Source organism: Vicia villosa, linkage group LG4 (genome assembly GCF_029867415.1).
Source record: "Vicia villosa cultivar HV-30 ecotype Madison, WI linkage group LG4, Vvil1.0, whole genome shotgun sequence".
NCBI lineage: Eukaryota > Viridiplantae > Streptophyta > Magnoliopsida > Fabales > Fabaceae > Vicia > Vicia villosa.
This window is the reverse complement of record NC_081183.1, coordinates 52,136,523-52,208,611: the sequence shown is the minus strand read 5'-3', so window position 1 is coordinate 52,208,611 and position 72,089 is coordinate 52,136,523. Positions and strand designations below refer to the sequence as shown.

The following is a 72,089-nucleotide window of genomic DNA, read 5'->3' as shown; positions in this document are numbered from 1 at the left end:
TTCTTTCTCTCTTCTTTCCTTTTCTGTTTTTCTTTCTTTCTATCTCTCTTATCTCTTTTCTTATAAAGAAAATATCTACTTTACGGTCTAAACTCAATTGCTCAGAAAAACCCCAAAACGCAGAATATTACCTTAATAATATTTCCAGTACCAAAAATATGAAAACCTTCAATTAAATATTAGTTCGTCATCCCGAACTAATACCGACTGAAATGACTCCAAAAACGGTAAAATTCAAATAAACGTCACAAACGTCCAAATTAAGCATATACTTATTTTTCCGGGCGTTACAACTCTCCCCCACTTAGAACATTTCCGTCCTCGGAAATATCCCAAACGCAAACAAACTTGGATACGCTCTCGCCTCCGACTAACCAACTATCAAGCCACGAAAGCAATAACACAATCAGCACCAACAACGAATCACTCTAGCTAAAAGCAAAACAACCAAAGCACAACAACGACAACGAGATGCAATGCCCATACAATGCACTCATCGACTAACACCAAAACACAAGAAATAACCAAGACACAGACAACAGGAACAAGATGCAATGCCCATACAATGCACTTGTCAACCAAACCGCAACCAGATTGTTACCATCATCAAAGGCAACACACCCCTAATCCCCCATCAAAGGAATTAGATACATGCACTCGAACCATCACCATGGAAACGAGACACCATCCTAGATAAGGACATAAAGTTCCACGACATATACAACTTCTGAACAGCCTCAACAAAACTAGATTACCAACATCCCGGTCGCACAACATCCAAACAACCATGCCAAGACATAGCAGTCAAACATGTAACCAAAACATCTGGTGGTCTTATCATTCCTACCACGTCCACTGTCCAAAATTTGAACTCTAACAGTTCATACACACACATATGAACCGCGTCATTTCACGCTTCCGATGTGCACTCTGATTTCCCATAACAAACAGATTTACCAATTTCATATCCAACTTCCAGCTCTTTCTAGTATTCACCAGAAACTCATTGTTCTCTCTTAACAGACTCAACCTTTTAATCTGCTGTGTCAACTCGCACACCAGACAAAAGTCTTTGTATTATCCGATCAAAGGCAAAAAGCTAATCCAAACGCATCCTTATTTCACAACACAAGCCCTCATAGATCCTTAAGTGACCAAATCGTCCTCTCATTCTGACCATCCGTTTGAGGATGAGACGCCAAACTCAACGCAATTTCATACCCAAAGTACTTTGCGAACCTTCTCAAATCTTGATACATCTTAGTAGCATCAGGATGAATACTCAAATCACTACGACGCACTTCATCCAAAGTCCTCTTTTCAAATCCTAACATTAGGGATACAAACTTGATCATGACATCCCATGACATTGTTCTTATCAATCCGAAGATCACTATCTTTATCTTTGACTAATCAATGTCATCTTATTAACCCATTCAAATCCGATTTCTGACCTTTTCTAATCTCATCAAGAATACCATAAGTAAGCTTTCGCATATAAAGCTCAACACCTGAAGAAGTCGCTTCACAAACCAAACTCAAATCTCACAACTGTTTCCACAGTCACAAAACTCGAATCATCGACATAGACATATGCAATGGTTTCTCATATTCAACTTGTTCTGATCAAACGAATACTTCAAACTCTTGTAGTCACTTACACACACAAATCTCGATCCGAATAATTAATGCCTTCAAATTTCCCAAACAGAAATAACAACTGCCAACTCTAAATCTTGTGACAGATAAATCCTTTCAAAAATCTTAACTTGCATAAAAGCATAAACCACCACTTACCCCTTTCTGCATTAGAACTTCTTGCAAACCCAACAAAGAAACATCCCAAAACACCACAAACAGTTCTAACAGATCTAGCAAAATCAAAATAGGAGTGATAGTCAACCTCCTCTTAAACCCTTGAACGTACACTTCACTCAACCAAAAACTCACATAAGGAAACTTAGAAAATAACTTCTTCTTCCCAACACAGACAAAACAATTCTCAAATACTTAGCATGATCATCTTTACACTGATGATACCTATACCTCAAATCAAACTTGCAAAACAAACAAGCTCAAACCAACTTGATCCATCAAAATATCAATCCTCGAAAGTGGATACTTTTCCTTAATTGTCACTTTTCACAATTGTCTAAAATCGACACAAAGCCTCATAAAACCTTCCTTCTTAACCAACAAAACACGTGCACTCTACGGCGACACACTCGAACGAACAAACCTCTTTTTAATCAAATCCTTAAGTTCACTCCTTAACTCCTTCAACTCAGAAGTTGGCATCTGATACGGAACCCTCGACACAATAATAGTTCTAGGAACTAAATCCGTCAAAACAGAACTCCAAGACGGAATTCCCCTTTTCTACGATGAATCACTTAAACCTTCAAGAAACAGTTATACAAATGCGCAACTATCCGCAATTCCCATAATCGCTCTTTCTCAAGAACATCCAAAGTCGTCGACAACATAAACAACGTCGTACCACCTTGCACCGACTCATTCACTTCCAATATTATCAAACTAGCCAGATAAGCCTATCACGTCCAATACGATCCCGTCTACTATCAACAAGAGATTAAGGGTGATCAAGTCCTCAATTTGGCAATAGGTAGCCGACAACCATAATAGAGTATAAACTATCAGTACCAACATTAATAATATTCTTTTCCAACTTTTGCTCATAGCACAGAAGCACTATGATTCCATAATTCACAAATCTCCCAAGATCATCTGAACCAGCTAACACCGACGTCCGGTAGCTACGTACCAAAACACTTCTAACAATATCTCAAATCAAAATTCCTAAGATCCTACTCATCTCTTCATACTCCTAATTCTTACTCGAGTTCCAAAAAGTTTCCAACAACGTCAATAACTCCTACAACAAAGTCTACCACAATACTTTCCTTAATCACTGATCCAACAATGACACCTCACACAAGGCTACTCAAACAACAACTTCACAGTCCATCAGTAGCGTTAGAGCATCACAACTCTCTAAATTCCATTCTTTAGAAATAACCAAAATCTACTTCGTGACACTCCAACTTGATTAACAACCAAAGTCTTAAGTCCAAGACACCTTCACTTCAGAAAACAACAAATTCCAACAACACTAGTACTGCTGCCCTCAGTAGCATACTAACATCTTGCAACTGAAACATATCCGAGAAGCATATCTTCTCCCCCACTAAGCTTCAAACCACTCCTGCATACAACCAAATAGAGGCACAACAAGTACTGACAGTGCTCCACACACTTATCACGTACTGAGGAATTAAACAACATTACACAACACTGGCCGGACAGACCGACCTGCTCTGATACCACTAATGTAACACCCCAATTCTACCCAAAGCATTTAGGCAAGAAAATATCAGAGTGTTAAAATTTCATACAACACAATTAGGATGTTACACTAAGTAACCAAACAAACACCTGAAAACAAATGGCCATCAATGATGCCAAGAGCATACAACACCTGCCTATAAAACGATACATAACACACGAAAGATATGAACATATATATATATATATATATATATATATATATATATATATATATATATATATATATATATATATATATATATATACGTATAGCTCTCACTCTCAAAGAGGAGTTTTCCAAAATAAAGTGTTTACAATACACAACGGCACGTTATCACATATACATATTCAAAAGAGTCGTATACAAATAAATAACAACAGACTCCCGACTACCCGGTGTTACGTATCAGAGCAACCGACAAGACTAACTGGAGAACTACCTCTTCCAAAAGACTCCTAAAGCGGCTAATCTGCAAGATGCCACTCAAGCATCAAATCAACATAAGGGTGAGAATATAATTTATAATGAAGAAGCATGATAAATATAGTAATGCCAACAAGTATCATCAAGAATCATACAACAAGGTAATCCACTCATTTAACCACAATCGATATATAAGTAATGCGACACATGAATGATAACATAAATTATAAAGACAGACAATGATGAATGAGACTCGACTATGCATATGCATGTGGTACCAAATCCGGAGTAAACTCTTCCTTGTCATTATGACAAATACACCTTGCCGAGCATTATGCTGGGACTTCTTTCCCTCAGGAAAATACACCTTTGTCGAGCAGTAAGCTACGACTAACCGTCATCGAGCATTTAGCCCCCACTGATGACCTCTTGCCACTCGGGCAAATACACCTTTTTACTGAGCATTAAGCTCCCACTGGTAATAATTGCCAATTCAGTCCACCTGTTAATAGCATTCTGCCATTAACGTATTGAAATGTTATGCTGTGCAAATATATGACTCTATTACATGACAATAACATCATCAACAATATAACACGGTCACATACTCACGTTACACCGTTTATATTCTATCCAAAAGGATACATCACTAATTAACAACATCGTTATCAATTACATCACACCATAATTACCACACAGGCATTAATAAGCACACAACACACATTCACCGTCAAAACATACTGGCCACATTGGCATAAATGATCGCATAATTGCATCACATCAAATTAATATTGGCCATCGTCCCACAACTTCATCAATACATCATCACAAAGTTGTAATAACAACAATTCAACAATGATAATACATCATTCTCATAATAACAATTACTTGCCATAAGGCCACACATCATGTTAACAACAAACAACCAAACATCGTCACATATCAAGAATGAACATTCATTAATACATAACACATACGAACATGATCTCATGTTATCGACAATTAATCACATACCTCGTATCAATACGATAACATTCACACAACACATCATCATGATTTATCATGCACTAGTTCACAAAACCATTTATGAAAATCAACCAACCACTAATACATCCTACATCATCATATATAGCATGGAAATAGCTTCCAAACGTTTCAAATGACACATAAAACGAACACCCAAGTTAAAAGATACGACTTTTCAAAGTTTGGAAAACATAAACATACTTCATATGTTAACCCTACTTAGTTCTACAACTAAATCCTAATAAAAATAATAGGAGACTACATCCTATGAATCATTTCATTAAATATTAGTGTAGATTATTGTGTTAGCTTTCCAACGCTTCGAACGGCGACAAAATCGAAGTTACGGATCAAAAGTTATGATCGTTACAAAATCTGTCAAAAATTGGAAAAAGCAGTAGGTCGACGCATGGAAAACATAGGTCGACGCATTGAACTCCTGCCACCCTCGGGTATGCGCATGCTGACCCAATAGGTCAACGCATTCATCAGAAAACGCAGATTTTTGCCTTTTAGGCTGCATAGGTCGACGCAAACCCCTGTGTAGGTCGACCTAAGCTTCGTAGAAACCCTAAAATCACCATTTCCACCAACCAAACTCTTATAAACACTTCTCTAACACATATACATCATTATAACATCAATACAACACATACATACCATAGAAATAACCTAACATCAAACTTTTCATGGTTGATTCATCAATCTCTCTCAAAACCTAACATTTTCTTCAAACTCAATCAAGCCATGGAAATGGAACAAGAAGAACAAGAACAAGACTATAAGAATCATACATTCAAGATAAATTAGATTCACCCCCTTACCCGACTATAGCGACGATTGGAACTCGATTCAGATGAAAAACCACCAATCTCCACTTTTTCTTCTTTTCCTCTTTTTCTTTCTCTCTTCCCTTTCTTTCTCTCTTCTTTCCTTTTCTGTTTTTCTTTCTTTCTATTTCTCTTATCTCTTTTCTTATAAAGAAAATATCTACATTACGGTCTAAACTCAATTGCTCAGAAAAACCCCAAAACGCAGAATATTACCTTAATAATATTTCCAGTATCAAAAATATGAAAACCTTCAATTAAATATTAGTCCGCCATCCCGAACTAATACCGACTGAAATGACTCCAAAAACGGTAAAATTCCAATAAACGTCACAAACGTCCAAATTAAGCATATACTTATTTTTCTGGGCGTTACAGTTTCCACACTACTTCCTAATGGACAAGTTAGGTTAAGGTATTTCTAGGTCCCCAACTTCGCTGGCTCTTAGGTTGAACGTAACAATGTCTTTCTAATTAACTTGGTCAACAAATATTACTTTCAAAGAGGCCTCCACTGAGCGGTGGATCTCAAATTTACTTTCTCGGGATTACTCCCTTGAGATCAAAATGATGTTACCACCTCTTATCATAAGTGCACTCAATTCCGGGTTTAAGATTTATCTCACCATTAGGGGGAATCAAGCCATTTCCCAATACAACCCACAAAAGTAACACATATTCATATTGACAGTTTATAATAACAATAATAATAGGTAATATGTATATACAACAAAGATAGGGTCAACCCTCTTAAGAATAATGTAGTATTCCCAGAGAGTCGCCACTTTTCTGTAGTGGTGAAATTTTGAGACTAAAGCCATTGATTGACTTAGCTTAGACATTTTAGTAGATTCGTCACCGCGCTTTATTGTTTTCAAAGGAAATTGGAAAAAGAGATAAATACAACCCACTGAAGTTTTTAAAACAAAACTAATAAAAAGACAGAGATCTTAGGTTCCGGGGTTAGTTATGCAAGAGGAAGGTATTAGCACCCCTCACATCTATGATACTCCGTATGAACCATTTTGAAATATATATTATTGTTGTGGTTGTTATTGTAAAATGCTTATGTGTTTTTGTTTAAATAGAGTAGGATGATGAGAAAATAATATTTTAAAAAGTGTGCTTGGCACGACATCGCATCGTGTGCCTACATACCCCTTAAGTGCAATAGGGAAGTCACAGCATTTGTAATTCCCCTTAAAATGAAAATAAAGAGAGCCAAGTGGCAAAATATTTTTAGGTGTTGCGCTTTAACAATACTCAATAGGTTTTTAAAATGATAAGCTTTAATAATAATTAACAATTTTTAAAAGGTATCAAGCTTTAACAATACAAGGAAAAGGGTAACTTTAAAAGAGGTTGGTTGAGATTTAATAATACAAAACCAAGGTTTGATTTAAAAGAGGTTGAGCTTTAACAATACAAAACCATTTTTAAAACAAGGAGAAAGTGCTAAGCTTTAACAATACTAAACACAAAGTAAAAGAGTTGGAAAAGAGAGTGAGTACCTTGACAATTTTAGTCAATACCATTCCCATTCCGTTGGATTTTAGGCAACATCTTAGGCAATCATTCATGATGTATATCTCAAGTGGTGTGTGTTATATAACACGTGTATCATGGATACAATCAAGAGTGAGTTTAAGATAAACAAGATATCATTATATAAACTCAAGTGTAAAAGTTTGAAGAATAAAAGAATGACATACCTCAAGATCATTTCATGTTGAATGAATATGATGTGAAGATAGATGAATGTCTCATGAATGTGGGGTTAGTTCAACAATGTATATATATATATATATATATATATATATATATATATATATATATATATATATATATATATATATATATATATATGTTTAAAAACATAACTAGAAGATAAATGTACAAAGATGTAAATCAATAAGTATATGTACAAGTAACAAGGAGAGATAATAGCAACAAGTTAATATCAACATGGTATTGCATTTAAGATCAAAAGATCAAAGGATCACAAGATTAGGGTTTTATATGACCTAAACGTAATCATTTAAAAGTTGAATAAAACCCTAGGTGAATCAACTAAGGGATCATGCCAACATCTTCAAGATTGACTTGTTCTAACTCTAATTAATTCACAAATGTATACAAATCAATTGGTGAAAGATCACTTGAAAATATTTTGAAGAAAAGAGTTTTTTTTTTGGTATTAAAAAAATACCATTTTTTAATTAATTAAAAGTTGATCAAAATAAAATGCTTTTTAGACTTTTAAAAATATATTCACAAAGAATGTCCCATAAATAAGGAGTGTACAAAAAGTCAATTGAAAATAAGTTGATTTTCTATATTAAATAAATTCTCAAATTTGTGAAATAAAACAAATAAATGAGTGGTAAAAAAATAGTTTTGGCCTCCATGAGTCTTGAACTCAGGCCCTTGTATTCTCAAGTGAAAAGGTTTACCACTAGGCCATGTGCCCATGGTGATAATGTAATGGTTTCGAATAAATAAATATAAAGACAAGCCAAAAATGTATAAAAACCAAAAGAAATCACAAAATAGCAAAAGGTGGGGTTCGAACCCGCACCTTGGGCATGGTAAGAGACTTAAGAGCGCGCACATTACCGCTGGGGTGGCCATACATCCGTTTACTAAGACGCCTTCAACTAAATATATTTTGAATCAAGTTTCAATGTTCATAAAGATGAACTTCATCTTCAGCCTTGGTTCACGAATTCTGGAAATTTCAACTCTCTCAGAAGTCAATCATTTTAAAAACTATAACCATTAAACTTGTTCCATTTTTAACCATGATTCCAGAAATGTATCAACTATTAATTTATTTTAACTGTGGCTCTTTAATTTTCTAGAAAACCTTAAGAACCCTAATTTTTCAAAATTAAATTAAATGACATATAACAAGTATAAATGACAACCAGTTGAGGGTTTTGATCCTCACATTGTAACTAACATAATAGAATCGGGCTTTGCTTAAAATAATACACAAATGACAAAGTTCAAGTTAAAAAAGCTTACCTCTGCAGATGGAGATCGAAGGTTATGATAGAAGACTTCCAGAAATGCTTTGATGGTCTGCACAACTCCCTTATACCTTGGTGAAGCTAACTGGATGCTTAGAACACCTTGAGGTTGCTTAGATTGCTCTACCCAAATCCACTTGCAAATGGAAAAAGTTGAAAATGGGGAATGGTGTAGGAGGTGTTACAGATGCAATGTGATGGATTGAACAACTTCTATATGATGTATATGAAGTGTTTGGCTGGTTATTTGACACAAAAAACACTTAGAACTCAAAAACTATATGTTTATACAAGTTGGAATTTTGGAGCTTTCAAGTGAGGTAGTGAAAATGAGATTTTCTATGTGTTTGATTTCAAAGGCAAAGGCCTCTATTTATAGGCTCAATTTGTAGTTTGTGGGGGAAAAATTAGATCATTTGGTGGATTCAAACAAAATTTGTAACACTTTGCTTCTTGATGAAGAAATGAGAAAGTTATGGTCTCAATGGTACTTGCAATGCTTTAACTAAGACTTAGGGTGATCCTTCTGGATAATAGGGTGTTGCTTGTTAGTTTTAGATTAATTTTGGTGCAGACCAAACAAGTTAGAGGCTCAATGCAAGAGTTGTTGGTGACTAAAGTCACTTTACAAGAATGGAAGTGTGATCTTTATGCTTGAAATTGAATGAATCAATCGTTAATGATCAAATCTCTTGGGCAATGCTTCTAAAGCTTGTGTAAACTTCTGATTATGGATAGATTTGAAGGTTTACAGGTCTGCAAAGCAAGATCACAAGGTATGGCATAAATATTGGATCATAAGGTTTCCAAAAGAATGACATATAATTCAAGATTGGAGGTCCATCTTCTTCTCTTCGAAACTCCTAGCTCACACATACTATGGAGGAGTTCTAGTACTTTTTGGAAAGCCCTAAACATCCTCTACAACTTGCATGTTTGGTGTTTCTTTAAATTTTCAAGAAATCTTGAATAAAAGTGGTCTCAAAGTTAGACATTTTAAGGAACAATGTTGTCTTGAAAATTTTCTAAGTGTTGGAGAAAAAGTAAACAACTTATGGCTCCATAACTTAAAATCTATTCACTTCTTGGAAAAATGCTTACATTGACAAAGTTGTATATTTTGAATTTTTCTTCTAATGAGACTTTGGAGCACAAAATTTGGCCAAGTATTAACAAAAGTTATGGCCTTTCAAAGTTGAGTAAAAACATACATTTCTTCATGAAAAAGTCAAAACCCTAATTGTTGACTTTTTGGATTCTTGATTTTTCTTGATCAAATGACTTTAATAATCATATATTCATGATTTTGATCTTTAAAAATCCATGGTTAACCAAATTTCTCAAAAGTCAAAGATGATCCTGAACAGTTGACTTTTTGCAAATGAATTGATTTCTTATAACCACCAATGGAATCAAACTCTTCTAGCAAAATGAATGTTATGAATGGATTATAATGAGGCATTGGAGATCATTGAATCATGATTTGAGCCATATAACCATGCTTTGACCGAAAGTCAATTTTCTAGAGAATTAGGTCAAAAACCCTAATTGTGTACCAGATGAATTTGAAAGTTGTAGATGAATTGAACCATAATTAGGCTTGGATATTGATGAGAAAAATCACTTGAGCATATGAGAAAGTTTGAGCTCCCTGGTGAGTCTCAAATTCCTAAATTCCTGTGCCTCTTGAGTAGTCACCTACCTTGTGAAACAAGCAACAAGCAAACACAATCTTTTTTGTATTTTTTTGGTTAGAAAAATATAGATACATAGATAATGACCAAGAGAATTAAATAAAAGAAAGAGTCACCAAAGTTATTAATACCGAACTAGAACCATACTAGAATGCACCTAAAATAATTCACTCAAGATTAATAACAACAATTAGCACACAAAGTTATATGCAAAATATGTATGCTCTTAAACTACATGATCTAGATAAAATCAACTGCCACTAAGACAACCACATAGAGATCTCTACAGGCCACTAAGACTATCACACAAAGATCTTTACCCGCCACTAAGGCAATCATATGATGCATATGACATGACATGCATGATGCAATATAAAACTAACTCTCGCCACATAGGTACCTACAAGTCAACATACAGTTTATCTCACATAAATCTGAAAACATAATTTACACTCAATTTAAGAGTTCATGCAATATAAAACTAACTCTCGCCACATGTGTAACCATTATAATATTTTATTATTGCTTTATGCCTTTCACACATCTCATAAGTTTTATTTTTTTTAGAAAAACCATATTGAATTCAATAATATAGTATACACTACAAAAAATTTGCCTTTATAATATTATAGTGATGCCTTAATATTTATCACTAAATATTAATTATTTTTACCTAAAGTTGTATGTCACATTTGTCATATTAAAGAGAGTAGTATGAAAATAGTAAAAGCACATTAAAATTTATTTAAATTATGCATGTCTCAAACTAGTAAGAAAATTATTGTGAGGTTCGGTAGCTGCTGCTGACTGTAGCCAAGAGGTTCAGTAGAATTTTACAAACAAGTACACGTGAATACTCCTACTGCCATTGAACAACTTGCGAATAACATTTCCGACCACAAACGTTAAACTCACCATCACCGGTCACGTTTAAATACCAACTCATAAGAGAACATCAGGACAAAATATAATGAAAATAATGAAAAATTAGGGCTAGACTTAGAATAAATAACATCAGGATAGTCTTGTAGAATTCCATTTTATTTTTAAATGTGGAAATAAGCTTCTTGCAATGGCCTTATTTATAATGAGGGAGTTAAATTAAAAACATTAGGAAATATTGAGCAAATTTGAGACAATCATAAGTGGTGAAGAAAAGCAGAAAATAGCTTACACAAAGAAGAGCTAAAATAGAGAGACGTGTAAACTCCAATTTAGCTGTGAAGTTGTAGAAACTCAGTGAGTGTGTATGAGTCTCAGAGACCTAACTACACTTCCATATATACAGTAAATTTGATGGCCATCGCAATATTAAAATGCAATAATGAAATATTAAAAAATTAAACAGTTCTAAAATATTGAAGTATTTTTTTCTATTAGTAAAATTATTTCAAATCAATTTATCCTCAACTGGCCAATGAAAATTAATCACTAGATTTTAATTTTATTTTAACCATTACAATCATATCACATTGTCGGTGTATATAACTTTAATTTTTAACTTTTTTATAACAAAAAATATATTCTACCAGAAAATGATAAATCATCAAAATAAAATGGAACAAATATCTCCAAGAAGGAGGATTTCAGAAAAGTATCATCATAAAAATTAGCACCAGCCGCTGCAATTATATCATTTATCATTTCTGTTCTTTTCATTTTTTCCGTTTTTGTTCAAACATTGATTTTTCATTTTTATAATTATTTTTCACTTTATTTTCTTTCTTATTCAATCTGTCAAACCCACTAATTTTATCTCATACTTTTTTTTCTTAGCAGTTTATGCTATTAGGACAGGTGTTAGCTATGTAATGAGCATCTATAGACCAGCCTAAAATTTGTTCCCATCCATTTTTAAAAGTTTTGGAAATTGAGATAGTCATCCATTACCGTCACACACCACATGTTATTTTCATTGTTATAAATACTCATCATGAATAGCTAACTTGTGTTCAAATAATCTTGAAACTAAACAAAAAGAGGGAATCATTTCTTTAGAATAGGTCCCCCACCAAACTATATCATTGATTTCATATACACTCAACAATATATTTATGAAAATTAAAATATTGATTCTTTGCATAGTGTATTGATGTTTGAGAAGCTTTTTATGAAATATAAGTTTAATTTTGATGGGTAGCTAACAAAATAGTTTTCAATTTTAGACTTGTTGATCTTAAGTTAGAAATTTAATTGAGAACATTATAATTATTGACTCCATAAAAAAAAAATTGTTTCGTTTAAATTTTTCCTAACAATATCAACCAATCATAATTATATTTACATGAAAAAAACAAAACTTAAATTGATTTACACAATTCACCTTAAATTAAAATGATTTTTATCAAACTCAATTATGAGAAAACCAAACCCATGATGATTTATGCCTTTCACACATCTCATAAGTTTTATTTTTTTTAGCAAACCATATTGAATTCAATAATTTAGTACACACAACAAAAAAATTGCCATATTACGACACCTATTTATGATGATGCCTTAATATTTATCACTATATAGTAATTACTTTTATCTACAGTTGTATGTCACTTTTGTCATATTAAAGAGAGTAGTATGAAAATAGTAAAAGCACATCCGAATTTATTTAAAGTATGCATGTCTCAAACTAGTAAGAAAATTATTCTGAGGTTCGGTAGCTGCTGCTGACTGTAGCCAATAGGTTCGGTAGAATTTTACAAACAAGTACACGTGAATACTCCTACTGCCATTGAACAACCTGCGAACAACATTTCTGACCACAAACGTGAAACTCACCATCACCAGTCATGTTTAAATACCAACTCATAAGAGAACATCAGGACCAAATATAATGAAAATAATGAAAAATTAGGGTTAGGCTTAGAATAAATAAAATCAGAACCAAATATAATGAATATAATGAAAATATAAGTAAAAATATTCAAGTTATTTGATCAAATATAATGAAAATATTTTAATTTTAATTAATGTTTAAATATTTCATTATTAAATTAGACTGATGTTCTCATTCTCACGATAGTGAACACAACGGCTTTTGAGATATACTTATAATTTAAACCATAATATCACCTTTTAGTTATTATTTTTACAAAAATATTGGACATCAATTACATTTTTTATTATTAAATATTGGTAAAAAACACTCGTTGGATAAAAATTTATTTTAAACATTTTTTAGAGAATAATAAATATTCTTCATTAAAAAATAAATTTATATTATGAAAATAATTTATATTATAAAAATAATTTATATATCAAATATTTTGTTGTATGAAGTTAATGGTGGATTATATTTATAAGTTACTGATGTTATTTTAGTAATTGTTTTTATAACTATGATTATAAAATTCCTATAACTATTAATTAAAAAATTTGTAAATGAGCAATGCATATTATCGCAAAACCCACATCAAAAATTTGTCACGAATGATGTGGAAATATTATTTTGTATTATCTAATTAACCAAATGACATGTGATGATTTCATTGTGTCTGTCATTGCATGAAAACAAGACTCAACTGCCGTGCATTTCAAAAATATTGGTACAACAAGTACATGTGAAACTACATTTAATAGAGTGAAATTGATGATATTTTCACATAATTTCAACTTGAGGGAGCTAAACAATGAAGCAGAATGCTTGAAATGACGGATTCGCGGTGGATTTTTAATTTTCCAGCTAGTAACAAGTAATTGTGATATTCGCGTGAAAATTTGCAATACTCATAGAACTAAATACTTTAAAAAAGTTACATTGTTGATTGTTCAACTGAGAATTTTACAGAGTGCTTGTAGATAAAATTAATTATACAGATGAATAAACTATTCATCTTACATTAAAAATTTTCAAACGTCTAAGTTACAACAACATACAACATGTGAACATGAACTTCCTTTTGCATGAGCCGCTTGATAATAATGGTTACACCGTGCTGGTTCAGTTGGACAAAAATTCATAATAAAACATAATTTTTGCCCGGATTCAATTTCTCCTGAAACAATCAATAAAACTCCATTAGAAATAATAAATGAAATTGTCAACTTCTTTTTTTTTTTTTTTTTTTTTTTTTTTTTTTTTTAGAAAGCAAATGACATTAATGGAAGAACTAGGGGTTCTTCAACCCATTTACAAAAGCCGGAAATAGCCGACCAAAGGAAAATTACCAACCAAATAACAATTATGAGATGAAGAACAAAGGATCCTTAATAAACTCATAAAAAGAGTATTTGGAATGGGTAATATTCCCACAAAAAGACCACCTCCATATGAGCAACTTAATATTCCAAACGGCGTTATTAACGCTCCACTTTTCATTCCTAAAACACACCCCATTCCTTAAGAGCCACAAGTGCCACGTTGTCGCTAGCCACACTACACCCTCCTTTCTATGCCTCACCTTCATACTATCAAAAAAATCGTGTCATTCCATAAAATTGGCTAAAACATCTTCCTCCCTATTATCCTCTTTACCCACCCAAAAAGCAACCTCCCTCCAAATTCTTTTCACCACCGGGCACCCAAAAAAGAGATGATTTCTATCCTCCGAGCAACTTCCACATAGAGAGCATAATAAATTATCAAAAGAGAAAGACAAACCTCTAGAAGCCAAAAGATCCTTTGTTGGAAGTTTGTTGAGAAAAAGTCTCCAACCAAAAGCTTTTATTTTAAAAGGAGCTTCCAATTTCCATAACAACCCAAAGACATCATCATACTTATTTTTTGGGCCAAACGGAATACGCATATATTCAAGGAAATTATAGCAAGAAGCAACCGAAAAAACCAAACTAGGATTAGCAAGCCAAGCCACTTCATCCTTTCCTTCCGACCACCCCCCAAAGGACTCCAACCGCTCCTTTAAATCACCAAAATTCTCCTTTAGCCCGCTACTTTCTAAGAATTCCATCGATATACCAAGATTACTCCAATGCCAACTACCATTTATCCATCCTCCCATCGCCGCCACCGATACATCTTTCAAACAAGAAGCCTTAAATAACTCCGGAAAAAACTCTTTCAACACCAAATCCTCCAACCACCTAGCATCCCAAAAAGAAGTTGTATAGCCATCATGAATTGAAAACCTACAATTCTCAACCAAAGGATCCAACGAAAAACAACTACCAATCTTTAATAAATCCTTCCACCAAAAAGAGCAAGATGAGGGAATTTTAACCCTTTTATCAACACAAAAAACCTTGGTAGAAACATCTCCATACCTAGATTTCAAAATATTATACCATAAAGAATTTTGTCCTTGAATAATTCTCCATCTCCATTTATTAAGAAGGGCTACATTAAATAAAGCAATATTTTTCATTCCAAGCCCCCCTTTCTCCAAAGGTAAATTAACATCCTCCCACCTCACCCAATGAATTGTTCTCTTTTCCTTTACTCCCCCCCACAAGAACTTGTTTTGAATGCTAGTGAATTTTTTCACTATTTTGCTAGGAGCTTTAAAAAAGGATAAAGTGAAAATTGTTAAAGAACTAAGCACGGACTTCAAAAGGGTGATCCTACCTCCCATATTCAAAAATCGGTTTGTCCACCCTTCCAAGCGCTTCTTCATCTTAATAACAAGAGGATTCCAAGTGGATTCCTTCCTTGGGTTGAAACCAACGGGAATGCCAAGAAAGTAGAAATTGCTCTCTTCCCTCCTACAAGAAAACAAGTGAGAAACCGCCTCCAAAAAAAAGGTATTAAAGTTAATTCCAATCAACTTGCTTTTGTGATAATTAATGCCTAGACCCGATACAATTTCGAAAGCCCGGAGCACCGCTTTTATCGCCCACACATGCCTCCAACTCCCATCCCCCACAATTAAAGTATCATCCGCAAATTGGAGCAAATCCACCTTACAATAACCACCAATCCCAAAACTTTGGAATTCCCCAATTTCAATGGACTTTCTCACAAGGCCCGCCAAACCTTCCGCCACAAGAACAAAGAGAAAGGGAGAAAGAGGGTCACCTTGCCTCAAACCACGAGAAACCAAAAATTCCTTAGTTGGACTCCCATTGACTAACACCGACATACTACTATTGAACACAAAAAGCTCCATCCAATGCAACCATTTTTCTCCGAACCCCATCCTCCTAAGCATGTAACGAAGAAAATTCCAACTAACTTTATCATATGCTTTCTCAAAATCAACTTTAAAAAGCATACAATTTTTACCTTCCTTTCTCGCAAAATCCACCACTTCATTCGCCACTAACACACCATCCAACAATTGTCTTTCGGGTACAAAAGCACTTTGGCAAGGCGAGATGATAGAATTAAGCACCCTTTTTAATCTACCCGCCAACAACTTAGCCACCACCTTATACAAACATCCCACCAAACAAATAGGCCTATAATCGTCCAAAGTTAAAGGATTAGTAACTTTTGGAATTAAGGAAAGAAAAGATGAAGTAATGGCCTTAGATATAGATCTTCCGTCAAACACATGATTAAAGTACTTCACAAAATCGAATTTAATGAAAAACCAACATTTCTTAATGAAAAGGAAAGAATACCCATCCGGACCCGGACTTTTATCTCCCCCACACTCCCACACCGCTTCCTTAATTTCCTCTTCGAGAAAAGGTTTTTCTAAATTCACCACTTCTTCCGCACTAATGGCATTAAAAGGGATGCCATCCAACACCGGTCTATCCTCCTCCGTTTCCAAGAATTTAAAACCAAAATGGTTCCAAACTTCTTCTTTTACGTCTTCCACCTTCTCTTTCACGCCTCCGGATGTAAGAATCGGGCCCAAATGATTTTGGCTTCTCCTTTGCTTCATCACCTTGTGAAAGAATCCGCTATTAGCATCTCCCTCTTTAAGCCACTTAGCTCTAGATTTTTGAATAATCATATTCTCCTTAATCCTTAGATTCTTCCAAAAATTACCACTAGCCTCCTTTCTCAAGTCAAGATTGTCAATAAAAGAAGGACTAGAATCCGAATCCAACTTTTCATCCGCTAAATTAATATTGCGCACACACTCTTCTAATTCCAAGTCTATCTTCCCAAACACCTCCTTGTTCCACACCTTAAGTTTGTCTTTCAAGATCCTAAGCTTTTCCTTCAAGACGAAATCACCTCTACCTTCCACCTCTATACTCTTCCATTCCTTCTCCACAAAAGGTAGAAAAGAATCCAAAGAGAACCATTCGTTGTTGAATTTAAAAGGTTTAGGACCCCAATTGGCAATATCCGTCTTAATCCAAATCGGACAATGATCCGAAATATCTCTCTCCCCAATCATTTGACCAACCACCCCCCATCTATCGATAACAACACTAGACAAAAGAAATCTATCGATTCTACTTTTCGCCTTGCCATCTCCACTAAACCAAGTGTATTTTTTCCCTTTGCATGGAATGTCCACCAACGAAGATTTATCAATGAATTCCATGAATAATTCCGCCTCCCTATTATTAACCAAACCGCCTTTGCCCTTTCTTTCCTTTCCATCCTTCACCGCATTAAAATCCCCGCCCACAATCCACTCACCATCCTTGTACTTATCCTTCAAGGATAAAAGATCCTCCCACAACGCCTTCTTTTTTGGAAAGTCACATGAAGAGTACACATTAATTATATAATAAAGATTAAGATCCCACTTCAATTTGATCCCCAAGAAACCTTCACCTTTGAAGCTACACAAAACTTCCATTTTCTCATTATTCCATAAGGAAAGCAAACCCCCCGATCTACCTCTCGAATTTGAGTACGAATAACCAACCTCCGAAGAAGCCCAAAAACTCTTAGCAATCTCCTCATTCATGCTTGACACCTTAGTTTCTTGAATTAGAAAAATATCCGCTTTGCCTTTGTTTATTAAAGAATTAATCCTCCTCCTTTTGAGTGCATTCACTCCCCCTCTAATATTCAACGATCCTATAATCATCGGAACGCTTTAAAAGACTCCTTCCTAACTTCCTCTTCTATTCCTTCCCTCTTCTCCAAATTATTTAATAAAGAAACAAGGTTATTCCGCCCCTTCACGTCTACCACCCCCAACGCCACAATAGCCGACCAAAGTTTTTCACTCACATTATTCTTCAAAAACTCCCATTGTCTATCATTACTTCTCCGGATATCGGATTCCTCCCCATGATTGCCATAATAAACCAACGAACTTCCGCTAAAATGATTTGAAGGATCACCACTACCCGCCCCTTTAGAAAATTTGGCTCTGTCAAGCTCCTTTTTTTTATCCTTACATCTCCCTCCTTTGACAAACTTGTTGCTATACTTACTTCCTCCTTTGCCTTCAAACTTACCTATACCTCCCATATCTTTCAAGAATCTCCATTTAATTTTCTTCCCACCTGACCTGTCCCTCTGCCTCTCCTTCATCTTCTTACCACCACTTACCTCCATGAACTCTTCATCGTCCACATGTTTCAACACAGAACCTGATTTTCGAAATTGCGCAACAGCCGCATCAAAATTTCCGTTTGAATCCACGGAATTAGGGGCCAAAACAGAGTCAGCAGCGCTGCCCCTACTCTCCACCACACCGTCCGCTGAGGTACTCCTCGAAATGAATTTAGGGATGGAAAATCCACCCCTGGAACCACCGGTTGTAGCAGCGGTACATCCCCCCTCAACCAAAGCCGCACTACCCTTCAAAGGCGACAAAACGGTTCTCTCCGCCCCATACTGTTCGGTACTGTCATTGACCGAAGATGCAGCATGAAGGCCACTGCAAACCTTCAAACCACCGCTGCCTCCCGCTACTGTCTCAGACTTACCCAATTGACCCAAACCAAATAACTTATCACCCTTGCCATCAACATAATCAGAGAATGATTCAATTGAATCAACAGGTGAAAAAGATCTATTAAAAGCCTTATCTTCTAAACAGTCATCACTGATGAAATCCTCAGAGTCAGAAGAGACACGGGAAGTATGAATGTTCGACGTACCTGCATCGTAGCGGAATTGGCCCAAAGGGTCTTCCCTCACTGTCAACCGGTAACTCTTGTTATCAACATTGACAAGAATCGAAACAGGACATAAGAAATCCGAGGGGACTCGCAGCATAATTCTTGCGACATCGAAACATCTACCCGCCGCCGTGTTCTCATCTACACAGATAAAGGATCCCCAGTACTCTGCCAGTTTAACAAAAAAATCTGAATCCCACGCGTGAACCGGGATGGCGTAAATTCTGATCCAGACGACGCGACTCGCATCCATCACGCCTTCTTCCCATTTCTTGACTTCACTGAACCAGGTATTCCACCACGAATTCTCCTTACCTATGAAATCCTCTACATACCCCTGTTCCAACTCTTCCAGCAAGCAGAGATTGCCTCCGAGAGGCGAGACTTTGACGGCATAAATCCCTTCCATCTCCATCTGAATTTGAATGTTGTGAGCGGCACCCGGAATTAAAACTTTCCCCACAAAAGCCCTACGAAATCTCTCCCTATTCTCAGAAGAAGAAAAGAAAGAAACTGATGTCGTGACCGTCTTCTCAACAGCCCCTTTGTTACCGCCGTCAGACAACACTTCCGCAAACGAACGCTTGTCTCTGTAGCCACATCCCTCACCTCTGATAACTCTCCGCGCACCAAACCCCCTCTTCCTGACAAAATCACCCCCTCCTCCTTGAGAAAGCACACCTCTCTGAAATCTAGGTAAGTTGACATGAATCTTCTTTCCACCTATGAGGATATTGTCCAAACGAACCGCCAGCATCTTCTCATCACCTTCAACATCCACGAAGCGTGCGAATCCAAAACGTTTGCCAACATTGTTCCTCCTAGGCGCAATAGAGACCTCAACAACCTTGCCCACACAACCGAAAAGATCGAACAAATCCTTGGCCGAGTGAGAATCAGGAAACTCCGAAACATAGAAGGACTGAACCTCCTGCTTGACGCCATCTTTGGGAAGATTAAGGCTTCTCCCTCCCCAAGGAAAACAATCCCAACTAGACCGACCCTTCTTAGCAGAACGATCGTACGACACTCTCGTCCAAACGCCGCCTTGAGTTCCTCCTCGTCCACCCACCATGGGAAGCGAAATACAGAACCCCAAACCTAAAAAAGAAATGCACAGAAAAGAACGGGACGAAACAGAAAAAACCAGAAAGCACAGCGCAAGCCCAGAGAACCGCCGGCGGAGAGCGCGGCGCACCGGGGAAGCGGAGCAACGGAACCCCTAAACCCAGAATCGCCCCTTGAACGCGACCCTTATTTTTTATACTGTAAATTCATCAAAAATAAAATTGTCAACTTCTAACTTTTCAAATATCTTGTATGTCATAAAATTATTTATTCTTAAACACAACATATGTCTTTTGATATATCCGATAGTATCCTATCATCCAAGTGCTTTTATTAAAAACATAAAATGAAGCAATGAAAATTGAGTTATAGATATAGATTATCACTTGAAGCAATGCAAATAATCAAAAATGCTAAAAGGAAAGTCTTGTAGATTACCATTTTATTTTAAATGTGGAAATAAGGTTCTTGCAATGGCCCTATTTATAATGAGGGAGTTAAATTAGAACATTAGGAAATATTAGGTAAATTTGATTAATCATAAGTGGTGAAGAAAAGCAGAAAATAGCTTACACAAAGAAGAGCTAAAATAGAGAGAAGTGTAAACTCCAATTTAGCTATGAAGTTGTAGAAACTCAGTGATTGTGTATGAGTCTAAGAGACCTAACTACACTGTCATATATACTGTAAATTTGATGGCCATTGCAATATTAAAATGCAATAATGAAATATTAAAAAATAAAATAGTACTATAATATTTAAGTTTTTTTTTTCCATCAATAAAATTATTTTTGATGAATTTATCCAATGAAAATTAATCACTAGATTTTAATCTTATTTTAACCATTACAATTTTATCACATTGTCGGTGTATATAACTTTAATTTTTAACTTTTTTAGAACAAAAAATATATTCTACCAGAAAATGATAAATCTGTAAAATAAAATGGAACAAGTATCTCCCGGAAGGAGGATTTCATAAAAGTATCATCATAAATAGTAGCACTAGCCGCTACAATTATATAATCTATCAGATCTGTTCTTTTTCATTTTTTCCGTTTTTGTTCAAACATTGCTTTTTCTTTTTTATAATTATTTTTAACTTTATTTCCTTTCTTGTTCAATTTGTCAAACTCATTAATTTTATCTCATAATTTTTTTTCTTAGCAATTTATGCTATTAGGACAAGTGTTAGCTATGTAAGGAGCATCTATAGAGCTGCCTAAAATTTGTTCCCAACCATTTTTAAAAGTTTTGGAAATTGAGATAGTCATCCATTACCGTCACACACCACATGTTATTTTCATTGTTATAAATATTCATCATGAATAGCTAACTTGTGTTCAAATAATCTTGAAACAAAACAAAAACTTCTATAACGTTTTATCCTAAATAAATTAAAACTAACACATTCACCTGTTAAAATTAACGATTATAAACACGTTAAAAAAATCCAATGACTAATACTAAAATAAATATTTTATAGTTTTGATACATAAAAAGTTAACGTGAGTACACTCCAATGATCTTCTTAATACTAGTGGCTGGTGTAAAGTTGGATGAGCCACCGGAAACTATATCAATAAGTTGATATGTTTTCATTCTGAGGCCATTTATAAACATTTGCATTTATTCAGTTTGATCCATATTGTGAGTGGTCCAAGCTATCAACAACCTCTTGAACCTCATATATGCATCACCTAGCGACTCTACTTCTTTCTGCTTAAAATTCACAATATCATATCTTTTGCGAATATAAATAGAAGTAAGAAAGTATTCATTCAGATTTTTTTCTCAATCTCTTCCCAAGTAGTAATACTTCACAAATTCTTTCTCCCTTAGGAAACTGTCAATCTTCTTATTCCAAGCTCTTGGAGCTTGCTTCAGTCCATACAGGGCTTTATGCAGCCTGTACACTTTTCTCTCTTCGCCATGTTTCACAAACCCAACTGGTTGTGCAACATAGACTTATTCGTCTAAAGGTCCATTCAGGAATGCACATTTAACCCATCTAACACATGTGCCAATTGTTCATGGTCGTCAGACCAACAACCAACCTGATCGTTTCGATCCTGGCAATAGGTGCAAAAACCTCATCGAAGTCAATTCCTTCCTTCTGAAGAAATCCTTTCGCCACAAGCCTTGCCTTGTGTCGGGTCACTTCACCTTTGGGATTACACTTCACGTTGTATACCCACTTCACATCAATTGCCTTCTTGCCTTGAGGCAATTCGACAAGTGACCAAGTATTGTTGTCTTCGATGGACTTTAATTCTTCATTCATAGCTTTACCCACTTCGAATCCTTCAATGTCTCAGTTGCATTAACAGGTTCGACATCTGCATAAAAAGCGTAATGTACCAGCTCACCTTCATCATTGACTACATCATCTGATGTAATCACACATTCTTGCAACCTTGCAGGCATGTGTCTTGTGTTAGAACAAGATTTGTTCTGATCAATATTCTTAGTTTTGATGATAACAAGGATATGAATTTTGTGTGAGATAATGTGGTACTCTAATACATTGCAATTTCCCTTTCAGGAAATATATAAAGAGTATGCACAAATCAGCGCTCAGAAGCTTTGTCTCAGAAGGTTCAGCATGCAACATCAGAACATGGTCTGGCAAGACATCAGAAGATGGTCAAGGCAGAATCAGAACATGGGTTTATGGAAGCATCAGAAGAACTTGAGATCAGAAGCAGAAGCACTGAAGTTCTCATGGTATCACGCTCAGAAGCACTTCAAGGTCAGAAGACAAGAAGATGCTATGCACCAAGTTGTTTGACTCTTATGATATTCAAATATTATATTCACAAACATCAGATCAGAAGAAAGTACAGGTGGCAGGCTACGCTGACTGACAAAAGGAACGTTGGAAGCTATTAAAGGCAACATCAGTAGACACAGCGTGAACAAGGCTCGAGGTAGTTGACAAAAGCGTGAAACATTAAATGCAATGCTGTACGGAACACGCAAAGCATTAAATGCGCCCAACGGTCATCTTCTCAAACGCCTATAAATATGAAGTTCTGATGAGAAGCAAGGTTAACAACTCTGAACCAAATTCTGTGAATATTAACTTGCTGAAACGCTGTTCAATCAAAAGCTCAGAAACTTCATCTTCATCAAAGCTCACTACATTGCTGTTGTAATAAATTAGTGAGATTAAGCTTAAACGTTAAGAGAAATATCACTGTTGTGATTATAGCTTTTCAGAAGCATTTGTAATACTCTTAGAATTGATTACATTAATTTGTAAGTAACTAGAGTGATCAAGTGTTGATCAGGATACTCTAGGAAGTCTTAGCTTGTGTCTAAGCAGTTGTAATTAGAGTGATCACGTGGTGGTCAGGATACTCTAAGAAAGTCTTAGCTTGTGTCTAAGCATTTGTTCTTGGAGTGATCAGGTTGTGATCAGGATACTCTAGAAGACTTAGTCGCGGACTAAGTGGAAAACCATTGTAATCTGTTACGATTAGTGGATTAAATCCTCAGGTGAGGTAAATCACTCCGCGGGGGTGGACTGGAGTAGTTTAGTTAACAACGAACCAGGATAAAAATAACTGTGCAATTTATTTTTATCGTTCAAGTTTTTAAGACTACACTTATTCAAACCCCCCCTTTCTAAGTGTTTTTCTATCCTTCAATTGGCATCAGAGCGCCGGTTCTAAGGTGCAAGCACTTAACCGTGTGTAGAAAAGATTCAGGAAGAGAAAAACGCTTCAGTAAAAGATGGCTGGTGAATCTCAATCAAATCCAACTGCATCTACATCTGGCTCTGCTGAGCAATACAATGGTAACAATGGTTATACTAGACCACCAATATTCGATGGTGAAAACTTTGAATATTGGAAAGATAAACTGGAAAGTTACTTTCTTGGTCAGGAAAATTAAGACCAAACTATCGATTACACTTATGCATCAATTGACTGTTGCTTTTAAAAAAACTGATTTTCAAAAACCGAGGAAAATCAACAACCGATTGCACCAATGGATCAATTGATTGTAACCTTTAAGAAATTGAATTTTTTTTACTTTTAAAAGATGTGTCTTAAATGAAAACCATGCATGTACTACTACAAATAATATATTTTATGACAAAAATTTCACCTCAGTCAAAATAAAACCGAGGTCTAATGCCAAGGCGCGCCATATTTTTTTTTTTTAAAAATAAAAACAACATATTCCCTCGGTTTTTAATATAACTGGGGAGAAAGACAACTCAGGACACACTTTAAATCTCTACTATTGTAGTTTATATTTTTATTTATTTATAAGTGTAAAATAAATGACCTATCCCTTCGATTTTCGTAATAGTCAAGGGATAAAATAATCAGATTTTATTATAAGAGCACTCGTTAAACATATTTTACCCTAATCCATACTTATAGGTAGCCACCCCAAACTCATAAGCATCTTTCTTTGGGATAGATTGCAAGATAGAAACAATTTTTCAATGTTCTTCTATCCTTGAACAAAATATTTTGCTGCTCTTGCAATCTATCTCACATAATAGTGTTGATGTTATTGTTATTATTTTTGTATTTTTGGAATAACGCTCAGTTAAAGAAGGCTGGAAAAGTTTTCTATGATAGATTGTAAGTACAAAAAAACACTCTTGCTTCAGATTAAACAAGATGTTTTTTCAATCTTTGAAAAGATATATGCAACAAAAAACCTGAAATTGCAGCGACGATGATGAATTTGAATTTTTTTATAAATATTTTAAGTAATCAATGTAATGTTTAAAAAAAAGATTATTCACATCGGTTTTCTTCTAAAAATAAGGGGTGAACATATTTTACCTCGACTTCTGTCAAAACTAAGGGAATAATTTTGGTGTGGTTATTAAGGATATTGATCACCTTTCTTAAACAAATCTTTGTCGTCTGTTTCATGACTATCAATATTTAAGACACTATCATTGGTGATCTGCGTGAATCATAAAAAACATTCATTATAAAAGCATTCTGAATATCAAAAAGAGTTTTCAGAATACCATTGTGAAGAATCATGAAGCGCTTGAAACTTTCTACATTTACCACTTTATAGTTTGCCAAGAAAAGATTTCTACAATGGATTGCAAGAGCAGAATATTTGAGTTTAAGGTTTGTATTCATATATATTTATTTGAGCAGAAAAAAATCATTCATTTATCTAACACTTTTTTTGTTTTATTTCAGAAAAAATACATTCAAAAGCAATTGAATTGATGCCTACACCCAATATTTTCTCTTCCCCAAAATTCGTCGATTTGAAGATCAAAATCTAGATTTTCACGAAAATTAATTTTTTCTATGTAAACATTGTAATATTTCAGGATAAACAATGTAATTTGCAAAAAAAAATAATTTACTAATATTTAAACAATGTAACGAGTTTAAAAAAAATATATCTTACCCCTCTGTTTTATTAAAAAACTGAGAGGTATAATGCGCTAGTTTTGAAAATAATTAAAATGCAGATGCTAAGAATCAACCCATGTGCATATAACTTAAGCCCTTGATTTTATATCAACCGAGGAGTAAAGGGGAAGCTTTTCATGACGCCATAATTTACCTCGCTACGGTAGCCCAAGTCAAATGCATTATGCGTCTGAGGTGAACATGTTATTTGTAGTAGTGGCAAATGTTTAAGAAACATAGAATGATTTAGGTGAAAAAATTTAAGCACCTAAAGCTTATATACATATAAATTGCCTTATACCTTAATCTTCATGATTTAATCCTTTGATTTCAAAAGTTTATTCAGTCTTGATACTTGATTCCAATCTTTTTCTTCATCGATAAATTTTTATCTTCATCGACACTAAGCTAAGATAGATGAAGAACATCTTTTCACACATGTGAAAAATTACTAAATAAAGTGAATTATTACATGCCTTTTTATTATAAATTGCTTTGAAAAAAGTTAAACATTATTTTGCAATACAAATTATTAATATGTTCTTATTAATTATTATTTTTTATATTCTTTAAATCTATCTTTCTCTTAAAAAAAATTATAAAATCTTTCATACTTTTTTTTATCGTTTAAGGATATGTTTAGTTTAGGAAAAAAGTTGAAAAGAGAGAAAAATATGAGAACAAAATGTAAAAAAGATACAAAAAAAGAAGAGACACGGAGTAGACTTGTTGTATTATTTAGTATAAAAAAAAGAAATAGAAAAGAAATAAATGTTAATTTTATTACAAAGACTTAAATATCTTTTGTTGAATTAAATTAATTTATCATTTTTTTATTAAATGTTTATTTTTTCTAGTTTAATTAATTAACTTTTAAATGCTAGTCTATGCTAAATAAACTACTTGATTTTATTTTTAACTTTTAATGTTAATTTTATATTTCTTAATTAAATTTATTAATTTTATTATTAAAAACTTATTAGTTAATAGAATAGACTTAATAATCAATTTTAGATTGTTTGTACTTTGTAATTCTGAAATGAATAGTATTATTTCATAATCATTTTAAAAGAAACACGTACATATTCAGGAATACAATTATTATAAGGTCAAATTATAACAAAAAGAAAAACTAAGTAATAAACATACATTAATAAGTCATTTTAGAGAAGAACTTCTTGTCTTTCTAATTTCTTATTTACGTTGTCGATTTCTGGTTGGCTTAAATATTTGTTGCTACTTTTAATTGAGTTCACATGCCAATTAAATTTAATTCCATTTCTATTTATAGCATACTCTTTTGGAAAGAGATTTTTTATGGTTGGGATATTTTTAGTTAGCTTTTTTTAGTGTATGTAATACACATTAATTAGGTTTTGCCACAAAATGTGGGACTGGATTAGATCTAAATGTTTAATTTTATGACAACGACTTAAGTATCTTTTGTTGAATTAAATAAATTTATCATTCTCTATATGAAATGTTTATGTTTTCTAATTTAATTAATTAACTTTTAAATGATAGTCTATGCTAAATAATTTTATAGAAAAGAAACATTAAATTAAGTGTTAGATTCTGATGTCAAAGAAACATATCTCTTGTATAAATTAGACAACCATATCACTCTCTGCTCACTACTCTCTCATCTCATTCTCTGCTCAGTGCTCACTACTCTCTCATCTCATTTTCAATATCACCTCTTTGTTTATAATTTTCTCTTTCAGAGAACAAAATAAGATGTTCAACAAACTTCTAACGTTCTTATTCTTATTTGTGTTCATATCCAGTATAAGAGGGAATTCCGGTTATGAGAAATACAAAATACTAAGTATGAACAGTCAACCCTCGGTTGTTGATTTTAACCAATTTGCTGGTTTTATAACTGTGGACTATAAAAACGGAAGATCTCTGTTTTTTTATTTTGTTGAGGCTGAGGCTGATCCGGCTTCCAAGCCGGTGTTTCTCTGGATCAACAATGCAGGACCGGGCTGTTCTTCGTATGGAACTATCTTTGAGAAAGGGCCTTTTAGGCCAACAAGTGAAGGTGGGTTTGTGAAAAATCCACATAGTTGGAACCAAGGTAACTTACTAACCTCTATTTAACTTTTCTATTTTGTATATATTTTGTACTCATTTTGTATTTTCTACCTTTTTTATAGTTGCAAATATGCTATATTTGGATGCTCCTGCCGGTTTCGGTTTTTCCTACTCCAACAACACTGCCGATTATTCATTAGTACTCAATGATGATTTTGCTGGTAATTATCATCTCACTAATGCTTTTCAAACTTTAAGTTAACAGAGCTTAATTTTAGAAATAGTTTTGTAGTTTTGAATTCTGTTTTTGATATAACATATTAGTGAATTCTATTTACAGCAAGGGATAACCTTGTATTTCTTCATCATTGGTTTGATGAATTCTCTCACTACAAGTCAAATGATTTGTACATCGGTGGTGAGAAGAATGCAGGTAGAGTCTTATCTTTCTCTTAAAAAAATAGTATTCTCCTTTATTTCAAGGCTCAGTTGGTTTATGCCATGCATATTTGTTTGTGTATAGCCCGCCTTGCAGCTAATCTGGCAGAGCTTATTGTAAAAAACAACGAAAGCTTCAATCTCCAGGGCGTCGTGGTGAGTCAATACATATTTTTATAATTGTTAAAGCACTATATGTTTGATGAGAACAACAACTAATTTGTTGTTGATATTTTTGCAGGTGGGAAATTTTGGAAAATTTGTGTATTAATTTTATGGATTTGGAATTACTAAAGTACATCTATGTTTAAGGATTAATTTTTATTATTATTTCTGGATCTGTAATAGGTTGGAAAATTCCGATAAGTATTTCTGGATCTGTACTTGTTATTAAAATATGTTTAATTGCTTTAGGTTGGAAAATTCTGATAAGTATTTCTGGATGTTTAAACAGAAAGAAAACTTTCCTTTGCAGGAACTTCATAGCGTTTCGAATAACTTACCTGATTTTATTTTATTTATTCACTTGATCATGTACATTTTGGTTTCTTTTTTCTTTTATTTATTCCCTTGATCATGTACATCTTGGGTTCTTTTTGTGACAAGTCCAACATAAATGATTTAAAAATTTGGACTTTAAATAATCTGGCACATACAGGCCTTTAAGACCCTTGCAGGAATAATGTCGGGATTTCAGAAGCCGGACTTTTGGACCAGAACTTGTGGGTTTGGTCCTTGTACGATGACACCACTATTTTGATAGAAATGGAGGCTGCAGAGGAACCGAATGTGAGGATTGCAGAAGCCGGACTTTCGGACCAGAACTCGGGGGTTTGGTCATTGGGCGATAAATCCACTATTTTGACAGAAATGGAAACTGCAGAGTTCGCCAGTCTGCATTCCATCTTGCAGCATACTCAGTTCGTTTGGTGGCCTTCAACTGCAGGCTTTTCGGTTAAGTGGGCCTTCGAAAGGTTATCTAACGGGCTGGATCTGGTCTTAATCTTAAGTTTTGTAACGTTGGAATCTCTGAAGCTCATTTGGAAATCAAAGGCGCCGTCAAATATTCATGTTTTTGGATGGAGGCTGCTTAATTATAGACTTTCAAACAAGGGATGAATTGGAAAATAATAAACAATAGTAGAAAACTGGACTCATACAACAGCTTAGATGAATTACAAGCAAAGATTGATATTTTGATTCATGTTTCAAAGCAGCTGATGTATTAATTCTCAGTTACTTTGAAAAACTAGATGAGTGTTTTAGAATTGAAGATTTTTTCTTTGTAATGTTTACAGTATAATAATGAATTCATGTATGTCGCTTAAGCTTTCATCCCTATCATTCTCTGGCAATGATCTTCAAATTGACACAATCAGAAAAGTTAGTTCACTGAAAAAGAAAAAACTAATATTAATTACTAATATTTTAACAACTAATTATTAGCCACATAAACCAACAATAAATAGCAATTATACAATAAAGCAAAAGGTGTATGAATAAACTTGATCAAGAGAGGCTTGATGCTTAATATATGCGCATAAATGTATTAGAAAAACATACCAACATACAAAACATTAATAGCATAGACATTTCAATAATCACCTACGTTTCTCCAAATAATCTAATAAACACCAACACAAATCAAATTTATCCTTATAAATTTCAATAAATAAAGATTGTCACATTAAAGAACCCAAGACATCATCATTCTTGAATAATCTTCAATGAAATCAAACACAATTTTCAGATAAGTAATTTAAAATCCATAGATTTTCTTGAAGATAACTATTATCCGAAATAAAATCTCTCATATGAAATTGCAAGTCTTTTAGTTTTGAAGCTTTTGACAATTTGCGTGAATATGCTATTGATTATTCGCATATTTGTAATTTGTTTGTTATTTTATTATTCGCGTGTTTGTAACTCATTTGCATTTAAATAGTATTATGTTTCCTTAGGCTATTTAGCATTGTATCCAAAGTTTATTGATCATTAATCAATTAATTAGAATGTTGGTTCATAATGCAGTTTGTTTTTTTTAGCCTAGCAAGTTGGTTTTTATCATTTCATCCGGTGTTTTTTGAATTAGAAGTTAGAACACTTAAATCTAGGTGTTAAGTTGTTTGATTCGAATAACGTAATATGTATTGTTAGAACTTGTGTTAGGGGTATGCTACAAAACATGAACAAGAAGATGAAAACAGTACGATGAAAGTTGAAGAAAATAAATTTCAAAGCGTGTGTTTACACTAAACTTTAGGTTCAATTTGTCCCCCACTAATTTATCTAAATTGGATGCAAATGGGTTGACCAGCAAATCCTCTTCAGGATACTTTGAAAACCATAACATGAATCGCACATTCACATTAAGCATATCGATCAACATTATTTTACCGAATATTTGTACAATATCTTCTCATTTATAGAGAAAATTGTGTCACTTGGTGGAGAGAAGTACTCAAAAATTGTCACAACCACGATTCAAACTCACAACCTTTAAATACTTAAAACTCAAGTAACAACCATTACACCAACATGATTAATTTGATATTAAGAAATTCATAAAATCAATTTAATAATTTCTACTTAACAATTAAATATTTTGGAAATTCTCCAACAATCCCCCACCATTTTCAAAATATATCTAAATACATTATTAAGAAAATTTCATGGTTTCACATAAAGGTATCTTACAATTTGAACCATTACTTAGCAAGTCAAGTTTTCACTCAACCCCAAATAGATTGGTAGACAAGTTTTGAACTAATTATTCATTTGAACAAGCGTGCATAACTTACACATGAAATCTCGGTACCATTGATCGATTTATTAATATGACAAATTTAATAAGGCCTTGAGTCACATATCTCTTTCATGAGAATTTAAGAGTCAAGCCCTTGAACTCTATGAAGGCGCTCCACTTCACTCTCATATAGGTAGACTATATCAGAAATGCACCCATAATCATGCATTCCAGCAAACATATGTTATATGTCTATTAAGAGGAAAACCTCACCCAACCACATTTATTCTAATGGTCCAAGTACTTGTATCCCTTGGGATGTTATCTATCGTCAAGTACTTCAATCATTCTAATAGTTTACTTTCGTCATTGAACTCAAGACTTAATGTTAATCAAGTGTGAGTTGAGTTTCCACTCTTGATGATTAATTAGATATGAGCTCGGTCCATGTCCCTAATGATGTCTTCGATATTTTCAATTATATCCAAATACATCATATTTTTGTGAATCCTTTTGTCAAAGAATTGCAAGATTTTCTAAACTTTAATAACCTTTCAATATTTACTATTTCAAATAGTCATGTCTATGAATATTTTATGTACTCTTGATAGCATTTATCAACTATCATCAAACCATGACACTTTTGTCATATTAGTACTATTATCATATTCAAAATATATTGTATATTCTTGATAGTTTTGACAAACTGTCACCATGATACTTTTGTCATTCGTTTTGTCATATACATGAATTGTATGTCATTTTTCATTGGCTGGCCTTTTTATTTTGAAGTTTTACTTCCACTTAAATATATCCAAAATATATTTAATGTATAGCAATCGACAACCATGATTATACAAACTTGTCACCACTAACTTTTATTTTATGAAATGAGTTCAAACATGTAATTCATATACTCCATATAAATACAACACCATAGAATTCATTTCTATTCTTTTAAAATAAATTATTTTCTTGCATAATAACTTATACAGTTGAAAAATGTCATAGATATTTTTAACATTTCAGTTACATCATTATACGTTACCAATACAAGCACCGTATATTCATATTCATAATTTTTTCTTCACCAAATTATTTCATCTAGAAATAGTGCATTATTAACTAGAATAAATTACTTACACTAAAGAATAATCTTTAACATGCATTTTACATTCAAGTATACACCATATACTAAATATATTATTAATTATTCAAATTCACAAACTTGAATATTTTATAAATCATGCATACATAAATAATTATTATTTTTAACATATTTCACATAAATTTAGAACATCACATAGCATATATTTAATTAAAATAGTTATGTACCTTTCACCCAATTAGGAATAATCAAACATGTATGTTTATCTCTCTATCAAAGTTTCAACCATAAAGTAATCACAAAAATCATAAATCAAAATTCTATTACTTTAACTTTATTATAGTTGTGTACCTCTCAGGATTATCGAAAGTTATTATCATCTTCTTTGAAGTTGCATACTTTAATATTAATTGCAAATAAGGCATCAAATCAAAAAAAATCTAAAATCAAACCAAATTATTGTTAGAACTTGTATTGGGGGTCTACTACAAAACAAGAACAAGAAGAAGATGAAAAAGGTACGACTAAAGTTGCACAAAATAAATTCCAAAGCATGTGTTTAAACTAAACTATAGGTTTGATTTGCCCCCACTAATGTATCTAAATTGGATGCAATGGGTTACCTAGTGGATCCCCTTCAGGATACTTTGGAAACCTTAACATGAATCGCACATTCACATTAAGCATATCGATCAATGTTATTTTACCGAATAAAGTTTTCTCATTTATTCTCGTGCACTAGAAAAATAAAGAAATGACTTAGATATGATTTTTGGCTCTTGAAATATATTAATTTCGTATATGTTTTCAGTTTGTACAATATCTTAATTTATAGAGAAAATTGTGTCACTTGGTGGAGGGAAGTGTTGTTCGAATCACTAGTTATTAGTCACGTTTATTTACTTTGGCGTTCAGACTTTCTCACGAAACACTGCAACGGATGAGTCTGAGTGACTTTTTTCTCCATAGAACTCTGAAAGGACTCCTTAAGGTGTCACAATGGGCCATACTGAAATATTAGTGTGTTTCACTAAGTCTAAGTGAAAGGAGAACACTTAGAATCTGGTCTAGACACGTGTACAATCCGAAAAAGCTTCAGTGATTGGTGGCAGAAGATGTTGTGGTCACATGTGGCAACCAGAAGACAATGTGTTAACATGATTAATGACATTGCTCCCGTAAGACCGACAAGGATATATTTCGGAGGATAAGATAATGCACAGTCAGAAGGATGCGTGAGTGACAGTGAAATGAGCTATTATTGGTAATTGTGTTCCTTCAGATGAATTAGTCCTCAGCCAGAAAAGGCATTCAATGGTAGGCCTGGAAAGGAATGTTTGAATTTGGGTATTTCCCTAAAATACCGATCTGTGTTGACTAAGCCTAAGACCAAGACCATCGTTATCTCATATGTCTGCAGATGGATGTATATAAATGTAATCCCATCTTTCTCTGTGAATTAAAATTGTTGAGTACCTTCCAACTAATAAGTCTTTTGGTCGGGCATGAGTGAAGCACCTTGTGGGTATAGTTTTGAGAGGAACTTCGGTATTAGTCTTTGATAATTTTGGGAGTGGAAAATATTTTATCAGCACTGAAGTCTGATGTTAGTGTTGGTATCAAAATCATAAAGTTCTATTCAAATGATATTGTTTTTGTGACTTGTGATCTGAGTTATGAAAACAGTTGTGACCCGTGATCTGAGTTACGCGGAGTTGTAGGCTGCTCCTCTATGCCTAAAATAGGATAGCTCAGGTTGGGTAGTATCTACTGCTAAAGGCTTCTCTTGTATCTCTGAGAATCAGACTTTTCCCTTAGCAGTCAGTAGGGAGTGCTAGGTTAAGGGGGTATCTTCCAGCCTTCCTTTCATGTACTCTAAATGTAATCTTCATGAGGTTACTACTCGAAGGAGTATATACCACTATGTATTCAGGTTTCTTCCGTATCCTGAAGTTAGGGTTATGTGGTTACTTAGTCCGATATGACTAAATAGTAATGTCGAACAAGATGTTGCGACATATAAATCAGATCTGACTGTTCCTCCTAATGTTGGCTTTGCCGTATTATGGCTAAAAAGGGGGAGAGAACGTATGAAGACAGTAAAGATTAAAGAAGAAATTAGAGATAGTGAAGATTATTAATTCTCTGAATTTTGTAATTAGCATTTATGTTTGGCTAAATGTTGAAGCAGGTATAGTGGCAAGCAACAAAAGATTTGGAAATATTACTCTGGGATTTATCGTGTCCACAGAGATGGAGAGATGCCATTCAATAGTTTATATAGTTTCGAGTTTGGGTTGGAATGAACGAAAAATAAACAAAGATATGGACAAGAAAAAATAAACACATTCTTAGAAGAGAAATAACTTATCAGGTATGCAAATATACTCACTCGTCTCAAACTTAAACTTATCGACCAGTTATACTCAACCTATGATACTCGTCCGTGTTATCACGTATCTCTCACATAAGTGTCCATCTCTAGAGCACCTACGAGATCAACTCACAACTAAGGTTATCTCTAACACAAAGTCACGAGAACATCCATATTCTCGTGTCGGCGATCTCTCGCGCGTCGCTTAAACACGAAAGCATTAAGTACAGATACAAACAGTGAATGTTAGCTCTAAATCAATCTCTAGAGTTCAGAAACTAACAGATAATCGTCCTAGATAAAGATTCAAGCAGTTTATCTCTAAAACAACCTAAATTCCCAACACATAGCAAAAATCCAGGATAACAATCAACACAGATTTGTTAAGCAAGTTTTATATAACACCATGGACGATAATTATACACAAGATTCGAGTAAATAATCTGGCACAGGCCTTTAAGACCCTTGCAGGAACCGAAGGTGAGAATTTCAAAAGCCAGACTTTCGGACCAGAACTCATGGGTTTGGTCCTTGGGCGATAACACCACTATTTTGACAGAAATGGAGGCTGCAGTGTGCGCCAGTCTGCATTCCATCTTGCAGCATACATTACCTAATCCATTGTTACAGGATCAGTTTGTTTGATGGCCTTCAACTGCAGGTTTTTCGGTTAAATCAGCCTCCGAAAGGTTATCTAACGGGCTGGATCAAGTCTTAATCTTAAGTGTTGGAACGTTAGAAGTACTAAAGCTCATTTGGAAATCAAAGGAGCGGTCAAATAATCATGTTTTTGGATGTAGGCTGCGTCATTATATACTTCAAACAAGGGACGAATTGGAAAATAATTAACATTGGAATAAATAGTAGTAGAAAAAAAAAATAGTAGTAGAAAATTGGACTCATACAACAGCTTAGATAAATTACAAGCAAAGATTGATATTTTGATTCTTGTTTCAAAGCAGCTTTTTCGCTCTGCTTGATGTATTAATTCTCTCGGTTACTTTGAAAAACTAGATGAGTGTTTTAGAATTGAAGATTTTTCTTTGTAATGTTTACAGTCTAATAATGAATTCATGTATGTCGCTTAAGCTTTCATCCCTACCATTCTCTGGCAATGATCTTCAAATTGACACAATCAGAAAAGTTAGTAATTTCCACAAGCACTACACAGGCAGTGAATACATTTTAAAGTGACTTGGATAGACAATCAATAGACTTTGATTTCCTTGTAGAGTGTAACCAACTTCTCATATTAAATTATGAAATATATAAAATATAGTAAATAAAATTGATTAATAGAGTGTAAAAATTAATTATTATATTTCATATTTTAATGTGAGAATTTGATTATGTTATGTAATTTATTGTTTAATGAAATAATAAATTTGATTAATAAGTTATAAGTAAAATATGTAGTTATTAATATACTACAAGATATACTCTCTCCAACAACATATTTTAGCGATGTGATATATGTAGTTATTAATCACGTGGATCATTATTGCCAGTTGCGACGTGAAATCTACTTCGCAAACTATTTTTAAATTTTAAATAAGTTTATAGCCATAAAGTAATCAGGAATCAGACATTGGGGTATGTGGAAAAAGTTTCGATGTGAGATTCACGTAGCTATGTTAAGTTTGTAAATTAAAAAAAGAAAAAGCTATAACATTCATGTGGGGGGAAGATTCAAATTTTAAAAAATTTAGTTGTGATGTTAGAAATATGTCGCAACATTTAGAGGAAAAATTTAATGTTCCACTGAAGTGACATGGTGGCAACATTGCAGGCAGAGACATTAATTAAGGTTGTCGTTGTCATGTTGCGACGTGAGTCTCACGTGACAAAGTTGTAACGTGTTTCTCACATATTCTTATATCAAAGGTAAATTACATCAGTATTTTTTTATAATTTTATTTTATATTGATACTATATTATGTTTTTAATGTTAGATTTTTTTTTTTGTAGATTTTGAAGAGAGAAGAAGGTGGAGTAGATTAAAGAAGAGGTAAGTTTTTTTTTCTAAAGATTTTTATTAAATGTTTGTTTATAATGTAATATATTTTTAATAGATTTATTAGGTTATTTTATAAATTAATTATTACAAAATAAAATTATAAATTTAATATTTAATATTTATTTATAAAAAAATAAAATAAAAAACAGAATATAATAAATAAAATAAAAACGAAAATTACGTATATTTTTTAATAATATTTTTAAAACTATTGGAAAAAAAACTAATATATTAAAACTAATATTAAAATTATTATATATTAATATTATGAAAACTGTTAAAATAGATTATTTCTATGTAAACTTATATATACTATTAAATTGTTTCTGTTCAAATAGATTGTTTCTAATTGGGTTCGTAATTGTATAGATATACTATTAAAATAGATTATTCTATATAAATTTATTAAAAGGAATTTTTTGTTAAATATTTTACAATATATAAAATAAATTATTATAAATACTAATATAACTTTAAAAACTGAATATATTATATATAACTTTAAAAAATATATTATTATAACTTTAAAAAACTTAATATACTCAAAACGAATATAATAGTTATATATATTATAAATTTTTCATTTTTAATTTTTATTATATACATTTATTATAAGTAATATTATACTATTTTTTTTGAAAACAGAATATATATATATATATATATATATATATATATATATATATATATATATATATATATATATATATATATATATATATATATATATGTATTTATATATTTAAAAGTGAATTTATATATATATATATATATATATATATATATATATATATATATATATGAAATATTTATTATAAAATTTTTATTTTTATTTCTTATTTTGTACGTGTGTATATATATATATATATATATATATATATATATATATATATATATATATATATATATATATATATATATATATATATATATATTTATTGTATGTATATATTTAAAATATATATATATATATATATATATATTTATTGTATGTATATATTTAAAATATATATATATATATATATATATATATATATATATATATATATATATATATTGTATGTATATATTTAAAATGTATGTATATATATGTAATAAAAAGAGAATATTCTGAATTTTAATATATGTAATAAAAACATAATATGTATGAATGTATATAAGTTACACTATTAAAAACAGAATTAAAAATGTTACTAAACAAAATTTTTTATTTTTTTTAAAATAGAATTATAAACAAAATGTTATTAAAAATAAAATATATTATGTATATCTTTAATACAGAAAATTCAATTTTTTTAAATAAAATATATATTAAATGAGAATATATATTATATATGTATATTTAAAATAAAATGCAATACAATATAATAGAATAGAATTATATTTTATATTTCTTAAAGGAATAATAAGTTTGTTAAGAATAAAATAAAATATAATAGAATAGAAATATATATTGTATTTTTGAAACATAATATTTTAAAAAAAAAGTTATTATATGTTTATTATATTTTGTTTTAGAAAAAATATAGTAGAATTTTTTTTAGAAAATGTTTCTTATAATGTGAAGTATTATTTTGTTTTAAAAAAAAGGACATAGTAGTATTTTGTTTAAAAAAAGGATATAGTTATTATATGTTTATCATATACTGTGGAGTAGTATTTTGTTTAAAAAATATTTATTATATGTTTATTATATATATATATATATATATATATATATATATATATATATATATATATATATATATATATATATTCAAAAAAATTATAAAATTTATTTATAGTTATATAGTTAAATGATTAATTATAGTTACTGAAAAGACAATAATTGGATATATGTGCAGTTTGGAATATTATTGGTATTATCATAGTTGGATGTACGATGGATTGGAACTAGAAACACGTGCACTCAAACCCAATTTTATAGTAGGAGTTAATGGGTTTATCACGTGGGCGTTTGCTAAATGTGAATGTAGACCTATAATTAGTGACCTAGTGGAAGTGTCAGGCATTTGCATAGAAGGGGTTTCATGGAAAATTATTGGGTTTGGACGTTTAATGGTGAAAGATTGCCGAGTAACGTACCTGAGACTAAGGAATTGAATAGACCACCTCTGATGACCGAGTTGGTTGCAAGGACTCGGACAAAGAAAACAGAAGGTTTTGTTGACGATCGTGCACAAAAAGCTATGTTAAGTTATTTAATTTACGGTGTTCATATTTTTTTAATTTAGTGGCAACTTTTGTTTCGTAATTTTCATGTGGCACGTGAGATGCTGTGGCGTGAAAATCATGTGGCAACTAAATTTGCGGCGAGAAAATCACTTGGCTATTTTTCATATATTATTTAAGTCAATTTAATTTAATTTAAATTATATTTAACTATTTTTTTTGTACGTGTAGGATGATTATCAGGCATTGCTTGTACAATTTCTGAATATTAATCCTCAATATACTCCAAGACCGGGAGAGTTGTTTCATCAAGATGTGGATTTATATCTTTAGAGTGAAGTCATTGGCGGCAAGGGGCCTAACAAGTGTTTGTTTGTTGGTGGAAATTTGGCCGGCACCTTGAGACCATATGATAGAACTCTATATCAAAGAGTTATTGACGAGGAAGGAGGTTCACATCCCGTAACTTTGACACCGGAACAACGAGAAACCGTAAGAGAATTAACGATAAAAGAGTCGAGACGCGTTGCGGCGGAACGTGAAGCGGCTTTGAAGGTCCAAATGGAGGCAATGCAGAGTGAGCACCAGCGACAAATGGAGGTCATGGCGAAGAGACAACTTGATATGGAGGCCCTAATGCGACAATTTACGCAATCGTTTGGTGGAAACCAAAATGTGGGTGGTTATGCGCCGACTGATCAGAAGAACGGAAATGATGATAAGTTTCCCGACCCGGACTAATTGATGATTTAATATAATTTTTATTTTGTTGTTTCTTTTGATTTTGAACTTGTGTAAAATATTAATTTATAATTATATTTACTAATATTTAGTTTATAATTGTAGTTTATTAATTTTAATATTTTAGTATATTTAGTTTATTAATTTAATTTATATATTTTAACATATTTAGTTAATTAATTTAATTCATCAATTTTAGTATATTTGGCTTATTAATTTAATTTATATATTAATTTGGTATATTTAGTTTCATAAATTAATATATTTTGTATATTTAGTTTGATAAATTAATATATATATATATATATATATATATATATATATATTAATTTGGTTTTAAATTTAAAAAAAAAACTATTAGTGACGTGATTTACATGTCACTAATCAGTGACATGGAAATCACGTCGCAATCTGTAAATATCAAACATAATACATGATATATTTTTTTTGGTTAATGAAATAATAAAATTAGTTAATAAGAAACTTTATATTTGTGTTATAAAAATGTGTTTTTATAAATAATATTAATTTATTTTAAAAAAATATTGTTTATCGTATAAATACAGTAAATAGTATTTAGTACACACAATGGTGTAAGAAAAACTTTACTCTAATTATTTTTACAGGATTTTGAAACTCAGAATTATTTGCCCAGGATTTTGAAACTCAGAAGATTTTATAAATTGTAATTTTCAAATCTTAGAAGTTAGAAGACTTTTATGATATTAGTCATAAAGCTAAGTCTATCACATCAACATAAAACTTCCAATTAATCAAAGACAATGTGAAACAAGAATTTAGTGTACGCAATTATTAGAACTTCAATATGAAGTAAGGATAGTTCACTGAAAAAGAAAAAACTCATTAATATAACTAATATTTTAACAACGGATTATTAGCCATATAAACCAACAATAAATAGAAATTATACAATAAAGCAAAAGGTGTATGAATAGAAGTGAAAGGAAAGAGGGAAAAAAAAACGTTATCGGAAAGATCATCGTCGCGGGAATGAAGGATATAGGGAACATGGAATGATGGAAGATAGTGTGAAGATTTCGCCGGAATGAAGGATATAGGGAACATAGAATGATTAGGATAGTGTGAAGATTTCAAAGTGATGTTTGTGTTTAGTTTACTTGTATGTGGAGTCTTTTATGTTAATAAAATATGATCCATGCGAGCCACACTTGAGGTATAGTAACAATTATCTCAAATAAATTATATGCAGCAATGAACTGTACTCGTGTTTTGTTCACTAGTACAAAAATGTTAATTTACACCCGTTTTTTATTAAATTTACACCCATTATTTTTAATAAAAATCGGGTGTATATCCACAGGGTGAGAAATGTCTAACGCATTTACACCCTATTTTAAAACGGGTGTAAATACGTTCGTAATTACTCCCTATTTTAAGAATATCGGGTGTAAATATGTTCTACGTTACACCCTATTTTAACAAAAATCGGGTGTAATTTGGCGTAATTACGTTTTTAATTACACCCTATTTTAACAAAAATTGGGTGTAATTACGTTTTTAATTACACCCTGTTTTAATAAAAATCGGGTGCAATTGGACGTAATTACGTTTTTAATTACACCCTGTTTTAATAAAAATCGGGTGTAATTGGGTATAATTACATTTTTAATTACAACCTGTTTTAATAAAAATCGGGTGTAATTGGGCATAATTACGTTTTTAATTACACCCTGTTTTAGTAAAAATCGGGTGTAATTGAACGTAATTACGTTTTAATTACACCCTATTTTAATAAAAATCGGGTGTAATTACGTTTTAATTACACTCTGTTTTAATTAAAATCGGGTGTAGATATGTTTTTAATTACACCCTATTTTAATAAAAATCGGGTGTAAATATGTCATTTATGAATGAACAATTATATTATATTTGAATCTATTTACACCCTATTTCATATACACCATTTAGTTATATTTCATTTTCACTCATAATATTGCAAATACTATAAAATCATATTTTAACTAACTCAAAATATTTTTAATATTAACCAAAAAGTATACAATATCATGTGCATTCATAATATTTCAAGTACTATAAAATCATACACATAAAAATTATATTTTAACCAACTCATAACACTTTCTTCATATATAATTTTACGCCATGCTTGACGGTTAGCTTTGGTGTTCTCTAGTCCAATTGAATCCAACCGCTTTCCACATGTAGCATTGGATTCATCCATGGCCAAAATACCACGCCCTGGAGAAGCAATTGCTTTCCACAATTTGTTCCGGAGGAAGACCTTCTACATTCGTGTACACCGACTTCATCTTCTCAAGCAAAATCTACAAAATTATTCATTATATAGCAATTCAGAGCCAAACAACAAACCTCTAATTTCTTAAAAACTACGAGGTTAAAAAATGTTTTACCGTTTTGTCAGCCTTGTCAATCCCTAAAATGAGTACATGAAGCTCTAACTTGTTGAACATGTACTGCCAAAGTCCATAAAATAATGAAAGCATCCTTTGTTGAGAATGTTATCTTCCCATTGAGTTATTCAGTATCGATAGTACAGTTTTCAGTATATGAATCAATCAATATCAGACTCAAGCTCAAATTTTTACAAGAATAAAATTATTTTTCATTTTCTTTCTTCTCTAGATTCAATAAAGAGTCTTGCAAGGGAAACTACACAACAAAGTGCATTATTCAGAATAGAACTTCCATTAATTTAAGGAATAAAAAAATACTCATCTTCATATAAAACATATGTTCAGTACCATGATATTTAATGACCTATAAGTTGCCCATTGACAAATACACGCAGTATATCACGAACACTGTCTATAGTAAGTTTTGGATGAGCAGAATTTTCCTTCCAAAACAAGATATCACCAGCTGAAACATATATTCTGCATTTTGTACACAAATTAATGGAATCAGAAAACAATTGAATTATTATTTGATCAAATTCTTAAAGGAAAAAAATCGATTGCCATTTTATGGAATTCAGAAATGGTTTCTTCCAGGAAACCCCTTGGGCAGATAAACAAAGATGGCAAGAAAGCTTCTAAGACCAACTTGTTAAAAGTCTAATCCATGTTACCCTCGTCTTAATAAAAAGGTTGAATTTAAGCAGGAAGCATATATTCACACATAAGTCAGTAACAGTAAAACAAACTGTACGATATGCTTTGTAATGAAAATGATACACATAGAAGAGTATTCAGGAGTGCATAATTACCTGGTTGAATACCAAAGATAGTCAGATTGGTCTTTTGTTACATTTAAGTGCTCCCATATATCTTCTGCAGTGAAACTGCTCTTACTCCATATATTTATTGGCTCTTTCGTAGTCATCCATGACTTTGAGATGTTGGAGATGCCATTGGGGTGTGCCAATTGTTGGGCTGGCAAAAAAATAGATGCAGATGGAAGCAAATCAGACCCTACAAATTTGACTGAAGTTTGTGCTCCAACCTTGCATATTTCAAGAAGAAAGTTTTAGACAGTCACAATATAAAATTGCTGGCGATCCCACATTGACTAGTGATATGATATGGCCAATTATTGGTTATAAGGATGCAGAAACCTTCACCACATGGGCTAAATTTTGGGTATGAATTAGTTATTCCTTGCATAACTAACCTTAGCAGTATTGAAAGCCACATTCCTGCAATTTGGCAAATATGCTCACAGACCATGGTGGTATAATGTATGTTTGACCGTGAAAGGTCACAGCTGCTGCTTTATGTTCATCAATGTTGGCAAGGAAAGCTGAGCATTTGCTAGAGATTTGGGACAGAGACAAGTTTAATCCTTCAGTGTGGACATCTGCTTGGTATACATGTGCCTGAAATTGATATACAAGTTTTTCAGCAAAAAGAAAACGTCACCCATTTATCTAGTAGGATTAGCTTCTTAGTTCTTATTTAGAGTATTTTACACTATTTTATTATCTCTTAAGATTAGTTTCCATATTTCTTTGTAAACATCATGATTCGTATTCCTATTTAGTTAGGGTTTGAAATATTGTATTAGTATGAATGTGGATTAGTACTTAGTCTTGTCTCAAATTATAATCATCAACCATATTAAGTTATATTCATAATTCAAAGTCATCATTTTCTCTCTTCCCTCTATCTAAAACCTTTTTAACCCCAACATGGTATCAGGGCTACTATCTCCTATGACATTTCCCACCACTATTCCCTTTTTATTAAAAAATAACTATTCAGACATGGCTCAAACCTCCTGCTTTGGACCAAGTTTTATATATGTTGGTGAGTCAGCAGCCACTAAAGCGGGCTCACAGAGCTTTAAAGCAGCATGTAGATCTTTCAAGTGACCCCATTTTGGCTCATTCAGCAAACCTAATAAAAAAGCAAGGTTAATCAGTTGATTGTCATGAACCATGTCAACACTAAGCAGTTATATAACTCCCCAAATTAGCTATCATTTCAACTACAAAAAGTAAAGTCCTTTGCTATTCTTTTACGTACCATACTCATCGATTGGAGCATCATAATCATAACTTGTAATTTGCAAGGGTCCCCCAGCAGTGCGGCCAAAATTTGTTCCACCATGATACTATAAAACATAAAAAGACTGTCAAGATGCAGGCCACAGATAACTCATATATCGATAAAAACTAAATTATAAAATGGACATAGATAAACCCCGTATAACATATATATGTTTAAATCTCAAGTGAAACATGGTGTTCAAACATGTCACCACACTGTGCATTATCTCTACATAGTATTCATCCAATGAGTCATCTATTTTTTTTACTTATCCAAGTCTTTTTTTTGTTCAAGTCTTTTTTTGTTAAAATCTAACATACAATATCTATTAATATATCAATTATGAAGGAACCTTTGCTATTCAAAAAGTCACACATATTATATACATATCACCTACTTAGGTGGCCATCAGAAAGAGAGTAGAAAATTAATAGAGAAAGTCCAGAGAGTGTGATTTATCCACAATCTGGTAAAAGGTCACTCCAACCAGTAAGACTTACCTGAGTAGAGAAGCACAGGTGCAATGCAGTAAGGTAAACAAGAGTCTATAGACAGTTTTTATTTTTAGTGCCTATCCTAGATACCCCAATAGGACTATAAATATCCTTCAAATATGAAAAAAAAATTCCATATAAAACCCAAACTCCATACTCTCTTCTAACCTGCAACAAAATTATAGGTCCTCCTTGCCAAGAAAACAACTTTTCCTCTCTCATAAGATCCACCACTTTTGAAACAAAGCGCTTCATCTCCTCCTAGATTTTGAAAAAACAAAGTCGATCAAAACCATGTTATGGCAATTCTTTCCAGGTTCAATAAAAAGAAGAACATCCTCTGAAAATAAAAGTAATAAATCCGTTAATTTTTATAATTCAATGCATACACAATGGAAAGATCCTTCTTCCCTGCAACCCTATAATCAGACTAAACTTCTTGAGTGCTGACTGGTAATCTTAGATGCACTTGGATCCTTCTTCTCTAATAACTTATTGACTGTTCAGGCCAGTTCAAGAAAAGTACATAACAGAAGAATACATAAATTCAATAAAAATATAGCTAAATAGCTTCAATAAATTCAATCATGATTCCTGCACTGAACAAAAGGCGAGAAAACATTGGCAACTTCACATTTTACTTCAGAAAATATGCTACACAACCAAATGACATAGAAATAAATCCCTATAGAAAGTAGAGAAACAAAGAAGATGAAAAGCACATCAAGCTCAGTCTCCAAAGTTCTCTTTTTCTTCATATTACTCACAATAGTGATTTCTTTGCCAAGAATATAGTTAAAATTTTATTTTATTTAGAAAGTAGTATTGATTAGTTATATGAATCTTGCTGTATCCTTTATTTTTGGCCACTTAAATGGCAAGTGATTCTTAACACTTGATGGAATCTCTTCCTTGTCGACAAAATATATATCAATATAATGAATTTATAGTCATAGTTTCATACTAGGATTTCTAGTTTTCTGAATGATACTAATTCAATCTGTGTGCACTAATAAAGATATATATTGGACACACATACTAGGATTTTTTACCGTTCATCTACTTGAAGGAAACAAAAAACCAGTGTTGACAAATTGCTGTTATAGTGTTGTAATGATAGGTGATGAAGTATAATAGGTTATCCAATAGCTATATAGCCTTTTCTGAGATTTACGATTGGCTGCACTAAAAAATACACCTGGTTGGCAGCATCCAAAAAGTGATACAAGTTTTGTATGCTCCCATATCAATAGCAGTTGTGTATTCAGTTGCTCCAAATATAAGTTCCGGAGCTCTATAATATCTTGAGAATATGTACGAAATGTTGGGTTGACCAGGTAACTTAAATGCAACAATATCATAAACTCATATACATACTATCATCATATTCAATAGTAACATAAACTCTTCAAATTCAAAGAGTGAAGAAACTCACCAATATCTTTGCACTCCCAAAATCACATATCTTCGACTGATGTGTCTGTTGATTGACCTATCATTTACATCACATGTCAGTTCAAATTTCAAAATGCTCTCATAGTGTTGGAATATTCATTACAAGAGTTCATACATAAAGAGTAAAAAGTGGAAATGAAATTTAAAAACAATGATCTAGCTGAAATACTGAAACTAACAAAACCAAACTTACCAGTAGGTTATGTGGTTTGATGTCTCGATGACAAACGCCAAATTACATATATTAAAAAACTGTCAAATAAGATTAGTACAAAACAATGGCAGCTAAAAAAGTTGTAAACTAAAGGTCAGTTTTAGCGTACCTTAGACAAAAACCAGAACAAACAGAAGCCGAAACCTATAGAAATTCAATGACAAAACTGGAAAGAAGAAAAGTGAAATGAGAACTTTTGGAAATTGAAATCAAAAGTTGAGCTTCAAGAATGCAGCAGGGAAGCTTCAAGAAACAAACATGGAAATCGAAGGATTCATCATTTATGAATCTTTCAGCTCTGCCTTGCAAATAAATTCCAAAAGGCACTAGTGGCTCAAAACAAGGTGTGAAAACTATAACACTTTTGCTCAAAATTCAAATGGTGCTTTTGAAAAGCTTAGAAGCATTAGCATATAGCATTACAAGTGAACCAATCAAGTAATATTCATTAAGCAATGATAAATCTAGATAACGGCGTGAGTAAATAAAAATAATTATGAAGATTAAGATTACTAAATTCACAGCAATGAAGAGTTAGACTAAAATAATTGGCATTTAAAAGTGAGTGGATTGCATCATATTTTTAATCAAATAATAAATAAGAAATGACAAGTAAAAGATCCTTGTCACACTCTACTTGGACGTTGTGCATTATCCACGTGAAAGAAAATGAAATAGCAACAGCCACAAGCTTTACCACGCGAAAGCTGCTATGGCCCAGGTTGAACCCATATTGGATGCTACTAATAATTATGGCTCTTGTTTGCTCAAATATTTTCTCGTTTAAATTCCTTGAAATTGTCCCTATATTTTTATTAGGGTACTAGAAGTCTTGAACAATGATTTATTTGGAGGGACAAAGAATAACAAATCAGAATAATCCTTCTCTGTCACCTAGCCAACACTCTAGGCATCTGAATCTCGAAATACATAAGAGAGCTGCTTGACATTATTGGAGCTTCTCTACTATAGGTTTGCTGACTAGCCAGTGACTATTTAGAGATTTTGGGCAGGTTCAACAATATTGGGCTATGACTAGGCCCTAACAACACTCCATTCCTCCAAAGGAACTTTTCCATAAAGGAACATGAATTGTTTGAGGATCATAGTAACCTGTCTGATTGGTAAATTGAACTATTTGACCAATGTATAATCCAAGTCCTCTCCATTCTAGGTAACTGACTTTGATCTAGCACCTGCTCTAGTAGATATTATTCAGTTTCAACCTACAATTCCAGTTCTAATGGGAAAATACCCTACCTGTTCCCTTCCCTTTCCCACCTTTAAATAACAAATCATAATTCGCCAACCACAACCTGTTACAACATTGAATATCAACACAACAACAATTCCGCAGTAGATATCAAACAAAAAAGAGAAATAATTCAGTTCAGGCATTTCACCCAACACTTGGTGTGCATGTTACGAATTCGTTATTAATCCATAATTGAACAACAATCACACAGCAGCAATCGAAAAAGAGAGACGAAGAAGATTGAAAGTGAAATTCACTGGAAAAAAATGCACGTACCGAATTCCATCATGAATCCGCGTCGGCATCATCTTCATGTATCTTTGGTTTCTCTTAACTTCATTCTCATTTGCTTGTTCCATTAATCAATTTGCTTGTTCCATTAATCACCATGCTCTGCCACGAGAATGAAAACCACGTTAGATAAGCACTTTTAAGAGGAGCAAGAATCGCTTTTCCGTTTTCACGTTTGTTGAAGCTACGCTTTGTAGGTAACTTATTATTCTTTGTTTCTTTTGCATAATGAATGTTAAGTGACATATTAAATGAAATATAATAAAACATATGATAAGTGATAATTATATTTAATATATACTATAACAAAACATGTTATACAATAAGGTTTCAGTGAAATAGATTAATATTTTAAGTTATAAAATTAAATATTTTTTTAGTCCATTTAAATTTACACCCGTTTTAAATTTAACGGGAGTAATTGAGATCTAATTATAATAATATTTTTCGTTTACACCCGTTTTTAAAAAATAGGGTGTAAATTGTCGCATGCTAATATTTAAAATAATATTTTATTTACAAAATTGCCACCGCGTTTCTTATTTACACCCGTTTTTAATATATTGGGTGTAAATGTTAAAATTATATTGTGCTTTTTGCACTAGTGGTTGTATGTAGAAACCTAGTAACTTATTGGAGTGTCATAGTTTAATCTTGGTTTTCAGTTTATGACTAATAGGTCTTGTGGACATGCATTATCATCTAATAGCTTCTCTAATGCATATATTCCTAGCACCCTTAGACCAAAAATGTCAATTTGTCTTTTCTTCTCTAATGTATATATACCTAGCACCCTGTATCTTTTTCTTGTTTTGAAGAATAGCTTCTGGAGTGTCATCTATGTTAGATTGCATTACCTTTTTGTTACATCTTGTGTGTGTAATTTGTTGTCTGAGAGAAAAGACAAAGAAATAGAATTGATCAATCTTTTTTTTAATGATTCATGGTTAATCAAGCTCATGATAACCATCAAGATTATAGATATGAAGAAGAGACTTTCAGTGTGACTATTTTTCACCATGAAAATTTTGATGAAACCCTTAGACCAAAAATGTCAATTTGTCTTTTCTTCTCTATATTCCTAGCACCGTGTATCTTTCCTTTGTTTTAAAGAATAGCTTCTTGAGTGTAATCCATGTCAAATTGCATTTCCTTTTTGTTACATATTGTGTGTCTAATTTGTTGTTTGAGAGAAAAGACAAAAGAAATAGAATTGATCAATCTTTTATTGGTTCATGGTTAATCAAGCTCATGATAACCATCAAGATTCTAGATATGAAGATTCCATATCCATTTTATCTAGAAACTTGAGATAACATGTGTGTTCTTTATTTTTTATTTTTTTTAATAAGCAATGGAATTAAAGGGAGCAAAAGGGATGCTCCACCCCTATACAAAAGGATTACAAGGCAAAACACAAAAGAGGTTGAACATTCCAACCATAGAAATTACATAACGGCGCCTTCTTATAAAAAGCACATATGAGTTAATATGTGTGTTCTTTATTGACCTACATCTAATTCCTTCTGATATCTTGAGAACGATTTGTTGGGCACTGTTCATCATCGTCAACAGTAGTTTTAACACCCAAAAAACTAGATTAATTATTTAATTATTTATTTAATTGATTTAGTGTGAATATATGAGTTAATATGTATACTATGAGTTAGCTGTGAATTTATGTGATGTTTGGATGAATGTGACGTGTGACGTGTGATGTGTATGTGTGATGTATGTGGTGTAGGATAGATTAAAGCGTTAATTACAATAATATAATAATATATATAATTAGTATAATTGTTTAGAAATATTAATTAGAATTATTATTATCTAAAACTAATTAAAATATAATAATTGGAGTAAAGATGTTAAGGGATTATTAGTCATGTTATGTAGAGTAAGTGAGGACAAGAGTGGAATAACATATTAGAGGTCCAAGGGGTAAGTTAGACCAAAAAGGAAAAAGTGTGAGTATTTCTCATTCTGTGCAATTGTGAGAATTGGGGCACAACAGTGAGAAAGAGCTAGGGCACAAGAACTCAGAGGAACGTAGAGATCTCAGTAGAACGTAAAGTGAAAGCTTTGGTGATAGGAATCTAAGGTAATGGGAGTTATTGAAATTATTATATTTTATAGAAGGTTTAGATAATTGTAGGTTGTGTTTGGGGGCTTTTGTTTGATTATGATTATATGACAATTGTGAATAGCTTGTTGATCCATAGAGGATAGCTTTGGAGTGCCTTATTTACTTCCTATCAAATAGAGTGGGTCTTGTTGATGTTATTAAAATATGTTTAATTGCTTTAGGTTGGAAAATTCTGATAAGTAATTCTGGACATTTTAACAGAAAAAATATTTTATTTTATTTTAGTTCAATTTGAATAACTTACCTTAATTCTCTTTTATTTATTCACTTGTTCGTTGACATCTTGGTTTCTTTTTGTGACAAGTCTAACATAAGTAATTTAAAATTTTGGACTTTAATTAATCTGGCATAGGCCTTTAAGACCCTTGCAGGAGCTGGAAGTGAGGATTTCAGAAGCCGGACTTTCGGACTAGAACTCGTGGGTTTGGTCCTTGTACGATAACACTACTATTTTGACAGAAATGGAGGCTGCAGAGGAACCGGATGTGAGAACTTCAGAAGCCGTACTTTCGGACCATAACTCGTGGGTTTGGTCCTTGTGCTATAACACCACTATTTTGACAGAAATGAAGGCTGCAGAGTGTGCCAGTCTACATTCCATGTTGTAGTATACATCACCCAGCCCATTGTTACAGGATCAGTTTATTTGGTGGCCTTCAACTGTAGGTTTTTCGGTTAAATCAGCCTCCGAAAGGTTATCTAACAAACTGGATCAGGTCTTAATCTTAAGTGTTGGAATGTTAGAAGCTCTGAAGCTTACTTGGAAATCAAAGGTTCCGTTTTGGATGGAGGTTGCTTCATTATAGACTTCAAACAAGGGATGATTTGGAAAATAATTAACACTGGAATAAACAGTAGTAGAATAGTGGACTCATACAACAACTTAGATTAATTATAAGCAAAGATTGATATTATGTTTTATGTTTTAAATCATCTTTTTCTCTCTGCTTGATGTATTAATTCTCTAAGTTACTTTGAAAAATTCATTTCCATGTACTGAATGGCATCTCTTATGACTAAATATATTAACGCATATAATTTTTGCTGTTTTAAAAAAATTTGCACAGTATTTTTAAACTCAGAAGATTTTATTAAATTGTAACTTTCATATCTTAGAAGTTAGAAGACTTTTATGATATTGGTGATAAAGCTAAGTCTATCACATTAACATATAACTACCAATTAATCAAAGACAATGTGAAACAAGAATTTAGTGTACGTAATTATTAGGGCTTTAATAGGAAGTAAAGATAGTTCAGTGAAAAAGAAAAGCTAAGTTGAAAACCAGAAAGGGCAACTTAAACAAAAATGAATGTCTCGGTGGGCTGAAAATTTGAAAGGGAGTTCCAGGAAAAAATTAGACAAACAAAAAGAAATGATCATCCTGATAGACTGAAAACCCGCAAAGGCAATTTATGAGAAAGTTAGGGATCATGGCAAGTAACCATATATGGTATAACCTGACCATCTTGAAAATGCTTTTTGAAGACTTTCGACCGACGTGATACGCCCGATATTGAAAGTTGTTAGGGAGAATTGTGATCATTGTATTTTAATGTAACCTTTCTCTTTAAGTTACCATTTTTCTAAACTTTGTAATCCATGGAGTCGTGTTGTTCGCAGACTACCATTCCATTATTAAAATTTGAGCCTTATCTCATTTATTGGAATTCCTATCTTCTATTCTATCATGCAAAAATTGTTTTTAAAATTAAAAAGATTTAAAGCAAAATTGAAATCACGTATTTAAAATGAAAAAAAAGATAGAACGTTTTTCTTAAAACTTATGGATATGAAATAAAATTTTGATCTTGGTCCTTATGGGAGTTGGTCCTCGAAGCAAGAAAATTAAGCATCAACAAACGTTATCCCCATAAAGCAGCTAAGTCTTGACACTGTTTGCCTCCAGCCAAAGGCGGGTTTTCTTCTCGGAATTGTGTTCCCTTTTAACGAAATTTCTTCTCGAAATGAATCATTTTGATAATAAATATTTATTTGAGAGTGCTCTCTCCCCATCAAATTATGTCCCTGATAAAGATCAGTCGAGAATCTGGTTATACCCCGGTGTTGTCATCACCCATGTGGCCGTCTCTATTATATGTCGGTTTCGTTAGCATATGCAAAATATTCATTCATCCATTCATATTTTCATACACACACGCACATTGTTTGCGTCCTGTTGATATGAGAAAATTTTTATTCTACAAGCGATGTCTTTACTCCCTCCATTTAAGTATCTGCTTTAGGCACAAAGACCCATAATCCTTATGTTTCCCCAGAGAGTTTGTTCCTCATGGGAGGGTCTTAGATAGAAAAGATTATGCTAGCATGCATAACCAAAGTTACAAAATAGGGGCATGCTAGAAATTGTCAAAGAAGCATTCAAAAATGTAGACAATAAAACTAAGGCCTACAACGCCTCCAACAATGCCTCAAACAATGCACCCTTTAGTTAATTCTTTCCTCCAAGCATTCCAATGATAGCACGGGCAAGCTTTCTGCTTCGAAAAGATCTAGAGATCCTTCCATGCGCATTCTTCTCACTAGGCCCTGTCTGATAAACATATAGGATAACAACCTTCCATAAGAAGGGCATGTTGCTATGCCTTGATGAGAGGCAGCAATAGAAACAACTTCGACAAGCTGTTTGAAGATCATTAAAGGAAGTTGATTTTTCGTCTTCGGAGGGCACAAAGTATGAACTCCAGATCTTCCACCATAATGCTTTCTTGATCCTGGTTTCGTGGGCGAAAGTTACCCACTAAAAGCTGATGCCAAATCCTGATGATTTTGGCACTGAAAGGATCATTAAGCATGAGGGCCCTCAAGACATCAGAGGTAGTCATGCTGATAGTGTTATCATCAAACACTTCTCCGAGGTTATCGCATCTTAACAGTTCAGAGATAGTCGAGGGAGTGATGGTGATACGGGCTCTCCGAACCTGAGACACAATGGTGGTTCTTCCTTCTGGATCTATACAGAGAGATGCAAACATCCAGAAGTCTGCTAACATGTTTGGATAAACGGATCCCTCCAAGATTCCCTGGTAAACCCGTAGTTGTTGGTTGGCAAAGAGTGCGTCAATGTTGATTTCGTGATCATCAAAATCTTCCACAGAAAGTTTGAATTCCTTCTTAATAGAAGACCTGATGGTATTGTAAGTCAAAGGTGCCATTGTGAACAAGGAGGTACAAAAAATAAATTCTTCAAATTCTGTATTCAAAGAAGCGCAAGAAGAGGAGAGAAAACTCTGAGGAAAATATGGAAAGAGGATGAAGAAATGAGCAGAATGCTAAGGCTTATATAGGGGATGTTGGCCATAAAAGAGTGGTTACTCTTTAAATGATGATTGGACCACTTTTGGTTTCCCCAAGAGAAGTTATGAACTCCGCCATTTCCCACCTTGGAAGTTGGAGTGTAATCATTTTAGAAACTGATACACGCACGTCTCAAATAGACGTTTTGAAAAAGTGATGTCATCATTTAATGATGGTTGCGGCTAGAGAAGTAGAAACGTCAAGTCTAGGCTTGAGAGGCTGCGAAGAGTAATCATGTCACGTGGATACACTATTTAAGTCATTATGATAGTGGGATAATAAATTTTGACAATTTTAAGAATTGTTAAAATGCTACTTGTGACAATCACATTATATAATGTATGGAGAATCAGAAGATAAATTGCATATATATTCCTTGAATAGTTTGATTACAAAATAAAGACTAAGTACGAAACGCAAAATATAGTACAAGGTTCAAATTAATTAATCAAAGTCCTTAGGAAGATTATCTTTCGTCTTGGAATATTGGGATTCCCATAGAGACAGACGGCGTTCGATTAATGCCTGTTGTTTCTTCAGCTCTTCGATTTCAGGCACTAATTTTTGTGTCGTTTCGAGGTGTCGAATCCCCAACTGCGCCACTTCAGTCAATTCTTTCTGTTGGGATTGTTTGATTGTTTCCTGGCGAGACCTGGAATTCTTTATCTTCTCTTTGAGGCGTTTGATTTCCTGTTCCCAGGATGCGATATCCACCTCACAAGTCTCGTATTCCTCTTGGTTTTTCGTACGCTCAAGCTCAAGGGCATTAGCCTTTTTTGTTGCGTCACCGGCAGCTTTCCACGAAGAACCATGAGAGGTAACTTTTTCTTTGAGTTGTTCGTCAACATTTCGCTTTCGAAGAATATCAGATTGGAGTTGATCGATCAGAGAACTCAGTGAAACAACTACTTGTGAAACTTCCTCTGAAACCAAGAGTAAATCCACCTTTTTCAGAAGGTTGTTCAAACTAAAACAGCTCGTGGAGTCCTGGCTCAGGACTTTGATGAGGTTGGTTTCGAAGAACTTTTTCTTTATTTGACGAAGGAGGATAGGAATATCATCCTTCTTACCACTCTCCGTCAAGACATTAGAAGAAGTTTCAAGCCTGATAGGCGAAACGTTATCAGCACTCATCATAGTCTTGAGGAAGCTTACAAGATCAGTATTCTTGAGTTGCTCTAGTTCGGTAGGAGTGAGCACTACAGGGATTTGCTTCGAAGTAGCCGCAGGAGTGACTATAGTCCCGAAAGTCGAAGTTTCATTATTACCAGGTGTAGGCAAATTGGAAGTTTCATCCGCAGACTCATGTTCAGAGATAGTGTCTTCGCTTCCAGCTGACTGTTCGACTATATTGTCACTGTTAGAGCATTGAAGATTTTATCCCATGTTTTCATCTTGACGAGTAAGTGGAGAATCATCATTCGAATGACTTTCTTCAGCATGCACAATTGGAACAATAGTTGCAAGGGGCTGAGCGTCTTTGACAATCGGAGAAAGCACAGGAGATTTGTGTCGAGGAGCACCTGTACGAACGATCAAAATTGATTAAAATGGGAAGGTTGCAAAAGATTCATCTGTCATTAAAAAGGGTAGGCGCATACCTTGAAGATTATCAAGATCAATGTTAAGACTCAAAGTTTTAAGATCAGAGGTAGTTGTGCCCATGTCATCCTACATTTATAAGGTAAGATGTAAATAAAGCCACTAAAATTGAATATGAAAAGTGGTTATGATATGAAATCTAGATACCTTGGTTGGGACATTATCTGGGCTTGAGTTATGGCTTTCCACAATGGGGATAGTGCTGGCAACCTTTAAAGGTGATTCATCAGAAGATACCTTATCACTCGATGAAGTAAGCTTCGAAGTCCCAGACCCCTTTTCTTTGGTTAAAGGGATGGTAGTTTTTTGTCTTTTCTTCGTTGCTTGGCTGGTACGAGGGGGAGATTTATCTTCATCATCTGAAGCAGCTGTCTGAAGGATTTTCCGCTTCGGTGGTGTTGGAGGCTTCGAACTCTGAAAATGGACATCAAACCAAGTGAGTAATGTTCAGAAAATTGTGCAAGTGAGCATATAAGATCTGTACATACCGTGGGTTTCTTGCCAATAGTGACAGAATCACTCCCACTTGCTTTGGTACTTTTCGAAGCTCCAGCACTTTTCTGTGCAGGGGTCTCCTTAATGATTTTCTTTCGACTTACAGCTGTGAACAAGATAGAAATCAGTATTTGATAAAAGAAAGAAAGTTAGTCGAAGGATAATACAAACTCCAACCTTCAGGTATAAGAGTCAAAACACGGACATGCTCAAGGCATAAATGAAGATGTCCATTGAAATTATCCAAGGTATGCTTAGTCGGAACCACCCGTTCAGCGCGATTTTTAGATTGTTCGCAAAGAATTTTGGGAACATTCCCTCACACAAACCAGTCTAGAAAAGGAGGACTTAAAGCCACACCAAAGTCAACACTAGGTAGTGGAGGGAATTTTGGAGGATTAAGTTTAAAAGCCACTTCATAACGTAGCTCAGGTCGAACATACGTGGGCAATTTCAGCTTATCCAGTTTAGCATAAAACTTTTCACATAAAGTGATCGCAGCTTCACGAACGGTCCGACTAAGGTCATCCAGCCTATAGATAGTTTCAAAGAATTTTTGAAAGGCTTGGATTTCTTTAATATGAGTCGAAGTACCTTTATGGAAGTTCGCCTGCACATCAGCAAAAGATTCAGTTAGTTCCTGAGTAAGGCTCTCAGCGTCGAAAATTTGCGTGGTATAATAATCCGTCCACCATTGATGGAAATCTATGGTAGTATAGAAAGCAGGCTCGAAGGAGATAGGAGAGAGAGTTGTGATGCCAACATATTTGGAGATTTTGGATTCATACTCGTCTTCAGCTAAATGCAGAGTGTGTAGACACATGTGATTCCTTTTGTCATACATGCATTTTGGCTTGAGTTGAACCAACCCGAATTGTCTCGAAACCAGGTTTGGTTGGTAGCAAAGAAGACAGCAATGACTTTTGGGAGATCGAAGTCGGTGGTATAACAGCTTAGGAGTGAGGAAAGCTTCCCAAATCATGGATTCGGCTTGATGGTCTGGAGAAGTTGCTGGAAATTCTCGAGTGAACCATTCAGGACCTACTTTCCTTTTTACAAAGGGAGCCATGGAAGGACTAAATTGATAACGTTTTGCGAACATCATCATTTACGCTAAGAAGGTTTCACGAAGCTTTCCCGTCTCTTCTTTTAGAGTCAGGTGAGACAGTCTAGTTCCTTCCACTATTCGATTCTTTATGGCTGAATTTTCTTCATTAACAACACCCTTGTACGGGAGATGAGCCTCAAAAGTGGCATTGAGCCATAATTGTAATAACCAGAAGGGGCCAACAAAAAGGAGAGATCCTGTTTTGTAGTTCTTGACAAGATCTGTTGCTTCACCAAGGTTCTCATAAAGGTATCCTAAAATTAGCTGGCTTAAATTTAATTTTTTCCCAGCATTTATCTGATTAGCCATGCAGAGGTACCTCTTTGCCACTTGAATAGACCTAGAACAAAAAACGCATCTCGAAAGCCAAAGTGCTAGAAATGCAATATGTTCTTCATCAGTAACTTATGTAGTTGATTGGACATGGTATCTTTGGATAAAAGCAGTGTAGGTGACTGTTGCTTCATTGAACTGGATGGTGTCAGTATCCATGAAGTTGGGATCGAAGAGTTCCCCAGTTGGTCGAAGCCCTGTAATAGCAGCTATGTCGAAAATAGTGGGAGTAATCATTCCACAAGGAAGGTTGGAAGTATTGTGAGAAGCATCCCAGAAATGTACTGATGCTACTAGCATCGTTTGGTTGTACTCTAAACCAGTTTTGGATAACTGGATTAGGTCATAAATCCCCAGTTCCTTCCAGGATGAAGCCTTTTGTTTTTCTACTTTGGTTAACCAAGCATAATATAGGTCAGGATCTTTTGCTAAAGGAATTGACCTAAAGACTTTCACGAAATTGGTTACATAGTTTAACCTAATTTTCTCTAAGGCTACGGTAGTTTGAGTCGAAACATCATCTGCATTAACAGGTTCAGCTAAGATTGGATGGCCATCTTCATCTATTTTGTTCTTACTAACCAGAGGCCTAGTTTTATAGTAAGCAGGGAAAAATTTACCCAGAGAAGGGTTGTTTCCTCCAGGTAAAGGACCCATGAAGGCATGAGTTTTTCCAGAAAGTTCAAAAGGAATGATTACCTGAGAAGCGTAGATAGCGCGTGCCTCTGCAGCATTTGGGTCTGAATGTGTTCTTGATTCCCTATCTATGTGGGCTTTTGAAGCTTTTGAATGGGTTTAAGAGCATTTGAAGAAGACGCCATAAATGAGTTTGTTTTAAGAATTAGGTTAAGCAAAGCCAAAGAGGAATTCTTTTCTGTGATGAACGCAGGAGAATGAAAGTAGAAGTTGTGTGAAGGTAAAAGTTCAATTATTTAAAGGTTTAATGGAAACCCTTTCAAATCTTTTGGTTAAAGGTCAAAGGACACGTGGCAAATGTTGATTTAATCCAACGGCGGTCGAACAGTTGTTAGCCTTACTCCTAGTATGTAGGAGCAATGATCACAAGTAATGACAAAACGTGGGAATGCACGTTCTGAAGAGACGTTTTTGAAAATGACAAGTCGTTTTGAAATTGAGTCATAAATGATTATGACGTTAGTCAGTTTACTTGGGAATCTAAGAAATGAGTAAGACGAAATCTCATCATGGCAAGAAACGCCTATTTCTCTTATCTTCGAAACAGGCATTTATTGGGGCAATTTGGTGGCTGGAGATTTTGTTTGAAGAAAATGTACTTTGAAGGATTAGAGATTCGAATAGGAATGGTTACTGATGATCATTTCGAAGAATAAATGGCTACTGATGGCCATGTTCGAGGATGTTGTTTAAGTTGAAATAAAGATAATAAGTATTGGAGCTGGTTCGAAATAAAATTGTCTTTAAAAGACTTAAGCATTTTTGCGAAATACGAAGGGTACTGAAGCTTGGCGTGTTTTCGTAGAATTCTCGGTATTGGTCACGTTGCCACGTATCGAAAGAGAATTCAGGTGGGATGATTTGAATTTTGAAATAATTTGTGTAACCGAACAAGGACAGATGGCGCCCCAGGGATTCGAAGCATATGCATATGAGCAATGTGGCATTATATTAGCGAAGGACCGTTAGGGTCGAAATTAGTATAAATAAGGGTCTTAATGTTAGGATTCCGTGTGTTTATTTTGTACAAATCACTCACAAATTACTCCAGTACCAAGTGTTAAGAGAACGAGTTCGCTGAGAAATGTACGTATGACACCACCATTTTAAATACATTTGTATTCGTCTTTATACAAGCATCTTTTTTTACATTTCAGCCATTTATATTCTTGCATCTTTATCTTTCATTTAACTTTACTTCGAAACCTTTACTTTCTGCAACTTACATTCTTGTACTTTAAGTTTTTTGCAAGTTCATCTTTGCTATATCCTTCGCCAGAGTTATATTTACGTGTATAACAAGACGATCGTTAGTCTTTACACTTTGTCTATTTAATTCTTATATCGAAGACCAAATAACCAACCAATATGAACCAATTCATCACGAATAACAACCTTTTTGACTATGTCCTAGGATCAATCTAGTCGATCCTGCGAGTAACCAAAGTATATTCTATAGTTTGGAAGACTAGCGGTTGTTTACCGGAAATCATCGTAAACACATAGGTAGGCCTAAGGCAGCGTTTTTTTTTAAAAGCGCTTTCATATATTGGTTAAGGCATCGCTTTTTTTCTTGAAAAGCGCTTTCTTAGACCTACTTTAGAATGTCTTTTATGCTTTCTAAAGTAGACCTAAGAAAGCGCTTTTTAAGTAAAAGTGTTGCCTTTGGCCTATCTATGAAAGTGCTTTTTAAAAAAAAAGTGCTGCCTTAGGCCTACCTACAATAGCGCTTTTAAAAGTGCTTTCATATATAGGCCTAAGGGAGCGCTTTTTTTTTTTAAATGCGCTTTCATAGATAGCCTAAGCCAACGCTTTTGATGAAAACACGCTTTCATGGGTGTTTTTAATAAACCTATTATTTTTATAATTTCTAAACCTGCATTTTTGGCAGCATTATTTCATGAACCTGTAGTTTATCATGGTTATCCCATAAACCTGTAATTTACAATCGTAATCCCATTATTTTAGTAATCTCATTATTTCAACAAAGAAGCGATTTCGAATATTATATATAAAAAAGGCATTATAATTATACCATTATATTATATACCATTAATTATAATTAATCCAAAATATATATACATTCACATATTTCTAACATGACCAAAACAACTAAACCAATTCACATTACATCATAACAAACCCTAATGCCCTTTTGGATGAATATTTGATGAAGAAAGAAGTCCACCATAAACCTGAATCAAAATCCTAATTCCACAACTCCATGCTCGAAGAAAGAACCAGATGAAATCAACCTCATTTGATATTTACACCTCAAGCCAATTTGAAACCCTAGCTTGCACGGTCCTTGATCCCGTTGCCCAATTTATTGGTTAACGATGCATGAGTTTTGTTAATGTCCTAATGAAAATATGCACATGAATGCAAAAGCCTAAGCCAGTTAGCAGTAAAATTAGGAGGGAAAATTTTCTGGGTGCAACAGCTGCCCCTATTTAATCATCTTAAACCTGAAGGCGAGACTGACGCTAGCCTTTCAAACATTCAAGGTAGCAAATTAGGATCGGATTCCCCTTCGGCTGGTTTCTTCCTTTGTTGAGTCACCCTTCGATTGTGTCTCTCTTTGAAGTCTAACTGAGGTTATGAAATTAGCATCGGATTCCCCTTCGGCTGGTTTCATCCTTATTGAGTCACCCTTCGACTGTGTCTCTTTTAGAAGTCTAACTGAGGTTAGCAAATTAGGATCGGATTCCCCTTCGTCTGGTTTCATCCTTATCGAGTCACCCTTCGGCTGTGTCTCTTTTTGAAGTCTAACTGAGGTTAGCAATTTGGTTAAGATTTCCCTTCGGCTGGTTTCTTCTTTGTTCAAGTCTCACTGAGGTTTGCAATCTGTTTAAGGTCCACCTTCGGCTGGTATCCTTTGATAATACTTAACACTCTTTGTTGTATCATAGAATGCAAGTTTTGATGGTATTTTCGGGGTATTCAATCCACTCGTACCTCAAATGTCTGAAATCCAAGATGTTTGTACATTCTGGTCCAAGAAGATTGAATAGGGGAAGTTGTTGCACCCCAAAATTTTCCCACTTATTTATTCCCCAATTGGCTTTCATATCACATGCATGTGCATACTTCATATAGGTCATTCATTTGATACATTCATTCATGTCATTGTTACTGTGCAAAAATTGACAAAAAAGGGAGCTGAGTTTGAGAAATTCTTGGTTAAGAAGAATCAGATTTGAGGTCTTATTGAAAAGGATCATCTCCAAAGCAAAGCTCTGATTAAAAGACACAATCTTCAGGTTCATCAAGATTTCCAAATTAGGGTTTTGCCCAAAGTCAACCTTGTTGACTTTGTGGTCAAAATTTAATCAGGAGATGACTTTTGGATATGAAAATGTGGTTGCTTTGAAGAAATATTCATTGACGCTTCTTTGGTTGAAAATTGATTGAGAATTAGATCGGAAACGGATTAATCGGGAAATTCATCTGGAATCAGAAAAATCTGGAAATGTTAACTTTTAGCCAAAATCAGAGTCAATTGTCAGATATTGACTTTTGGTGGAAAATCGGTCAAAGAAAATCAAAGAAATAAATAAATTCGAGAGTTTGACAAAATTTCCAAAAAAATAAGAAAATTCCAACACTTAGAAAAATTTGGAGGCTTTTGGAATTGGGTGAACATTCAACTTCAAGCCCTGATTACACGTGGCAAAAGACATTTTTTGGACAAATTTTCAACATCAAAGTTGTTCCTCTCATGGAGGATAACAACTTTGTAGTTGGACACTTTTCCATTGGAAGCTTGGTTGAAGAGTTATTAAGATGTGAAGTTGAGATTTTTCATTTGAAGCAAGTCATAATGGTAAGGCAAAATTCTGGGCAGCGTGACGCATTTGATCAGACACGTGGTGTGCCATTTTCCAATTGAATTTTAGGGAATTCTAAAGATCTTTTGAAAGAATTCTTGAGGCCTCTCCACTCTTTGCCATGTCCTCTACACAATGAGCCAAGGATCATGTCAATTGAGTGAATATTGAATCAGTTATGAGCCTCCAAAGTCAGACCCTCGCAAAGTTAAGGTTCAGCATCTGGCAGGCCAGAATCTAAGTCACACGCGTGAACCTTTCATCAAACACGTGGCGTGCCATTTCCAAAGCTCAATTTAAAGAGTCACAAACTTGCTCTCAACCCCATACCAATGTTAAGTTATTCTCCTCCACATCCTCTTTCAGTAGATACCTAATTCATGGAATTTGAGTAAAGGGTTAGCAAATTATGGGACCTCAAAGTGTTGCACTCGGACAAGGCAAATTGGCAGGCATGGAGGACCATACGGGCGCGTGCGTGGCAGAATAACTAGGATATGTCCTAAAAAGGCCATCAATGACTTTGAAGGTGCATTACATTTGGTTCCAAACTTTATTTCAAAGATCTCCAAACATAAAACCTCTTGCCCTCCATACATCCTTTACGATGATCCCAAATCTGAAGCAAGTGATGAGCTATAGCATGAGATATGCATACATAAAGGAGCCACCATGTACATGATGAAGGACCGATCTGCAGCATTATACCAATACCTTGATCTCTAATTGCCAAGCATTATGCTGTACATGAGAAAGCAAGCAAGAGAACTTACCAAGAGTGTACAAAACTTGTTCATTAAGTGTTTTGAGTAATAAGGATACACTATTTTGCACCACACCACAATACCATACACACACACACACACACACTCTCTCTCTCTCTCTACATGCATAAGCTCTTCACATCTCACTCTCATTCACTCACGATTCCTTCTTCTCACTTTCTGTTTCCACTCTCTTCTCTCATTCTCTTCCTTCCATCACTCCAAAAAAACGTTTGTTACACTCATAACAAACTTCTAACCATAACTTCAACAACCATCAACCTCCATAGCTAATCCATACCTCGAAGCTTCATCATCTCTTATCTTCAAAGCTTCAAACAATTCCAGCATTTCAATGGCTTCTTGAGCTCTCTTAATCAGTGGCACGCATCTGAGTTGGGAGTCGATTCGTGAAGATTTTCTTGTTCTTGTGCTCAAAGTTCATCAGCAGGTAAGTCCTCATGTCTCTCTTAGCATCACAGTGATAACAGATAGGTATGCATATGTGAATACATGATCTTGCTCTTCGCGTTCCATTTCCATAATTCTTGCATCTGATTCTGCTAGTGTGAAATGTGTGTTAACTGGACGTTTAGATCGTATATTAAGGTTCTATAGATGTGTACGAACATAGAGATGAGTTTAGATTGTATTTAGGTGAAAATCTTTCAAGTTAGGGTTATGGATTTGATTTCGGTTAAGGTGATAGAAGGAGAACCAGGGAAAACAAGCATCGTATTCGCACTCTATGCAAAAATCCGAGCAAGATAGGGTATGCACCTTAAATTTCTGGGCGGTTTGAGATGACTTCGACGAAGGAGTTGATCGAGAAGATGACCGGAGTGTAGCTCCGGAATCTGAGTTTGTCCATGGTTCATTTTAGGGTTTGTCTGCGTGGCAGATTGTTATTGGTTAACTTTCCCATTCTTTTGGCTCATTTTTTTTTATTATCATCATTGGTTTATGTGTTGCTAGCTTGTGATTGGCCCACGGGTTTTCTTTGTCTTTTTTAACTTAAGTTGAGTGTGTCCAATTGATTCCAGGTCCACATATTATGTTATCACGTTGCATTATTAAATACATAGCACATAATAATAATCACATGTTGATTCAATGGAAATAATGAGATAATGTGGATCAATTGAAATGGAGTGAATGAGTAGTTGGGCTGTGAACCTGATTCGCGCTTGGGCCCAAATGGCTTTCTGGACTACACCCCTGTTTTGCTGATGCTGCATACATGTTTATTGGTTTGGGCCATAACGCTGCTGATGTTTACACCCCTTGGAATTAGGCCCATTGCGCATTAACACACCTTTCTAGTTCAATTGGTTTTGCTGATTCACCCCCTTTGCGGATAATATAAAAATAAATGAAATAGTTCTTTCTTTTCTTTTTTTGCTTGTTAATTAATTTTTGACTAAATAAAAATTGACAAAAATAGTTTTTTCTTGCCTATTAGCCTTTTTTAGAAGTATTTGTTTAATTAGAATTTTAATTGAGATTTTCCTTGAGTTTTGATTGGTTAATCATAAATAAAAATACTTAATTTTTAGTCTTTAATTCAAAAATAGTCTTGAACATGAATAAAAAATACAAATTTGCTTGTGAATATTTCATTCTTAGTTTGGATTTTGTTTCTTTCATTTTTGTGAATATTTTCTATAATTTGTGAAATGTCTAAAATAACCTTTAGTTTTTAAAGGTTACTTTAGTCAACTTTAATGACTTTTTCCTCCTTTTGCTTAGTTATTTTCCCCTTGGATTTTAGTTTAGTTCTTAAATAGGAATTAGAATAACTTAGATTAGGTTATTAGATTTAGTTCCCCTCTTCCATTCTTTTTTTCTTTTCAACATTAAAACATTAATAAATAAAGATGCGAATCACACCTTACTAAAAGTGGGAGAGAAATGAGTGGGATTTATTCCCTAATCTATTTCTCAATAACTTAGTGGGAGAGAAATGAGTGGAATTTATTTCCTAATATGTTTCTCAATCACTTAGTGGGAGAGAAATGAGTGGGATTCATTCCCTAATATGTTTCTCGATCACTACATAATGGGAGAGAAATGAGTGGGATTCATTCCCTAATCAGTTTCTCGATCATTATACATTTTTATGTGATTCAAATCGCAAAGTAAATCCCCTTAAAAAATACCCAACCAAAAACATTTAAAACACCTACTAAAGGCTCAAATTAAAACAAAGTGACGAAGTGGTGCGAAACCTTGTATTGGGTTTTGTTCATCATGTAGTTACATAAAAAACACAAATCCAAGATTCTTTTCTCCTTAAGAACAAGTTAAGTCCATTCCAAAAGTAGGTGTGTAAGTCTCCAAAGGTCGAGCATCGTGGATTGTGACGTTAACCTCTGTTCAACTAAAAAACACAAAACAAATGGAAACTATTAAGCCAAACTACGGTCGCTCTGATTCCTTGTAAGGGATACGTAGGCATTGGATCGCGGGGCCTAAGCGAGCACACTTGTAAATAATTCCTTCTTTTCCCCGTATTTCTTTTGCATTCATTCACATTTAGGTTTTAGACGTATACTCCCTTTAGATAGAAACAAACATAGGTGAATACCATCGAGTACGATGGGCGTGAGGGGTGCTAGCACCTTCCCCTTGCGTAACCGACTCCCGTACCCTTTTCTCTGGTCGAAATACCTTGTTCTTATTCTGAGTTAGGTTTCCTGATATTCCTTTCCCTTATGGGATAAATATATTAGTGGTGAATCTGATTCATTTTTCACGGTAGCGACAAAGGGGGAAAGAGGAAAGATAATCGTCAACTCTGGATTGAGTGGGAAAAGACAAAAGATAACCGTTAACTCTGGGTTGAGTGGGAAAGAGAAACAAGAGGTAACTGTCAACTCTGGGTTAAGTGGGAAATACTAGTCTGAGCTAGGTAGGAGAAACAAGAGATACTAGTCTGACCTTGACGAAGAGGGAGATATGGTTGATTTTGGAAGATGGCACCACAATGGTAACTCTGAGTGAACATGTGGAATATAAACTTGAGTGCTTTGTAGGGACCTCATCTGATGAATAATTTGGCTTATGCTTCGCATGCAATGTTTCATTTATTTTATGCACTTCTAGAGATGCAATGCAATGATTTCTATATGTAATGTACTGATTGATTGGTCAGGATGTCTGCTTCTGCGGGGCATAGGTTGCATGGAGTTCAGGTACTCTGCTTGATAATCAAGGTAGGATGGATGCCCCTATATTATGGATGATTGGATTATTGTTGGAGACATGACAATGAATTAGGCTCAGGTGCACGAGGATTACCAATGATGGATTTGGATTTATGAGGGTGCGATGATATGCATGATGCATGTATGATTATGGATGGAATGATTGTTTCCAAGATACAAGGAATTGCGGAAAGGTTATTGCTTATGAAGGTATTAGTGAAGGTGTTTGGCTCGATTCCTCGAACCTTTCTTGGTATTTGAAACTTGATTGAAGATGAAAAAATGAATTGTTGCTGGCCTGCCCCAGCTTGTAGGATCTTTCGAGATAGAACTCTGATATGGAAATTTGCAATGGTCTACCCCAGTGTTGATCATGGGTTTGTCAGAAGTGCCCCAGATTGAGATGAACTATTCCATTTAATGGATTCTTCATATATTTTCTCAATGGATGACCATGTTGAATAAATAAATCCAACGTCACCCTTAGGGATTGGAATGGGTTTAACATCCCAAACCCTGGCGCCTAGAGACAGCTTACTGTTTACGGTGATTTCCGGTAAACAATCGCTAGTCTTCCAAACTATAATAAATATGATTTGTTTACTCGCAGGATCGACTAAATTGATCCTAGGACATAGTCAAAAAGGTTGTTATTCATGATAGTTCAAATTATGTCTATGATTGATGTGTCTCGAAATAAGAAATACTTAAACAAAGAAATAAAGATTAGCAATCACCTTGTTATACACGTAAATATAACACTAGTGAAAAGTGAGTCGAAGACAAAATATAAGACAAAACTGTAAAAGTGCGAGAATCTTAAAGTGCAGAAAAGTTAAATGCTTCGAAGATAAATGACATGAAAATAAAGAGTGCAGGAATGTAAATGACAGAAAGTAAATGAAACGCAGTAATATCGAAAGATACTTGAATAAAGGAAAATACACATGTATTTAAAATGGTGTTGGTGTCATACATACATTTCTCAGCGAACTCTTTCGCTTAACACTTGATACTTGAGTAATATGTGAGTGATTTGTACAAAATGAACACACGGAATCCTAATACTAAGACCCTTATTTATACTAGTTTCGACCCTAACGGTCCTACACTAATCTAATGCCACGTTGCCCGCAGAAAATCCAGGGACGCCATCTGTCTTGGTGCAGTTACATAAACTACTTCGAAATTCAAATCATCCCGCCTGAATCTCCCTTCGACGCGTGGCAGCATAATCAGAGTCGAGAATGCCACGAAACCACGCTAAGCTTCAGTACTTCGCATATTTCGCAAAAACGTCTAAGTCCTAAAGACTATTCTTTTCGAATTTAACTTCAGTGCTAACTATCTTTGTTCCAACTTAAACATCATTCTCGAAGCATGGCCATGAGTAGCCATTTTTATCTTCAAAGATGATCATCAGTAACCATCTTCCTTTGAATTCCAAATCTTCGAAGGACATTCTTCTCAAACGAAATCTTCAGCTAACAAATTGCCCCCAATAAATGCCTGTTTCGAAAAACAAGAGAAATAGGCGTTTCTTGTTGTAATAAGATTTTGTTTTAGAGTTCTGAGACTATTGACTAACGTCACAATCATTTATGACTCTGTTTCCAAAACGTCTTGTCATTTTCAAAGATGTCTACTCATAACTTACATTCCCACGTTCTGGTCTTACTTCATGATCATTACTCCTACATACTAGGAGTAAAGCTAATAACTATTCGACCGCCGTTGGATTAAATCAACGCCTTCCGCGTGTCTCTTGGCTTTTACCCAAAAGATTTGAAAGGGTTTCCGTTAAACCTTTAAATACCTGAACTCACACTCTCATATAACTTTCACCTTTATTTCCTCATTCTTTCCACTGAAAAGAATGTCTCTGGTTACATTCAAACCCATTTCCCAAATCAAACTTACTCATGGCGTCTTTCTCAAACGTTCTTCAACCCGCTTTGAAACTTCAGAAATCTACACAGATGGGGGATCAAGAGTACATACCAAACCCAAATACTGCAGAAGTGCACGCCATTTATGCTTCTCAGGTAATCATTCCCTTTGAACTTTCTGGAAAAACTCATGCCTTCATGGGTCCTTTACCAGGAGAAACTAACTCCTCTCTGAATAAATTCTTTCCTGCTTATTATAAAACTAGGCCTTTAGTTAGTAAGAACAAAATAGATGAAGATGGCCGTCCTATCTTAGCAGATCCTGATGGTGCAGAAGATACTTCGACCGTAACCCCTTCAGCCCTAGAGAAAATTAGGTTAAACTATGTAACTAATTTTGTGAAAGTTTTCAGGTCAATTCCCTTAGCAAAAGACCCTGAATTGTACTATGCCTGGCTAGCAAGAGTAGAGAAACACAAGGCTTCTTTCTGGAAACAACTGGGAATTTATGACTTAATCCAATTATCCAAAACAGGTTTAGAATACAACCAAACCATGTTAGCAGCATCAGTTCATTTCTGGGACGCTTCCCATAACACTTTCCATCTTCCATGTGGAATGGTCACCCCCACTCTTTTCGACATAGCTGCTATCACGGGGCTTCGACCAACCGGAGAGACTTTTGACCCCAATGTCATGGATACCGATACCATTAACTTTAGCGAAGTAACAGTTACTTATATTGCGTTCATTCAACAATATCATGACGAGAATAATGAGGTAGTCTCGGACGAAGAGCATATTGCTTTCTTAGCATTATGGCTCTCGAGGTGCGTTTTCTGTTCTAGGTCCATACAGGTAGCAAAGAGGTATCTTTGTATGGCCAATCAACTACATGCTGGGACACAACTAAACCTGAGCGAGTTAATTCTAGGGTTTCTCTATGAGAATCTAGGTGAAGCAACAGACCTCATTAAGAGTTATGAATCAGGATCTCTGCTCTTTGCTGGTCCTTTCTGGTTTCTGCAACTGTGGCTTAATGCTACTTTCGAAGCTCTTAACAAGAATCCTACCAAATGTCATAGCTTGAACCAACTTTTAAAGAAGGTGGATCTATTTTTGGTCTCAAAAGAAGTCTCAGAGGTGATTGTATTGCTGAGTTCTCTAATCGAACAACTTCAGTCTGACATTCTTCAAAAGCAAAATGTTGACGAACAACTTACTGCGAAGATGGCTTCTCATAATTCTTCATGGAAAGCTGCTACTGATGCAACTAAGAGGGGTGACGCCCTTAAGCTTAAACGTTTGAAGAATCAAGAAGCATATGACGAATGCGAGAAGAATATCAAATCCTGGAAACAGGAAATTAAAATGCTTGAAGAGAAGATAAAGGAGGCTGAGTCTCATCAAGCAACAATTCAGCAAACCAATCAGCAAGAGTTAACTGAAGTGGCGCAGTCAGGGATCCAACACTTCGAGGCTGCACAGAAGCTAGTGCCAGAAATTGAAGAATTAAAGAGATAACGGGCATTGCTTGATCTTCGTATGTCTTCGAGGGAAACTCAGTATTCGAAGATAAAAGATAATCTTCCTAGGGATTTTAATTAGTTGCTTCGAATCTTGTAATCCCTTTTTGTAATGCGCATTGATTTTGTCTTGTAATCAAATTCCACCAGGAACATATATATGCGCAACTTTTGTTTGCCAATTTACACACTCTACTCCATTTTTCAATGATCATGAGTAACACTCTAGCAATTCTTCAAATCTTGCCAAAATATATTTTATTGTCACAGTAATCTTAATAAATGCAAGCACGTGACCTGACTATCCTTCGCACTCCTTTTAGTCTAGACTTGACGTTTCTACTCCCTTAGCCGTAACCATCATTAAGTGATGACGTCACTTTCTTCAAAACGTCTCTTTAAGACGTGCATGCACCAGTTTTTCATGATTACATCTCAACTTCCCAAGGCGGGAAACGGTGGAAGCCATAACTTCTCTTTGGAATACCAAACGCAGTCTAATCAATCATTAAAATTGAACCGTTCCTTTATTGCCCCAGGTCTATATAAAGGATTAACATTACACTTCTTCCTTCACACTTGCCTCAAACTTTTGCTCAAGACTTTGTTTCTCTTCCTCCGTTTTCCCAAAACACAGAGTTTAAAAAAAAACCTTTTCAACCTTTTTTCTTCTCCACATGGCGCAACCCCTCAATTACAATAACATTAGGGCTTGCATAAAAAAGGAGTTCAAAATCTCTGAAGAAGAACTTGAGGAAAACTTCATAAGCATCAGTGCTCTTTTTGCTAACCAAGAGCTTGATTTCTACTATGAAATCCTAGAGGGACCTGTTTATCCCAACATGCTAGCAGATTTCTGGATGTTTGCATCTCTACGCATAGACCCGGAAGGTAGAACTACTATAGTTTCTGAGGTTCGACATGCCCACATCAGAATCACTCCTTCCACCATCTCTAACTTGATGAGATGTAACAACTCTGGTGAGACCTTTGATGACAACAGCTTCAACATGACGACTCATCTTCTGTTGAGGACTCTTATGGACAACGACCCTTTCAGCGCCAAGGTCATTAGGGTTTGGCACCAACTCCTCGTGGGCAACTTTCATCCACGAAACCATGATCAAAACAGCATCATGGTGGAGGACTTGGAATTTATCCTCTGTGCCCTTCGGGGGAAGAAAATCAACTTCCCCTTAATGATTTTCAAAGGGCTTGTCGAAGCCGTTTCTATGACTGCTGCTCGTCAAGGGGCCGTAACGTGTCTTCCATATGGAAGGCTCTTGTCTTACATATTCCTTAAAAAGGGGATAGTAAGGAGGATGCTCAACTCTGGATCCATGGACATGTTCGAGGCAGAGAGCTTGCCCCTGTTGCCCCTAGAAGGCTTAGACCAAAGGATCAACTAGGAGGTGGTTTGGTTTAGGTTTTTATTTGTTTGAGTTTTTTTTTTAACCTTCAATGTTTTGGGAACCACCTTTTCTGTAATGAATGTACTCCTCTTAATATTAATGAATGATGTTTTGAAGTTTCTTTGTCTTCTTCTTTTATTTGCCATACATGTTTGTTTGAACACAAAGCTATTTTGGTATTAGTTCAACCATTTTGGCTTACGTAGTATACCTCAATATCTACGTTTTTGCAATCTTTACTTCATGCATGCTTGGTTTGTATCTCTTCAGATACTTCCCGTTTACTCTTAAAATCCTGCGATCTTCTGCTAACTCTTCTATCTCGTAAGCGTTATTCGAAAATACTTTCAACATTCGAAAGGGTCCCTCCCAGTGTGGGGACCATTTACCAAGCGCTTGATTCTTTCGATCTATAGGTAAAATAACTCTCCAAACTAAGTCATTATTGATAAAATTTTTACCTTTCACCTTTTGGTTGTATGCTCTGGACACTCTTTCTTTTTGTCTTTTTATCATCTCCAATGCTCGAAGTCTGTCTTCGTCCAAGTCTACTAATTCGTTCATCATCAACTCCCAATACATGTTAGGAAGGATTTCTGCCTGTCTTTGTATCTGAACTGACTGCAAATATATCTCAACTGGGAGTGCTGCGTCATGTCCAAATGTCAATTGGAAAGGCGTAGTGTTTGTAGCTTCTTTTGGAGATGTTCGACAAGCCCAAAGCGCTTGGTCTAGGGTTTTGTGCCAACTCTTAGGCTTTTTTCCCACATGTTTCTTTATGAGACCAATTATTATCTTATTCGCTGCTTCGACTTGTCCATTTGCCTGAGCATAGTAAGGTGTAGAAGTAAGCAACTTGAAACCCATTTCTTGGGCGAAGTCTTGCATCTTTCGCCCGGTGAACACTGATCCTTAATCTGTAGTTATACTTTCTGGGATTCCAGATCTGTATATGATGTGTTTTTGAATAAACTTAATCACAGCCTCTTGGTCCACATTCTCCAGTGGTATCGCTTCGACCCATTTTGTGAAGTAGTCTATTCCTACTAGTATGTATCTTTGACCCTTAAAGGATTTAGGGTGAATTTCTCCAATTAAGTCTAGTGCCTAACCTCTGAAAGGCCATGGTTTTATTATTGGACTTAACTCATTTGCTGGAGCGTGTTGAATACCTGCATGTTCTTGACATTCTTGACATCCTTTTGCAAATTCTATGCAGTCTTTTAACATAGAAGGCCAATACATTCCATATCGAAACAGAAGCCATTTCATTTTGTGCCCCGCTTGATGTGCACCACACGCTCCACTGTGTACATTTGAGAGAGCCAAATATGCCTCTGCTTCACCCAGACATTTCAACAAGACTCCTTCAGGAGTTTTCTTGAACAATTCGTTCCCCATCAGGAAATATGACAAAGCTCTATACTTCACCTTTCTATCCGTGTCTGTCGAAGGATCTTTTAGATAGTTCACAATTGGACTCCTCCAATCTGTGTTTGCCACAGAGTCTATATTTAATACTTCAAATTCTTCTTTGCTGGCGAAACCTAATTGTGAATTCTCCAAGTCACTTGGGGAAAGTTTGGTAGCCATTGCTTTTCCTCTTACTTCGATCAGTTCTTCTAACTTTTCTTTCGATACCTTGTATCCTGAGGCTAACTGTGCCAGATCATTGGCTTCTTGATTCTTGGTCCTCGAGACGTGACTTAACTCCACATATTCGAATTTTTTAAGCAACCTATTTGCTATGACAAAGTACATGATCAAGTTTTCTTTGATGCATTTATATTCCTTCGTCAATTGCTTAATCACTAATTCGGAGTCTCCTTTAATTTCGACTCCGGTTGCCCCCAATTCTAACAAAGCTTCAAGTCCAGCAATCAGTGCTTCATATTCAGCTTCATTATTGGAGCATAAGGGACCTTCAATCTTGTACTTGAGCTTTGTTGGAATTCCATCAGAAGAAATTATCAGCATTCCAACACCAGTTCCCTCTCTATGAGTCGAACCATCGAAGTATAGCTTCCAAGGCTTCAAATCTACATATTGTTGAGGGTTCTCAACCACTGCATGGTCAACAATGAAATCTGACACAGTCTGACCTTTCATTGCCTTAAGAGGTTGAAATATCAGTGAGT

The 72,089-nt window shown here is 34.2% G+C and overlaps 1 protein-coding gene and 1 long non-coding RNA gene across 6 annotated transcripts; one reads left to right on the top strand and one right to left on the bottom strand.

The window, feature by feature from the left end:
- Positions 1-27,360: 27,360 nt before the first annotated feature.
- Positions 27,361-28,680, top strand: LOC131599167 (serine carboxypeptidase-like 45). Of its 2 annotated transcripts, none has more exons than XM_058871613.1 (5): positions 27,361-27,817; positions 27,933-28,031; positions 28,151-28,243; positions 28,334-28,404; positions 28,490-28,680. In XM_058871613.1, the coding sequence occupies exons 1-5, from the start codon at positions 27,511-27,513 to the stop codon at positions 28,517-28,519; spliced, it is 600 nt and encodes a 199-aa protein (XP_058727596.1). In that variant the 5' UTR covers positions 27,361-27,510; the 3' UTR covers positions 28,520-28,680. The 2 variants fall into 2 exon arrangements, with proteins under 2 accessions (XP_058727596.1, XP_058727595.1); XM_058871612.1 differs by having other exon boundaries at positions 27,363-27,853.
- Positions 28,681-41,331: 12,651 nt separating this feature from the next.
- LOC131594801 (uncharacterized) lies at positions 41,332-47,951 on the bottom strand. 4 transcript variants are annotated; one of them, XR_009281538.1, is made up of 12 exons: positions 47,612-47,932; positions 46,190-46,246; positions 46,060-46,118; positions 45,847-45,903; positions 44,580-44,672; positions 43,894-43,981; positions 43,643-43,764; positions 43,040-43,244; positions 42,636-42,871; positions 42,172-42,303; positions 41,821-42,079; positions 41,336-41,733 (listed from the first exon to the last, which is right to left on the bottom strand). It is a non-coding gene; the product is annotated as an uncharacterized LOC131594801 (long non-coding RNA). The 4 variants fall into 4 exon arrangements; XR_009281539.1 differs by having other exon boundaries at positions 41,338-41,733; positions 41,821-41,883; positions 47,612-47,928; XR_009281540.1 differs by having other exon boundaries at positions 41,332-41,733; positions 41,821-42,303; positions 42,636-42,801; positions 47,612-47,951.
- Between the last annotated feature and the right edge of the window lie 24,138 nt (positions 47,952-72,089).

Coding starts and splice junctions, on each gene's coding strand:
- LOC131599167 (XM_058871612.1), top strand. CDS start 27,511: ATGTTCAACAAACTTCTAACGTTCTTATTCTTATTTGTGTTCATATCC. Junction 27,854..27,932: donor TCCACATAGTTGGAACCAAG/GTAACTTACTAA, acceptor CCTTTTTTATAG/TTGCAAATATGCTATATTTG. Junction 28,244..28,333: donor CGGTGGTGAGAAGAATGCAG/GTAGAGTCTTAT, acceptor GTTTGTGTATAG/CCCGCCTTGCAGCTAATCTG.